The 72089-nt window shown below is 38.9% G+C and overlaps 1 protein-coding gene across 1 annotated transcript; it reads left to right on the forward strand.

The window, feature by feature from the left end:
• The first annotated feature begins 1625 nt into the window (after positions 1–1625).
• On the forward strand, positions 1626–35287 carry MACC1 (MET transcriptional regulator MACC1). The gene is made up of 5 exons (XM_075212208.1): positions 1626–1711; positions 20322–20431; positions 29553–31600; positions 33008–33196; positions 34773–35287. Exons 2-5 carry the CDS (start codon positions 20326–20328, stop codon positions 34980–34982), a joined length of 2553 nt encoding a protein of 850 aa, XP_075068309.1. The 5' UTR covers positions 1626–1711; positions 20322–20325; the 3' UTR covers positions 34983–35287.
• The last annotated feature ends 36802 nt before the right edge of the window (positions 35288–72089 follow it).

Here is a 72089-nt window from a genome sequence, read left to right on the forward strand (position 1 = left end):
TGCGAGACAAATCCGAACCCCAAAAATAACGAAAATCCGGATCCAAAACACAAAACACGAGACCTCAAAAGTCGCCGGTGCACATCCCTAGTCATTTCTCAACAACCTTAATTTGAAAGGGAAGTCCAGAGGGGAGGAGTGCATCGTCCGCAGTCTGCATGAATACCAACAGCATTGGACTATTACAGGCAGGGACTGGCTGGTAGACTGTAGCCCAGGGGGCATGCACACAGCACTGGCTCATAAATAGCTGCCCATCCTTAAAGGTTTTTCAGTACAATATATATATATATATATACATATATAAAAGAGGCTATTTTGGAGTTGCTTAATTCAGGGATACTTTATTATTATAAATCATAAAGCTTAAATAATGAAAATAAATAGAGCAACAAAAAAACCTCACTTTATACTGTATGTCATTATTTTTATATCTTCCCCCTAAAGCACCTTTTTTTACATACCTGGCTGATTATAGTGGGGTATATACAGTATATCTCACTATATAGCTATAAGATGACAACAATAAGAGCAACAAATAACAGCATGCCCTGGCAGCCCTAAACTGTTTGGGTATGTTGGTGCTTGTAGAACTAATACTGCCAGCATACTTTTGCATCCAGGGCCCGCTGAGTCCTGTAGTGCACCTGCAAAATACATGTATTTAGAATTGTACTGCTGCTGTCATTGGTAAATAAGCTTCCCCATGGTTTGCAGGGAGAAATATTGCAGGAGAAGCCAGCGATGGCTACCACTGGCCATAGCCTTTACAGGGACAGGCTGGGCTGGGGTGCAGGGGGCATCTGCCCCCTGGGTCAGTCCCATAGTGGGCTGCCTTGTGCTGGGTCACTAGGCTACCTGCATTTTTTTCCCTCTAAAATGTTCCTAATAGGCTGCTGAGTCGTGTCTTACTCCCAGGGCTAAAATTTGCCAGCTCCCCCCCTGAGCCTTTATGTGACTTTTCACTGGATTAAGGGCATGCCTCCTTATGATATATAGACAGACCCCTGTATGTCATATCTATGTTTCTCATATCTGCCTGTCAATCTTTTTTAAATATCTCATATGTTTTATTTATCTGTATCGCATATCTATTTTCTCTCACTGAAATCTAACTTATATCTAACATCTACTATATTTCCTGCTATTTTATTAGATATTGAAAAGGAACATGTAGTTTCAGTGTGAACTATAATACCCCAGGAACTATAAAATATTATAACACTACATAATACCGACACCTCCTTTAGAAAGTCAGAACTATAATACCCCAGGAACTATAAAATATTATAACACTACATAATACCGACACCTCCTTTACAAAGTCAGAACTATAAACGTGACACTTTCAAAGACAGAGTTTTCACTTTTTTTTTGTTACCTGGTTCCTCCTTCAACCGAAACTCCTTTTTTGGTTTCAGGTGTGCAGACAGGTAGGCAGGTGGGGATTCTGGGTAGTGTGTTTTTATTTCTTTCACAGAGTATGTAACTATACACAGATGGACTTCATATCCCATAGGACTGTACGTTCTGGTATGTCAATGAGCAGGGCTAGAGGGATTGGGTAAGGTGTGTCTGAGTTTGCCTAGTCTTGCTCAACAAGGTAATCATTACTCTCTGCAGTTACCTGCTTTACTAGATAAACAAACAGGAATAATTGAGCATGGGGAGAACACTGAATATGTTCATCTGAGTTGACTTTCTAGAAAACGTAAGTTTTTGCATAATACTAAATTAACTAAGAAAATATTAAATATCTATTTTTAATAATGTTGTATTTAACTTAGATTTATACATCTCCCTGTGGCACTTGCAATTTTTTTTAAACAGAGTTAGGAAGTGTCTGGTTATTAAATATAAGGTTTTGACATTTGTCATGGTATGATGTATATAACTGGGGATTTTCAGGTTCTCACCTTGAGATTCAGAGCTAGTAAATACATAACCTACGTATATGCACTCAATTTAGCGTAATAGATTTCATGTTTTACAATTAAGATAATCTTTAATATCATTGGTAATTATACAATTCAAAAATTAAATACATGTTTTATTCATGTATATGACATATTTAACTAATTCAATCACAGTATAAATTTTAATTTTAGTACTACATAGATTATTAACGTATTAAGCCCTGACATATATAGATATGCTATATACAGCAGTATACGATGTTCAGATACTTAGTATATGCCAGTATACTGCATCTAACAAGCTACGCTGTGAACCTGAGCAAAAATAAAAAATCTGCCTCATATTAATTTTTTGTAGAGCTTCCATTTTCTCTTTCATGATTGTTGCTGTTTATACTGTATCTGAAAGAAATCTACGGGTCTGTTTATTAACATCCCCCCTGATGACTAGCTTTTATATCGCTGCAAAAGAAAGTCTTTTAAAATGCAATGTACATTTAAAAATCCCACCGAGGCAGCTGACCAATGTTCAGCTCTCCGGTGATGCTGACTGGCAGGAGAGGAGTCTTAGCGCTTGCCAAGGCGGTCCTGGGACCCTGTGCTTTCAGTTTCACTGCCCGTGCGCAAGGAGCCGAGTCACGCAGGCACATGTCCCCTCAGTATAGCGCAACTGCCTCAGCGAGAGTTTAATAATAAATAATGGTGATAGGTGATTTTCTAACACCATGATAAGTCTTGCTCCAGAAATCCTTTTGACTTTAAAAATGCCGCCTTCCTGATGTCTACCAACATTTTTGATATACTTGAATGTTTCTATAAAAGCACCCTGTTCCTTCTCTCCGTCAAGCTGAACATGTTCAGCTATTGATGTCTTTCCTGACAAGTTTTATTGTATAGCCAGTATACCATTTTAGCAGCTATCCCCCCCCCCCCCCCCCCAATAATCTCTTTTTGGAGATAGAGCCCCAGAACTGTACATAGTATCCGTGACCTATAAAGTAGAACTATAACCTCCCTTTTCCCACTGCTTATACCTTTTCCTATACATCCAAGGAGTCGATTTAATAAGCAAAATGCTCTTTCACCTCTGTTTCTTATTTAAAAAAGGGAGAAATAAGAGATGTCATTGGCTATAACTTATTTACCGATACTCACCGTGGTCCCCTTAGACCTCTATGAGCAAAGCAGTAGTAGGCAATTTATTAAGCAAAAAATAATGTCATCTCAGGATGGTGTTACTAGTCTTTAACATGGGATCAAGCTGAAGCCTCATCGGGTCAAAGTACTATATGCAAGTGCCGACAATAGCAGAACGTATGTATAGAACTTTCTCCCTAATAGGTTGCCGGTGAATAGGAAAAACCCGTCATTGAGGAAAAGGATCTTTTTCTCAAAATCAGCCATGCCATGGTAAATAGCGGTAGTACAGCATTCTGTATCACTGAGAGATGCAGCGATATATAATGGTAGTTTCCACTGCTCCATTGGCCCCAGTGATAAATAGACCCACAAGTATTTCGCTGGTTTTTCTCACTGCTTGGTTACTTTTCTATCTTCTGAAACTATAAATCCAAGGTCTCTTATCCTCTGTTGTTGCTGATATTACATCCTCAATCATTCTGTATTCTGCTTTCTGATTTTTGTATGTATTACATTTGATTCCACATGTTATTCTATTGCTCTATCCTCCCTAAATCACTATACATTTGCTTTAACCTTTTTGCTTTTCACCCCCTGCAATAGTTACCTGTGGCTGATGGCACAGCGGGGGCTGCAGATGGTATATGGGGCACATACACCAGCGTGTGTGGGGCACAATAAAATATTGCTTAGTAATGTACAACTAGTCTATGATGCAAGTGGGCTGCGGAAGGCCTGCTTAGCAGTGCTTGCAAAATTTTGATCTTCAAAATATTAGTCCTGCTAGATGTCAAAGTAGATTATCTTAAGTCTACCTGAATGCTATGTCCTTTATCCCTTTATCCAGAATTCAGAGCATATTTAAAAAAAATACATTTGTTGAAATTCAGTTGAAAGTGTAACAATGATTTTCAATACCCAGAGTCTTCTAGCTTTACATTAAGTAATAATACTTTATTTTCGCTTTGCATTGGATATGTGTATTTTGTAGTTACAATTTAACAGAATCCTTAACTCATTTACTCACTATTTAGTTATTTGGGGCTGAATGTGAAATGACTTTGACATTTTCCTTGGTATACCTCACTGTGATGTCAGTGTGTGATTGTTTATCAAGATCTTGCACAGAGACCACACCTGTGTGTGTGATTGTGACTCACAAAAATATGCAAAGTCCCCCAGACAGAAACTAAAATTTAACTAGAGGTGTCTAAGGGAAAATATATTTAGTGGCTCTAATTTCACTAACGTGATTGTGTAGTGTCAATATACTTAGAAGTTTTAGGCTTCTAGTTTAAAATGTGTAACCTGCTTTATCCATCTCCACTGTTGATCTATATGGTAGCAGAAAGTAGTATAGAATGATTCTGGAGTTTCCAGAGCCACATCATACAATAGTGGAAGAGGACACAACGGGGACATAAGAGAAGAAAGTAGCACAGAGTCTGTGCCAACACATGTTGCTATCCCGCTGTTTAGCAGGACCAATGACAGATTCAATGATTGCATAATTTGGTTAAATAAACAAATGTCCAATTTCCACTCATCTGCATGTGCAGGTACAACCGGCTGAAATGGTGGCTCTACAATCACATTGATAAGAAAAATTGTTTAACTTCTACTGTAAAATTTGAACCTATATTTACCCTATATAGTTTTTGTTTTGATGCCCACTCACTACCAAATTCCAGACAGATAGCCTAGTAACACACATGCCATCTACATTTCTGTGCAAGCTCACTTTGAAAGAGCAACATTGGTTAGTAAATTGAACTTTCAGCCAGTTAGATTCTAATTTACTTTGCCTTGACTATCAAAGGGAAATTTTGTTGGACTTTGCAATGATTTGAAAAACATTTTTGGGATTGAACAATCAGATTACTGTACAAGTGAAACTTGTATTATTATTGAGGATAATGCAGTAGCATACTTAAATGTCTTGTATGTATCTTATATGAACCACTAGAAGTAAAGTCAATGCTGAAAGACCTTTAGTGATTCCCAGTATATTCATACATATGGGTTAGAAAATATATATTATATACAGTGGTTAAAGTGTAAATTTAGAAGTGGCGGTAATTAAAATGTAAGTGAATGGAATTTGATAGTTTTACAATGAAGGCAGTAGGAGAAGTAACAGTATGGCAGCTCACTTCGACCCCTCTGTGTGTATGTATGTGCATGTGTATATATATATAACTCACTGTCTGTTGCTTCGACCCCCTCCTTCATCACTATGTGCCATCCTGCTCCCTCCTCTTCTTCATCACTCTGTGCCATGCTGCTCCCGCCCCTCATTACTGTACCATGCTGCTGCCCCCGTCCCTCATCACTATGCCATGCTGCTGCCCCACCTCTTTCATCACTCTGTGCCATGCTTCCCCACCTCCTTCATCACTCTGTGCCATGCTTTACCACCTCTTTCATCACTATGTGCCATGCTGCTGCCCCACCTCTTTCATCACTCTGTGCCATGCTTCCCCACCTCTTTCATCACTCTGTGCCATGCTTCCCCACCTCCTTCATCACTCTGTGCCATGCTTTACCACCTCTTTCATCACTATGTGCCATGCTGCTGCCCCACCTCTTTCATCACTCTGTGCCATGCTTCCCCACCTCCTTCATCACTCTGTGCCATGCTTTACCACCTCTTTCATCACTATGTGCCATGCTGCTGCCCCACCTCTTTCATCACTCTGTGCCATGCTGCCTCACCTCCTTCATCACTCTGTGCCATGCTTTACCACCTCTTTCATCACTATGTGCCATGCTGCTTCCCCACCTCCTTCATCACTCTGTGCCATGCTTTACCACCTCTTTCATCACTCTGTGCCATGCTGCTGCCCCACCTCTTTCATCACTCTGTGCCATGCTGCCTCACCTCCTTCATCACTCTGTGCCATGCTGCCTCACCTCCTTCATCAATCTGTGCCATCCTGCTCCCTCCCCTTCTTCATCACTCGGTGCCATGCTGCTCCCGCCCCTCATCACTGTGCTATGCTGCTGCCCAACCTCTTTCATCACTCTGTGCCATGCTGCCTCACCTCCTTCATCACTCTGTGCCATGCTGCTTCCCCTCTCCTCATCACTGTGCCATGCTGCTGCCCCACCTCTTTCATCACTCTGTGCCATGCTTCCCCACCTCCTTCATCACTCTGTGCCATGCTTTACCACCTCTTTCATCACTCTGTGCCATGCTGCTGCCCCACCTCTTTCATCACTCTGTGCCATGCTTCCCCACCTCCTTCATCACTCTGTGCCATGCTGCCTCACCTCCTTCATCAATCTGTGCCATCCTGCTCCCTCCCCTTCTTCATCACTCGGTGCCATGCTGCTCCCGCCCCTCATCACTGTGCCATGCTGCTGCCCAACCTCTTTCATCACTCTGTGCCATGCTGCCTCACCTCCTTCATCACTCTGTGCCATGCTGCTTCCCCTCTCCTCATCACTGTGCCATGCTGCTCCTCCCCTCCTTATCACTGTGCCATCCTGCCCCCCACTCTTCTTCATCACTCAGTGCTTTTCTGCTTTCCTCCCCCTTGCCTCCATTCCTTTACTTACCTTTGTATTGACTTCTTTCACTTATTCTCTTCTGTCTTCTTGCTTGGCGCTCTCTGCTCCGCTCCTCACGGAATGTCAGGCGTGACACCATCACGTCACGACCGGAGCAGGAAGGAGGAGGGGCGACGCCATGAGGTAAGGTTTTCATTTTTTTTTTAATGGTCCGGACACGGGCCAAGGTAATTAGTACCCACACTCTCGGTGGCCCTGGTAGAAAGAAATGTTCGTAGAGTAGAGGAATTTTAGAAGAGCTACTTAATTATGTTTCTCTGCGATTTGCGAGAATACGTAATGATTTATCTCTAGCATATAATAAATAGACCCGTAAGTGTTGAGGCCAAAAATTTCAATCTTGTTCTCATGAGACAATATAATGTTCTCACTTGGTATATAAGTCTCCTTTCTGGCAAAGTCTAAAAATGTTTTTATGTGAGTTTTCTTCAACGATGGTTGTGTCTTTCCACCCTTTCATAAAGTGGAGATATGTGAAGTGCCCAAGTCATTGTTGTGCTATGTTAACTTTCTCTGATCTCTGTCATAGAAGACTGCAACTCTGGAAGAGTTGCCTTCAGCCTCTTGGTGGCCAACCTAAAAAGTGCCCTTCTTGCATTGATGCTCAGTTTGGATGTCCTTTTCTAGACATATTCATAGTTGTACATAGTTGACTCTGTCTATTTCTTTATATTGAGATTTGGCGGTGCCCCGGGTTATATTAAGTCTTTTTGATATTCTTCTCCTGATTCTTCTCAGTAACCTTTTCTCGGATTTGCATTGGATATTTTTTGATCTTCAAGTTGAAGCTCATGTTTGAAAACACATTAACCAACACTGAGGGACCTTTTCACAGACAATTGGATTCCAAACAGTGAATTGTGGTTTTAATTGCGTTCTCTAAAGACAACTGATTTCACCAGGGTCTATGGTATATCTTTTTTAATCATCTGTTTGTTTTTAATTTGTAATGTATTAAGAAAAATGTGTAGCTATACACTCCATAATCTATCTTGACATTGGTTCTGTTAATGATGTCAGACATACACCATTTCACCATTACAGCCTATGTGGGTGTCAACCCCCCCACCCAGCGGATGTAGTTCCAGCTTTTGCTAATGCTATGCGTGAAACCTTGGGGTTGGTACATGATACTGGCACATCGGGGCCCTGAATGCAGATATACAAGTTTGATGTATGAACTGCATTTTATTTCTGCCTATTTGTTTATTGTCCCTTTTCTGTGGAGTATGATTGAGGATCATCATTCTTCATAAACATTAGATGACTGAGGAGGATGACATTTTACTAGTGAAACCTGGCTTTAGCTCCTTTATGTGTACGTTGTGAAGCTGCAGATGGCTTTTTTCTTAAGAGGCTTGATAGTATTCATAGTTCTAAAAAAAGTCCTGTACTTCAGCATTGAATATACCTTACACCTGCCATTTTACAAGAACATATGTTAAAGGAAGCAATGCATACAAGCTAAAAGTCAACGTCCACTCAATGTAAACATGCCTTTTATCTGACTGCTGAGTAAAGCACTGTGACAAGTGGATACCATATGGTGTCTTTGTCCCCCTCCTAGGAGTGCCGTCCTTTATATGGTGCACAGCTCACGTATATGCCTTTTAAAAGTGTACCAAACTGTATATGTATGGTTATAGAGTGACAGGTTAAAAATTATTAAACAAGTTCAAAGCAGCCCATGCTATTTACTTCCTAATCAGGTATTTGACCTTCAACATAGTTCTATGGTTGTTTTTATTTATAATAGGGCTGGGTAGGGCTCCCATGTTTTCAGAGGACTCATGATGAATCTGCATTCAAATCTGTATTAAAAATGTAAATATATTTATTAGATGTATTGGTGATTTATGCCTACAGTAACAATCTACCAATATTGTATTGCTATTGTCAGTACCATTTTTTTACAGTCAATTAAAAAACATGTCCACTTGCATCAAGCAGAGTATTTTTAATGGGGTACCTGTGGGGCATCCATATAAATGTATGTATCATTTAACTGCGGCCTGAAGAATTGTCGATGGTGGTTGTCCCCTGCAACGGGTGGCAACCTTTGTCTGCTTCTGGTTGTCCACTTGTCTGAACCTACACCCCCTCTCACTACTGTGTTACTCATTCAACATCACAATGTTCTGTTGCAAATTGCTTGACAAACCAGGATTTTTTTTTTTTTATATTATCACATAAAGTGGTTGGGCAGAGCTAGCACAGTACCTACAGTACCTGTATCCATGAACATGTATCCCCACCAACAGCCACAACTATTGTGACACAGCCAGCTGGGTCACACATGCACGTATCCTCTCATTGTGGCTCGGTGAAGCATATAAGTTATCTCTTACTGATGGGGGCCTGTATTGCCAGGTAGTGGTGTATCGCGCAGCTGCACAGGTGATAGTTTATTAATAAATTGTGGCAAAAGCTGGTTTATTTTATTACCATGACAAGCCAAATAGAAAGTCAGCCTTATCACTTAATATTAATAATTAGACCCTATAGACTGTAAGTTTATTTTGATAGGCTCATCTTTATCTTGTTTTTCACGTTATTGTATGCAGTTTGTTTGTGTCATGATACCCCTCAATGTACCTCCCTGCATAATATGCCGACGCTTTAAAGTAATAATAATAATAATAATACTGCACAAATAATAAATTGTCAGGAGAAAACTCTGTCAGTACTTGTGTGAAAGTAGCTTTGCTCATTAGAAGCATTGGTAGTATAGCAGCTGACACTTTTGTAGGAAATTAACAGCTTGTTAATCATACTTGCCTACTCTCCTAAATTTCGGGGAGTCCCCCCGGAAGAATAGGTATCCTGCCAGGTCGTTGTGGAGGCGGGGCTTAATGACACAATTTTGCACCATCAAGCCCAGCCCCCTGCTACACAATGCCGTGATTTTCTGCATTTCATAGCAGGGGGTGGGGCCATTGTGACGCCACGCCCACCTCACATACTTGTCACATGATCTCATGGAGGGGAGATTTTACGAGTGGGCCAGTATGATGTTAGTATTTTTATGGAGGAATAGTAACTGCTTTTACAAGAATGGAGACATTAGAATTTTGACTCTTTACTGACGATTTAAATGTCTTTCAAGGAATTTTTACAAGGTTCAAGCTGTATTTCTCTCTGAGGATTCAATAAACTTCTGAGCAATGTTCATGAATTATGCAGTTGCAATGGAAAGAGGCATTATACTCTACTAATTGCTTTGATGAACGTCACTTGCCTCAGGCCTAACTGACATTCAAACAAAATGTTTGTCTTTAAGAAAAGCATGTTTTACAATGCATAACAATGGTGTATATTATAAATGAGGAACTTGTTCATCACAACTCTTTACCTACAGTAGCAAATTGAGACTTAATATCTTTATCGGTCGTTTTTGTTTAGTGTGACGTAACCTCCTTTTTTTATATTTAAAAAGTTTTACACACACCCCCAACTTCTATCACCACCCTGAGAACACACATATAAAATTATATTAAAAAAAACAAAATCTCCTTGAATGCTATGAAGGTTGTAATAGGTCATACTTACCTACTTCTTGGACCCCCGTTCAGGAGATCGTGGAGGGGAGGTCCAACGGGTAAGTGCAAGGAGCGTGATGATGCGATTCGGGTCAACATGGCTCGTCCCCAGCTATATACTTTACTATACTATACTACTATACTTTACGTTTGAAAATTATGAACCTGTGCAGGGGCGCACGGAAGATTGTCGGGGGGGGGTTCTCCCCGCCGACCCAAAAAACCCCCCAAAAAAAAAACCAGAGAGAGAGCGCAGCAGCTCAGTTTCGCCAGCGCTGTCCTAAACAGCAGCCACGGCGATGTCTAAGAAGCGTCTGCGGCGGTGCTGTATACAATACAGCACCGCCGCGGACGCTTCTTTGACAGCGCCGCGGCTGCTGTATAGGACAGTGGCCACTTAATTAGCGCAGGGGGGGTTTCTAGAGACTCAGAAACCCCCCCTGCGTGCGCCACTGCTGTGGCAGATTGCAATGAAAATGCACTATCTGCTGCTACATGTTTAGGTCTAAGAGGCTGGACATATGGAGCAGCATGGGCATGGACCGTTGCTATAAACCTGTGTCGCTACACAAATGAGTGAAGAATTGTGCAGAGATTTGGACGTGGGCACAACAAAAACTGTCCTTTGGTAACAATGACAAAGAATGTAAATCCAGCTTTGCATGTGCATACCATTATGTTAGGCTTCAAACCCTGTATAGTCAGTTAATCAGGTCCGTCAAAATTAGCTGCTGTGCCCTGCTCTTAGACATTACATTAATACAACTGTACTGAACAGATTAAAAAAAAATGTGCCAGGAAGTAAGCATGATGTGTCTTTCATCTGATGCACTAAGTTTCCTTGGCTGACCACTGCGGCTATGGTCCTCAACGTTGCCTGTTTCTTTGTGCTTATTCAAAAGAATTTGAACAGCACATCTTTAAACCCCAGTCTGCTTAGAAATCTGTGCCTGGGAGAGGCCTTGCTGGTGCAGTATAACTACCTTGGGTCTTGTTGCTGTGCTCGGTCTTGCCATGGTGCATGACCTGTGACATGAAACCGTCTTCCACAGCCTCACCTTTACAGCAGAGTTTGACTGTTTCTCATCCAGTTTAAAGCCTTCTACTCAACTGCTTCTGTTTCAGTTAATGACGGTGTTTCAACCTGCATATGAAAATGATGATCATTATCACCTGAATTTATGTTGTTTTGAAGGCAAAGAGTGATCACACCAAGAATTGATTTGATTTAGATTTCTTTTCTGTGCATTCACTTTGCATTTTGTTAATTGATTAAAAAAACTATTAACACTTGTATTTTTTAAAGCATTCTTACTTTGCAGCATTTTTTCCACACCTGCCTAAAACGTTTGCACAGTACTGGACATACTTGTATTTATACATATTTAGGTAGGGTTTTTTAAGTCTGGATAAATCATCTGAACACATACCATCCCATATTCCTATCCTTTACACTACACTACCCACAACACATTGTACCTTGGAGCTATTATATCTGAAAATATACTTTTCCCTGCAATTTTTTTAAGACTTTTAGCACTGTGTTATAGCTAAGCAATAATCATCCTTCATGACGAAGGGTTGGGTATGAAAAGTCGATAATGATAATTTCTACAACAAGATTTTTACAGTCATAAGTCCGACACAGTTAAATGGTTGACAATCAGAATGTGCACATGGTCATAATTTCTACACAGTTTTAAAAGATTGACAAGCAAAATGTATACAGGGTTGTAAAGTAGAAAGTAAAAATGTCGACATAAATCACTATATTTAAAATGGCAATACATGTAAAAGAAAACCAGGATGGAAGAAATGTAAAAGAACCCACCCCTCCAACAGCTTAACCAACTCTAGCTGGTAGTTTCAAAATCAGGGGAGGCAAATAGCGTTGGATTCCCCTGCAATAATATCAAACCAGCCCCAGGTTGTTCAGCATGGGACTAGATTCTCTAGGGAGATCGGGCCCACAAGTGTACTTAGCTCTGTGCTGATGGCACTAAAGGTGGGGGGTAATAATTATTTTATTATTGTCCCTATTTTGTCCCTGATGCACTCCAGGCTGCCATGCTGGCACTTGTAGCACAAGCACCAGCTTTCCCATGGCTGCCAGGGTATGGCTTGAAGAACCACAAGTGTCAGCATGCCTTGGCACCCAGGACCTGTAGTGCACCTAGGTAAAAATGTAAGAAAACATAGACACCAGTGTCAACATTATTTTAATTGAAATAAAAGCACCCCTACACTACCCTCATTTACCCTCCTTATTTGTTACCTTGATAAAAACTCTTATAGACTACCTAAGACTAGCTCCTATGAGCTCCCGGTGCAAAATAAGGGCACTAGTCCTATTTATAACATGGGGATTTCCCAGGGCTGGAACTAATGGCTTGATTTAAGTAACTATGTTTTATAATGGTGTCAACATGACTGTAAACATTTGCACTGTTGACAATTCAACTACATCCCACCACAAAAGTTAGAGCTTAATTAAGGCAATACTGTACGCACTACTACTAGGTGCACACAGCTCTGCGTTCACAAGCAGTACAGTGTGAAGGACATACCTGCCAAATGTCCTTGCAGTCTGACCAAATCCTGAGTAAGCGAGACAGTCACCCAAATTCGGGACTGCCCCACCAGACTCAGGAAAGTTGGCAGACTGTCCAGCTCTCTCCTACCTGTCCTTGTCACTTTCACCACCTGCGGCTGTTGGTGTCTTAAACTCAGTTGCTGCTTGTGCGGATCCTGGAATGCCGTGGCCCTATTTTGAAAAAAGACTGGTATATAAAGCTTAGGAATCCCCACACCAGACAACCAGGGAGCCGTTGACAGGGTCATTGATGCGCGTGGGTAGCGAAGACTAGCCCATCTGATCCAATCCCACAGAGGAGCTACTGTAGCACAAATTGCTGAAAAAGTTAATGCTGGTTATGATAGAAAGGTGTCAGAACACACAGTGCATCACAGCTTGCTGCATATGGGGCTGCGTAGCCGCAGACTGGTAAAAGTTTCCATACTGACCCCTGTATACTGCTAATAGTGCCTACAATGGGCATATGAGTGCCAGAACAAGACCATGGAGCAATGAAAGAAAGTCGCCTGGTCTGACGGATCACATTTTCTTTTACATCATGTGGACGGCCGGGTGCGTGTGTTTCGGTTACCTGGGGAAGAGATCTCCAGAATGCACTATGGAAAGAAGGCAAGCCGGTGGAGAAAGTGTGATTCTCTGGACAATGTTCTGCTGGCAAACATTGGGTCCTGACATTCATGTGGATGTTACTTTGACACGTACCATCTACCTAAACATTGTCGCAAACAACGTACACCTCTTCATGGCAACTCTATTCCCTGATAGCAGTGCCCTCTTTCAGAAGGATAGTGCGCCCTATCACACTGCGGAAATTGTTCGCAGATGGTTTGAGGAACTTGACAAAGAGTTCAAGGTGTTGTCTTAACCTCCAAATTCCCCAGATCTCAATCTGATTGAGGGTCTGTGGGATGTGCTGGAAAAACAAATCCGAGCCATGGAGGCCCCACAGGACTTAAAGTATCTACTGCTAACATCTTGGTACCAGATACCACAGCACACCTTCAGAGGTCTTGTAGAGTCCATGCTTTGACAGGTCAGACCTGTTTTGGCAGCACAAGATGGACCTACGCAATATTTGGCAAGTGTTTTAAATGTTGTGGCTGATCGTTGTATTTATGAATAATTTGCATGATCTCTCTAATTTGCATGTTCTGTTCATATCTTCTAGGATTTGTGACTTAGCATTTATTCAAGGCTAATATATAAAGTTTCCAAGGTGACCTAGAATGCTCTGTGCATGAATTGCTTACATGCAACAGCACAGCAGCAAAGAGTCTCTGGAAATGATTCAAACTTTAACATCTGCATGTGTAATCAATTAGGATGTACATATCATAAACCCAAAGTGCATAATTTACGTTGTAGAAGAGATGTTGGCATAATTGTTTCTCTTCTGCCTTAAGACACCATGCAGGGTGGACATGGTTCTATGTTTCCTCTGTCATCTGAAATATAAACTTAAATGACATGATTGTCTGCACTTGGCTTGTAACATGACAGCTGTAGGGTGTGTACTGTTCTAAACCTGCAAGGCTGCTTACTGTACATAACAGCAGGTTTCTAGAGCATCAAATCCACGTGATATCATACTACTTAAAGCCACGCCTCCACAGCGTGTATGTGTATTGAGTACAGCCAACATCCCAAAGTAGGATAAGCCAACCTGGCTGATAGGGAAAATATTGGTAGACATGTCTGTTTATGGATATTGAGGAATTATATTCTGGCTTCGTATTTTTAGGCCTTTCAAATCATCAGCAGGGCGCCATAAAACTCAGCAGTGCTGGACAGTCGGTATAACAAGTCACACAAAAATAACAAATCGTACACATAAACAGAACAAGGACGAGGTTGACGGAGCATTGAAGTAGAAAAAGTTCATTTCTTCAGAGACAGTTGAGGATAGAAAGTAAATCCGATCTAAACCTATTCGCATTCAGGGAGAATTACAGGATGTTCTTAATTGGAAGGAGGTTTCATATTCTTTGTTTATGCTTACAGAAAACACATTATTCATATATCTGACCCTGCAAAAATCTGCATAGCGAAGAGCCCTATTTCTGCAGCAGGGTGTTGAAACCACTTTTATTCATATTTTAAAGTAAAGTGAATTTATATTGATCATTTTCAGATTGCAAACTCCATCCCCCATCTAGCAGACCTGCACAGGTACCATGTCAGAAACCCTCACATTTCAAGGCCCTTATTCATGTTCGGACGTACATCCATTTGCGTAGCTTATGTTGTATGAAATAGCTCTTTGCATGTCCAGAAACGGACCTTTCGCCAATGAACGCATTGCATGCAATTCATGTCACTTACTACTGCCTATGACTTAAGAGGTGAAATGGGGGATGTAGCTGGTTCAAGTCCTTGCAGGGGCTGGCTAGGCAGGGGGCATCTGGCCCCTGGGCTGGTCCCATAGTGGGCTACCATCAGCTGGGTCGCAGGGCCACCTGCATTTTGTTTTTCCTTTAAAATGTTCCTAATAGGCTGCTGAGTCGAGTCCTGCTGTGACTTTGTCCAAACTGCTTCTGTGTGAAAAACTGTCACAGAACACTTTGCACCTCCCCTTTCTCCTCATTGTTGATGAGTAAAGACGATACTTCAATGCACAGGCAGGGGCAAGTTCTCTCCAACTGTTTTACAGCTTGGAACTCTCAGAGTTATTCTAATTGGGAAAAGGGGGGAAAATTGGCTGAAGGGATGATTTTAGTAAGTTTAAGCTGGAGTTGTCCATTTTAGAATAAGGAGGAGGCATAGACATACAGTGACTATTAAAAGTATTTTTACTCCTTTATCATTTTGTTGTGACAAAACACTATTTGATAACCTTGAAAGAAAATAACTAGTATGGACTGATTCATTTTTCTCCAGTCCAATTCTGAACTAGTTGGTTGTGATTCTTGTGCAAATGGTCCATGAACTGCTGTTGAATGGATTACTCACTTTCATTCCAGCCATCAGAAGATGAGACAGTGCACTATATACTAGTTGACATTAGATGATTACTAGGCTGTGCTGCATTACATTTGATCAATCTATTTTGCATGCAGCTGCTAGATTGATTTTCCTTGCAAATCGTTCTTCCATTGCAGAGCCGCTCTCAGTCTCGACATTGACTGCCTATTTATCACCGAATCCAATATAAAATACTTCCTGTAACATACAAGGCCATCAACAAAAGGACACCAATATACATCTCCTCACTTATCTCAAAATATTTCCCAACTTGACCACTCCAATCGGCACAATATTTACATCTCTCATCCACACTGATTACCTGCTTCCAAGCCTGAACATTTTTTCAGGCTGCACCCAGTTTGTGGAATCCCCTCCTTCGCACAGTAAAACTTTCCTCTAGTATTTAAACCTTCAAGCATTCTCTGAAACCCCATCTCTTCAGGCAATCTTATAAAATTCCTCAATCACCCTCTTAATCTTTCTAGGATACCCTATTACCACCCGTTACACAGTTCACATAAGACAACAAACCTCTGACCCCTTGAACAACATTGCTGTGTGACTGGATCATATAGTCCACTAAGCACGTTTTACCTTTGGAATCTGGCTGGACCAATATGCAATATGTAGCACTTAGCCTCTCTTAGCATCAAACTTCCATTGTTGTATAGATTGTAAGCTTGTGAGCAGGGCCCTCTTACCTCTCTGTTTGTCTGTATTGCCCAGTATTGCTTTGTTACTGTGTTTGTTCCCAATTGTTATGAGCTACGAAATATGCTGGTGCTATATAAATAAATGTTGATGATGATGATAGCTTGTAGAAAATGCCATAGTTCTTATACCATGAAACAACTTAAGATATTTGAGAGGATTACAGCTTGAAAGGACAACGAAATAGTGGAATGTGAGAGGACTTTACAAAGATACTGTATTGTTTAATGAATACTCAGACTGCATTTTGTGTCTCTGCACTGAACAAATATTATTCTATCTGCATTACATCAGTGCTTCTTTGTCAGACATTCATAGTACAGTAATGAATGGCAAACAAAATAGCTCTGTGTATGTATTACACCCAACTAAGGGAGCCCTAGGGGCTTAAATAGCAAACTAGCGTTTACCAGCTACAGAAGCTGTAGAGGGGCAAAGTAAGTAAGTAAAATAAGTACTGATACAAACCTTAAAGAGATTCTCTCCTATTTGATATAATGTAGTTTTTACGTGTGTACTATGTATGACTTAACAGAAACTATAGCAGGGGCGCACGCAGGGGGGTTTCTGGTTCTCCAGAAACCCCTCCCCTCCACGAAGAACGGGGGCTAAACAGTGCCACTACATTGCGGCACTGTACTGTACAGCAGCCGCTGCCCTGTCAAAGAAGCATCCAAGGTGATGCTGTATTGTACTTCTATGACAGCGCCGCGGCTGCTGTACAATACAGTGCCGCCGAAATGGAGCTGCTGCGCATGAGCGGCCGCATGAGCAGCAGCTCTATCTATATTTTTTTTTATTTTAAAAATCCTGCGTGCGCCCCTATATAGTGAGTCTCCCACAGCTCCCTCAACCCAAGACAGAGCAAGAAATATTGCTGTGTGTGGAATATATGTAAACTCTGAATGCTGGCTGTGGAGACAGACTGATGCTGGCTCCATGGCAGCTTCCTCGCGCAGCTTATCTGTGCTTACGTCACAGTTCTTGTGCTTCATATGAGAAAACAGGCACAGTCAACATTTGGAATCGGTATATTTATATAGTGCGGTCATTTCCTGTCCTCTCCAGGGTAGAGGGAGAGTTCAGGGCAATCTTAACAACATTATGGGCCCCCGGGCAAAGCAGTGCACCGGGGCCCCTACATATATATATATATATATATATATATACACAAGTTAACCCGTGCATGATACTCATGCATTCTAGTTAAATCAAGCTACTTAAGGTGTTAAAAAGGTTCTTGTCATGCATTTGGGCCATAGCCCAGGCCTCCTCAGGGGAAGAGCGTTACTTCCCGACGCAAGCGCCCTTTTTTAACGTGGTCCACGTGTCACCACCTCATCATTTTTCTCCATCACCTCATCCTTCATCTTTATCGCCACATCTATCCAGATGTCTATTCAGACACAGGGATCTCTCTCAGCGGTCCTGAGTATCACACTCCTCTCGCTCTGTCACCCCCGGCAACCACCAACCACTCCCAACTGTCACCCCCGGCAACCACCAACCACTCCCCACTGTCACTTCTCCTTCAAGAAATATATACCGGTATATATTTTTTTAAAATCTTTTTAAACACTTTTAACAATTAACAAATTAAATTAACAAATTAAAAACATCTTAGTATACCAAATTTCAGCCATTCTGAGTTTTTTTTTCCACACACACTAAGAATTTAGTAGGTCAGTGTATAACTCCGCCCAGCAGGTGGCGCTGCAGCTTGGTTTTTATTTTTCCGCACACACACACACAGACTAACACACGCCACTAGGCTTTTATAATATATATATATATATATATATATATATATATATATATCTATATCTATATCTATAGATATAGATATAGATATAGATATATAGAGATACAGATATATATATAGATATATAGAGATAGAGATAGATAGATGTACTTGTTCAGTGACCCTTGAAGGTTTTTTTGCAGGTTTTTTCATATGCAGGATTATTTATTCTAATTAAGAGCCCTGCCTATGGGGCCCCCTTGCCCATGGGGCCCCCGGGCACATGCCCATCGTGCCCAATGGAAAAGATGGCCCTGGGAGCGTTGGGGACATGGGTCGTACTTAGGGAAAAAACTATAGTACTTAGTGTAAAAAACTATTTATCAGGTAACCTGTAATGTGTTTCCAAATTCGCTGATGTCTTTTAAGGCCATCGTTCAGGAGTTCAGCATGATTATCTTACCAACATGATCATGTCGACCATTTTATCTCTCATTGCAGCTAAACATCTACATTATTTAAATGAATCTTAATTATTTGCTCTTTTATTATAGACATTACATTTTAAGTTTAGTGATTCTTTAAAAAAGTTGCTTGTATGGCGTTGTTCCCAGTTTTGTGTTGTATAGTTTATTTTTTGATGTGCTTTTTGTTTAGAAGCCACATTTGGCCTTGCATATTTATTTATGACTAAATCCATTGCATAGCCATAGGATCTTTTTTATTTCTATCAATCATTTTTAATTCTGCTAAATCAGAAAGGACATCAATTGCAACTAATCCAACCGTTAACATGCATTCAGCTCTGTGTAGATTTATTCAACATGACGACTACATTAAGTTATGTGAGCGGTTGTACAGATTCTCTTGTCAGCATGGTTAATGTACGTTTCCTCCTCATCCTCCTCCTCCTCATCAGCTATTTACATAGCACCACTAATTCCACAGTTCCTCAAGCCACTATAGCTGTGGATTGCCGTATACTGGAGGAATTTGTACTACCACTCACTGCCTTCCATGTGGTTGTAACGTTGTGAATGCATCTAAGCTAAATGGTAGCTGTCATGCATTTTTTTTCCTTCCACATGGGATTTATCTACTTAAAGTCTTATGTACTTACAACTATCATACACCCAAATATTCTCCTCAGTAGAAATATTTTAAAGTTTTCAGCTTACTAGCATCTATTCCATACTTGCCAAATCTCCCTCAATGTCAGGGAGACTCCCTGAAATAAGGGTTATCTCCCATACTCCCTGAAGAGTCTGGCATTCTCCCTGATGCTGAGCCAGTACAAACGTGGTTGGCTTCACCATCTGTGGCATGATGACACAGTTCTGAAATTGTGTCCTATGTCCAGGTATTGATGCCTATTTAGGTGGCCATTATCATGGAGACCAAGATTTAATCAAATACTGACAGGTAAGACAACATGACTTCAGTAATGGAGACAGAAATGTAAAATACACTTCAGTCTCTAGAGATTCATTAGCTGCCTTTCTTTACCACATAGTTGCCTACTCTCACGGAATGTCCTGGAGACTCACGCATTTCTGGGAGACCTCCCGGGAGAGAAGGGCAACCTCCTGGTTCTCGCCCCTGCAATAGATAAGTGGCGGGGGGGAGGGCTTAGTGATGCAAATATTGCATCATCTTAGCCCTGCCTCCTTCTGCAATTGTCCAATTTTGTGACAATCGTTTAGGGGGTAGTGCCAAAATGATGCGATTTGTCAAGCCCTGCCCCCCCCCCCCCCCACGTCCACCTCCCCTGGGATCTCCCTGAAGCCAACGAGGAAAAGTTGACTAGATCATACTTGCCAACAACAATTGTCAGTATTTGCTGGCAACATTTCATGGTTTTTAGTGCCAACTTTCTTTTATTTCTTTATTGATATATATTTTTATAAATAAGTGTAATCTTTGAATGATTAAAGGGTGGTATGTCAGCAATGAAAGTACTCCTAGCTATTTATACCGCCACAGTTGTCAACAGAGAAGGGTCGTTATGGTTTCTTCTGTACAGCCGTTATTGTCTCTTCTGTACACAGTATTACTTTTGCCGGCATGATATCCTTAATTTTAAGTTATGTTAACCACCTTGCATGCAGCCATTTCAGTAATTGTGTTGTCTTATTTGGCAGAACAATGTCAAGACGACTACATTCTTTTAAATCCGGAGGCATTTCAAGAAGCAAATCAGAGGGAACGTTGATTGACTTGGATGGGCAAAATGCACCTACACATAAACCAGGTTTGTTTATTTATTTATTATTTATATAATCTTCATAATTAGTTAACCAAACATGTCAGCTTGTATTGTCAGCATGATATAATGTACTGTTCAGAATGCAGTATACCTGTTTATGTGCTCTTAATTAAATTTAATTATAACTATTAGCACATTAGGTTTGTCTGTAGCAAAACTAAAATTAATGTATTCTCTTGAAGTGCTTTTTTCAAACCTCTTCATGCAACATTCCTATGTATAAATTATTAACTTTAAAAAAGGTTGTTTTAAAATTCCTTTACTCTCCAGTGTAACAACATCCCATCATCAATGATTTACTTACAGTAAAAAGTTTTCGTTAGCTGTTTCCAGCCAGTCTCCATAAAGACAAAATCTAATATTCTTATAGGGATACAATTAATGGAAATGTGACAGGGCAAAGAGCTTGCATCGATACATCACTGTATTATTAGTTTATGCATTGGCTACGTCTTTTTTGGTATTAGTGGAACAACTTGGCAATACTTATTTTGGAAACGCTCAATTGCAATAATAAATGCAGCCAAATTTGCTAAAACAGAAATCTGGTAGTAATGTTAAATTGATAGGATCCTTTAAAAGGAATTGGAAGTGGGTAATAGGCATACTGATGTCCAAAAAACGTAAGACAATGTAAATTACTGACAGCATGATTTGTTGTAATTTTCTTTCACAATGAGATTTTCAAGCAGCATTAAAACTCTAGTGATTTTCCAGCTTACTGCAGCTACAAAAACGCTGTAGTGTGATAGAGCCCCAAGTACTAGTGCTATGCTTGTTATTGTCAGGTTATGGTATTGTCCTAAGCGGTTGTTTAGTGTTTTCTCCAAAGAGAAAATTGGCGTTTTACAACAGTGAATGCGCTCGGTGGGCAAGTAATTGCCAGATACCATTGATACCATTTATTTCAATACAGCTACAATTCCCAGTTGTGTTTAATCTACTGTGCAAATGACTTTCAGTCGCTACTACATGAATATTGGCATTGTGACATCCTCCAATAACATTTAACGGAGGTATGTAGCAACTAATTTGCAGTGGTTTTCACTGTGGTAAAAATTACCAGCATGATACTTACCTAAAGGTGGTGTAATGGGTGACTAAACGCTGCAGTTCAGATCTAGACATAACACATTATAGTGAAGGGGTCACACTTGTGTATTTTATTTCAGAGCTGAATCACTCTCTAGTGTGGTGAAATTAAAGTGATCAATAGCAAATAAACACTGATGAGCTCTCTGCCAGGCAAAATGTATTGCTCCTTTGCTCTAGTGCGATACCACCTTAAGGTTAGTAAGATACGGTCACTTTAAGCGCCTGCATGCTTTAGCTGAGGAATCTGACTCATAGGGCAGATTCAATTCCACGAGGTGTCTTGAGCCGTCTGTGGAGAACACATTGCACCAATGATTTTAGATATTTCCTTGCATCTCATAGAGGTAAGCAGAAAAGTGAGCGAGGATTTCTTACCATAGTAGCAGACAATATGTGCATCTGAACATCGAGGCAATGTTTAGCCGCACCTCACGCTGAACTGAATCTGCCCCCTACACAATGTATCTGCTTACAAATAGCCAGCAGTGTGCCACATTCCTGTTACACAATACATTTTCATAGCTTCCTAATTAAAAACTCTTTGTTAAAGTCAGGCTAAACCATAATCTTAAATATCGCCATTTTTTTCTTGACAACAACAGAAATACATTTAGCGGCCAATTCAGTTCTGTGCACTATTTACCATTACTACGGTAAAAGTGCGCAGTATTACTGTTAGTATAGACATTTTAATGCTAATTTTTGGTCGCAGCCCTGGGGACAGCAAGAAAAAAATCCAGGTTAAAATGACCATATTAACAGCAATACAATTAGCGCCGTGTTATTCCTACACTAACGTGGCCGAATTGAATCAGCCCCATAGTCTGTTTTGAGGACGCCCTACTGTGACGTGTTTGTGCAATATGTCAGAGGACACTTGTTACCACATCTCCCAACCACTTAAATGAACTCTCCGATCTGAATTTCTCCATCAGCAGCCTCCTTTAAGTCGGCCCTCCAACACTGCTTACCCATCAGCATTGTGACAAAGAGGAGGGGGGCGTCAGAAGGGGAATAGTGCTGGCCACATATGCTGTACAGCATACTGGATGCACTACAAAGCAGCCTCTCTGCCGGGTTAATGGATATTTGCGAAAGTGTCCCTTTTTTTTTTTTTATAATGAATACTGCTTTGAAAATTGTAATATTTTTCAAAAAAATGTCATGTCCTTTAAATTGTGAATCATACAAAAATCATTACTAGTAGTTGAAAGAGGAAACTGTTTCACACATACAAATGTACAAATAGTATTCACCAGTATGAAGGAATGATACAGGAGGTATTCTCAGTACAAAGTAGTGATGAGAGAAGTATTTCTAATTGAAGGGAATGATATAAAAAAAATATTTTCTGTAGGAAGGAGAATGAGAGGAAAAATACTTTCTACAAACTCTCTGCTAAATTTAAAAAATGTTTACTTATCATGTGATGAGGTCACAGTAATTGGAAAAATGTTACATTTTTAACGTAACTGTTTCTACACATTGGTTATTGATTTAAACATCATGCTTGTACATTTTTTTTTAACGTGAAGTCTAATTACTTTAAGTGCTAAAATGGCCTGGTCTGCCAAGTTTAAGAAAGTCTATAAAATTGAACCTACTAATGAAATCAGGCTTGAGTGAAAATCAGAAATTGCTAACACTGCTAAACTGTCAGTTTAAGTTGCTTTTCAATTTAACGCCTCTACAAATCAAATTCTTTCATAGCTGCCTTTTTCGTCTTTTCAAATTGGTGTTGAAATTTAAAATCGACCTGTAGGGCTTGTTTACATGACCGTTTTGTTATAGTTTAATCATACTGTATTGAGGATGGAACACAACGTGAGTAAATCAGACTGTAAATATTCCTTAATGAATCCTGGTATCTGCGTACTTCCACTTTTCAGGTGAGCAGCAGTGTAAATTACAAATGAGACTGGGAGCTAGATTTACTAAGCTGCGGGTTTGAAAAAGTGGGGATGTTGCCTATAGCAACCAATCAGATTCTAGCTGTCATTTTGTAGAATGTACTAAATAAATGAAAGCTAGAATCTGATTGGTTGCTATAGGCAACATCCCCACTTTTTCAAACCCGCAGCTTAGTAAATCTAGCCCTGGAGTTTTGCACAGACCTGTTGATTACACTGCTACTCATATAAGCAGCAGAGATTTGCAGGCAGTGGGATCCATGAGCCTGGTAACATAAGTATTTGCAGACATCACATTACACCTAGAAGGTGCTTATAGCGCATAGTGTTAATGTCTTTTGTTTCCTGCACATTAAATGACCTTTGTATGTATTCGTGTCACTGTAACTTGGCCTAAAATCAAGACATGGACACGTTAATAACTTTGCCAAAAAAGGTTGCAGTTTATTAATAATTTCAACTATTTCTTTTTCTGGTGGCGACAAGTGCAGGACAGTCAGCTAACAACCTATCTTTAAACCAAAATAGTGGGAAACAAATCCTCTTATCACTGTACCAAGACTAAATCTTTACTATTGGTCGGCGCTAAGCTCTGGTGTCAGCGTGAGTGCCCCCCTTCTGGACTCAAACGTTGACATGCCCACGCAGAGACGCCAAGGGGTCCTTCACACAAAAGGACCAAGAGTCATGCTACTTCAAAAGGGACAGTGACGTGCGGCCAATCAACTGTAGTTCCTTCGATTAGTCACTGACTGCACCGATCTCTCGTCAACTGCGCCTCACCTGCGAAAAGAAAGTGGCTAAACAACAAAAAACTTCTTAGAATTTCTAGCAGGGTGGAGGTCGAGGTATCAGAAAATATAGAGGGAACCAAGCTTCCTCTGTAGGGATGATATAAATAAATCCTAGGACACCTCCCAGGGAATCAGAGGATGTCTATTGGCCGGCTGTGCAGACAAACTTTTGACCCCGAATGGATAAGTGCCTGACAGAATACATAAACACTTGTTTTGAAGTGCTTTCGCCTTAAAGGCCTCACTTGTCAATAGCAAATACCCCCCCCCCCAAAAAAAAAAATGCTAATTTGAACACAGCACTAAAGTCAAAAGATTTGAAACCATCAAGTAATGGATAATTTCATTCCCGCATATTCAGTCACATTTTTCTACTGGTTCTCATATGGAGAAAAAAAATCATAAAAGCGATCTGCACAAAAACTTCTGAAAACTGCATCAGAAAAACATATTTTAATTGCATTTTGCATGTTTGAAATATATTTTACTTCATTATTAAAGATTCCATTTGTATGGATGTTATGTTGTACATTCAGGTATATAAGGTTCATCACATGGAGCCTTATTTATCATTATTTTAGAAAATGCTTTTCTGCACTGTCGATGAAAATGCTTCTGTATTTAAAGCTGGGTCTCAGTTGCACTTGCAGCTCCTTACGGACCAGCAGTAAGGACGTGCACACACAAGCGAGTACCTCTCCATATATGTTTGTTAGGAGTTGCATCTTTGCAGCTGCTCAGACTCTGGTGTAAAGATATGAGCTGCATGTATCTTTACTAGTACATTTTTGTTTAAATAAATAAAATAATCTAACCCCTTCCTTCCCCTAATCACTCATGGCCTGGGCTGTGTGTCTGTAAACTAGGGGGAAAAACTGTATCCAAAATTCACGGCAAGCATTAAGCCAAGCTAGGCTACTCACACTATAAAAGGAAGACCCGCTGCACAGTCTTCAGGGGCAAACACAGGATTTGTAGAGGGGGGTTTCCACACCACACCGCCAGAGGGCGTGACCAGCATGCATGGGGGTGTGGCTATAATTTTAGACAGTGCTTGGCTGCTCTCCAACTCTTCCTATCCCAATAATATACATGGGCAATGCTGCGTACACTACTGTTAGGTGCAGAGCTGTGTGAAGCGGGAGCAGGGTCCAGCCACCTCAATTATACAGTGCCCCAGGCTTGAAGGAGGTTTCAGGCACTAGGAAACTCCCCCTCGGTTTGCCTGTGGTCGTAGTAGGAACCTTCTCTAGCTCGGTCACCATGTAACTGAATTCCCTAAGGGAATCAGACCATAAAACAAATGTAACTGTAGTTCCACACAGAAAATGAACAGTAAATAAAAACAACACACTGTTGCAAATATATTATATAGAAATAGACACTCCCAAATTCACTCTTCACTATTATTATTTTTTTGCACACTTTAATCCTTCACTGCTACTATCCTGAAATAATCCACAGAATACAAAAACCCTGTGAAATAATGCAGGATCTGCAATGCAAATGGATAAGAAGGGACCTATTTGATTTGCAAGAAGCCAATGAGAGCAGCTGACCTGTGATTGGCTGGAACGTGGAAAATTATTCTGGCTTCTTGTGCATAATCTCATTGATAATGAAGAATATATTGATGAGGCCGCATCCTTACACTGTATGTTCAGGTGGACGTATGCCAAGTGTTACTGAAAAATATATATATTTATATATATATATATATATATATATATATAAAAGCAATTGTGACATTTTTTTAAGTGTATGTTAAGGCCGCAAAATTGTGTTCTACTGTAAATGAGACCAGTTATAGCCACCTACGGAAGAGTGCCGCCAGTGGACAGTTCATTGTGCACAATGGTAGAAAACTTGCATGACATTGTATGTATGAGAATTGGGAGTGTCATTGTTTTAATTGGCAAGAGTGCTCTTAATAGACACTATATAAGGACATTTGTGCAGTCAAAGAGCTGTAACCTGTAATGTTCCCTATATTGTTAATAGTATATAAATTCAGTAAAAAGGTTCTAAATCCATTATATTCTTGTCCAAAACCGTCACAAAACATATTTATCTGGGGATTTTTGTTGTGAAGTTGAATTAAACAATAAATTATAGTCCAAAAATATGTTTAATTATAATGTAACATAATTGTGAAAATGTATCTTATATAGAGTTTGGTGGATGTCAAATTGTGTGGAGTAAATACATGCATTTTCCTACATGTGCACCAAAATGCATCCGTATATAGATTTTTGCATTTCTTAGACTTGTGCCCCTTACATCCAGGGCCGGTGCTAGGGTCCTTGGTGCCCTAGGCACACTTTCACATCCGCGCCCCCCCCCAGGCACACTTTAACATCCGCGCCCCCCCCAGGCACACTTTCACATCCGCGCCCCCTCCCCACGTCTTTCCTTACCTTTACTTGCCGCCATAAAGCTGCTCCTCTCTGCTCCGTCTCCTCCCCTCCACTCATAACACTGTCGGGCCGTGATGATGATGTCACGCCCGACAGTCAGTGAGTGGAGGGGAAGAGACGGAGCAGAGAGGCGGCGGTGGTGATCCATAGCTCCTTCCTTCTTCCCGTGGATTTATCGGAAGCTGTGCGGTGGCCGTGGATGTATGGTCAGCGGTCGCCGCACAGTTTTAAAGTAGTTTTTATTCTGTGGCGCCCTCCAGACCCCGGCGCCCTAGGAAACTGCCTAACCTTGCCTAATGGGAGCGCCGGGCCTGCTTACATCTGAAGCAAGTAATAGTCAAGTACAGTATGGGTGTGTTCACTTATGTGTAGCATGCCCCCTGGAGAGGCAACCTAATAAAACATGGACGTATCCCCATATACACTTGTTACATGGCATATTTTTTTCTGGAGGCTTAACGTACAGATACAGGATAATGACACCAGCAGCATTATCTTGCTGCTTCTGATTACTTATACAGAATAGAAGAGTGACATCGGATTTTTAAAGGGATAAACTGCAAATGTAGTGGAGGTTGAAGTACCTACACCCCCACATCCATTGTTTGCCTATTTAAAAATCCTATGTCCTGTGTACTTCATTACATTTTATATGGAAAATGTGATGTTCACTGTCAAAGAGCTGTTACCTGTAAAGGTTCTAAATCCATTATATTCTTGTCTCTTGCGTACATGACACTTCATCACATTATTGTACTGCGTTCAACTAGAGTAATGCAACTTTTACACTTGCTACTAACACACTCAAGCAGCATTTCTGTCTTGTGCACCCCTGATGCAGAAATATTGTTTTTGAGTTGGACATATCTTGAGATATACACCACTTAACATACACATGTATGTAGGATTTTCTTGCAACAGGATATTTATGTTCAGAGCACTAAATGTGTCTAATTCTAAAAGAGGCCCAATATGCCAAATTTTATATGGATATTTTGACCTATTGTTCTCTGATTATGGCCTCAAAATTGAGCATGTGTTTTATCAATAAAGTATCATTAGTGTAGAAGAAGGGTTGCTAACTTGCTGTCCTATGTGTATATATACTAGCATGTAAAAAGTTTATAATCTAAAAATCTAAAAGCTAAAATTTCTTGATTTTTTTTTTTTTTAAAGAATTGACTCTTTTCTAAGGTATCATTAAAAGACTTGATATTATAGTCAATACATTGACAATGTCATAATCTTATATTTAACATAACTGTTTTATTCATCAAACTTTACATTCATCAAAGAATCATCCATTTGCAGCAAATACAGCTCTGCAGACCTTTGGCATTTTAGTTGTCTGTTTTTTAAGATTCTCAGAGGAAATTTGTAACCATGACTTATATAGCTCTTCCCAGTGATGCGACTGGCTTGTAGGGCATTTTCCCCGATATTACGGTGACACTCATCCCACAAATTGAGATCTGGGGGCAAATGTATGAATCTCCGGATTCTTCATCTCCGGCATGTTCAGCCTCTTCAGCGCTTAAATTTAAAGCGGCGCTGCATTGTAAAGGGAAGTTTCCCTTTACAATGCAGCGCCGCTTTAAATTTAAGCGCTGAAGAGGCTGAACACGCCGGAGATGAAGAATCCGGAGATTCATACATTTACCCCCTGGTGTTTGTGCCCAGCCGCCCATCAAATACAGTACTCCGTCTCCCTGTTTCTTTATCAAATAGTTTCTGCATTGCTTAAAAGCATGCTTAGAATGATTGTCCATCAGCGCTGAACACAGCAGATGGCATGTCATTGTAAAATAGAGTGGTAACCTTTCTGGTACATTCCTTGCGTACCAGCACCAAAACAGCCCATACCATTACATTTTCTTCCAGCATCCTTTCATTTGCTCTACTTTTCACATATGGTCTCTACTTTGATTCAAACATTTCAAACTTAGGGGTATATTTTCTAAACTGCGGGTTTGAAAAAGTGGGGATGTTGCCTATAGCAACCAATCAGATTCTAGCTGTCATTTTGTAGAATGTACTAAATAAATGATAGCTAGAATCTGATTGGTTGTTATAGGCAACATCTCCCCTTTTTCAAACCCGCAGTTTAGTAAATATACCCTCTAGACTCCTCCGTCCATAATACTCTTTTACACTCATCAACTGTCTGTGTTTTTTTCCATATTAACCTTTGTTTCCTATTTGCCAGTTTCAAATACGGCTTTTTCCTTGCAACTCTGTCTATAAGGCCAGCATACCAGACTCATCTTTTTACTGTTGCAGATGACACTGGTATTTGGTGTGCACTATTTAAGGAAGCTGCCAACCAGGACCTGTAACGAGTCTGTTTCTCAAACTTTCGACGCTGAGATACTTATCCTTGTGTACAGTTCTGTATCTGGGCTTTCTGCTTCTTTTTCTGTACTGGTTAGATCCAGTTTGTCCGTTTCTCTCGAGACCATAATGGACACATTTCTATGAAATCTTCAGTTTCTTGGCAATTTGATGCATGGAATAGCCTTAATTTCTCAAACGAACAATTGACTGATGTTTCTCTTGTGAAATCTGTTTTGTTTCAGCCATTGAGAGTTTTCCTTTAGGTCACTGGAGTAATGGCTGCTGAAGATAGGGCTTTGCAGCCATATGTGAATAATAAATGATAGATCAGTCATATGCAACATGTGTAATGTCTTATATTTTGAAATTAATTAAATGGTACCTTGATCATAGAAAATAATCAGTTTTTTAACAAATCAACACATTTCTTAGTGATTCCAAACTTTTGCTTGCTAGTGTATAATATTTTTAAAGTTGTGGAGAATTATTTAAAAAAAATGTTCAGTTTAAGATATATGCTTTTATTTATGTGCTATATTACTTTGTATTTTTACAGAAAAAATTGGAAATGAATTGGATCTTCTTATTAGTTGGTCTGATGTATTCCAAGATCATTCCCAGAATTTTGCGAAACATACAAACCCTTTTTGGAATGGACTTTCTGAATCCAACCCTTTCTTGGAAGATGTGGTTCAAGCCAACACATTTTCAAAGACCAATGAACCTTTGTCAATTTTGAAAGAGGACCCTTTCATGTTGTTTAGAGACTCAGAAACCACACATTCAGTATCAAGTTCAGGAGATGAACTTGATATAGACCATGTCCTGGAAAAATCAGCAACAAGGAAATCTGGAAGGTCTAAGAGTGTTTCTTACCTGTCTGTTATGCATGACAAGGAATCCGATGGTAAGGGTATTAATGGGCAAATTCTGGCACCAGATTTGGAGTGGCTCCAAAATGACCGTGAAGCCTATAAAATGGCATGGTTAAGTCATAGACAACTAACTCGATCTTGTCTTGACTTGGATGTCATGAGCCAGAGCCCTGGATGGGCACAGACACAAGCAACAGACACTCACATAATTTGCCGGCTAGATCATGAAGGAGGGTCTGTGCAGCTTCCAAACTCTGACATAACCATCCATGTCCCTGAAGGTCATGTGGGTCCAGGGGAATTTCAGGACATCTCTTTAAAAGCTTTTCTTGATCCACCAGCGTTTCTTAATAATAACCTGTCAACTACTGTCAGTCCTCTTCTGGAAATTACATTAAGCAATATCAATACTGTTGAAGTCCTTTTGCTGGAAATGAAAATTGCCGTTGAAGCAAAGAATGATCCATACAGCCAAGTAATGACTGAGGTTGCAACCTTTTACAGCTATAACAAAGAAGGCCCTTTTGCAAAAATCCCAGATGGTTATATTTACAAGAACATGTTACAAATCAAGTTACCGATCCTGAGTCGTATAACATATATAGTAAGTGCCGCACAGGTCAAGTCTATTCAGAAACCAGGTAGCAGTGTTTATAATTACATCCAGAAAAGTTTAACTGTGGCAGTGTATGGACCCAAGCATATCCATCCAGCCTTCTCTACAGTGTTAGCCATTATGGGCCATAACTATACCCCAGACAAAATGACTGTAGATGACATCAAAAGATGTGGAAAAAATATGCCACCATTGGTTTTCCACCTCTGGGGAAAACATGTGTTTGTACTTGACTCTATGCAAGACTTGTCAATTCATTTTGTTACAAATAACTCCAGTTTTTCAGTGAAAACAGCAGATAATAACAATGAGATCAAGGAACAGCACCTAAAAACGGGTAAGACAATACGGACTCAGTTTCCATTCTCATTAAAAGGCGCCAAAGATATCAGCTCGTTCGTTTTCACTGTTCAGATTAAAGACCTTCAAGGTTCGTCGTTAATATCAGACTTTGCAGTCAATACTCCCAATCCTGCACCAAAAATACACTTTACGCCAAGAAATCAAATTCGTCAGCAGAAATATAAAGAAACCTTGTCTGCTCCTGTCATGCCAATTAGCAACACTGTCAAATATCCCAAGTTCCAAGATAAAACATTGAAGATAAACAACTTTGCTGTGACTTTAAAGACTGTTCTGCGTCAGCAGAAGATTGACTACTTCTTGGAGTATTTTAAAGGCGATACCATTGCTCTTCTTGGCGAAGATAAAGTAAAGGCCATTGGTCAGGCCAAAATGAAAGAATGGTATGTGGGTGTATTGAGAGGGAAGGTTGGTCTTGTACACTGCAAGAATGTAAAGATTATATCCAAAGAACAAGTCATTGATTTTCCAGATGCACATTTTACAACCAAAATGCTTTTGGAACAGATAGCCTTGCCATTTAAAAAATTGACTTATATATACTCATCAGTGCTTTCAAATGTCTCAGACAATGTCTATGACTGGAGATGCTTAGCTGATGCCCTCGGTTACTCTCACCTGTCACTAGATGATCTCTGTCACACACTTCCGGAGAAGGATTCTGACAGAGTTTCATCTGTAGTTAAAAAGCTGAAAGAAGATTGTCACGTCGACTCCAAAACGAGAAAATTTCATTATGAGCTTATTATGGTAAGTACTCAAGTATTATATTAAGTAAATACAGTTAATGAATGTGTTTGGATTTAAAATGGAACTATGTAGACCGGAAAATGTATTACAATATGTTGTCATAGAAAGTGAAATGTATTGTCTTATGTTTCTGTGAATCTCATAACAACTCTGGGCCTGAGTTATTAAGGAAAGTAATGCAAAAAAAGAATAATTGTCCGGGACAAACCATGATGCAATGCAAGGGGTGCAAATTAGTTTATTATTTCGCACATAAGTTAAATACTGGCTTTTTTTTTCTTCTATCTAGCGCATAAATACTTGATAGTTTTATTGTTACACTTAAATTTAAAGTTAATTTAGGACACGCCCTACCCCAACTATAAATTTGTCCTAACATTTTAAATGTGCCTCCCCCTCCAATGCAACATGGTTTTGCCCAGGTGCAAAGTTACTCCTTTCTTATGCTTTGCTCTCCATAATGACTCAGGCCCAGAGTCTACAAAAGATTCACATTTTGCAAGCTGTAATTTTTTCCTGAAAGCCTGTCCCACAGAAAAATTCACTGATTGAACAAATTAATAGAATATCTTGTTAGCAGCAATGTGTTTCAAATGAGTTTTTAACCATGTTTATGCATTTAAATGTCATGCTTTAAAACACAGGCAATCCAACAAAGCATTTAGGGCATGAGTCATTAAGGAGAGCAAGGCAAAAAAAGGAGTAATTTTGATCTGGGAGAAACAATGTTACAATGCAAGGGGTGTAAATTAGTTTATTATTTTTCACATAAAGAAAATACTGTTTTGTTTTTTTGTGTCATGTAGCACACAAATACTTGATAGCTTTATTTTTACACTGAAATTTAAAGTTGATCTAGGGCATGTCCTATCACAACTATAAATCTGTCCCTACATTTTAAATGTACCTCCCCCCTCCAATGCAACATGGTTTTGCCAAGGTGAAAAGTTACTCCTTTTTTTCCCCTTTGCATCTCCTTAATGACTCGGGCCATTAGTCATCAATAAATATTCTGCTTTCTTCATATATAGCATAGATCTGCTCACTTTGAGATAACATAATGGCGGCTCCAAGACTGTAAGTACTGGAATTGTAAATCTAAAGTAATAAAGAACAATTTATCAACATCAAAATATGATCAGGAGCTGCTTACATGGATTTTTAATGTGACTGCTCTTTGATTTATAGTGCTACCACGATTTCCAATCAACATGCTTGGTAACTTATGTTTCTGAGACTGATTTATAAATACTGATAAATTGAATCTGCCATATTTTAACGGCACCCTGATCTAGACAGGATATCGTGTCAGTAGAAAGTATTGTGCAGCTGAAAAATGTTAATGTTTTTTTTAATTGGTTGTAAGACTGACAGTATGTTAATTCTTCTCACTAAATGTATATGTAGGGTCTGTTGAAGATGGACTGTCAAGGCTTAGTAGCTCGTCTTACACAAGACACTGTCATACTGACTGCTGCTGTACAGCTCGGCATACGCTGGAGAGAGCTGGCTGAGAAACTAGCCAGGTTCACAAAGCAGCAGATCGAAGCCTATGAGATCCCTCATCATGGAAAGAGTGGAGAAGTCAGTCTGCAGGTAAAATCATGTTATTAATCATACCAGTGTTGTTGTTTTTTATATCATCATCCTGTTAGCAACACATTTATTTATATGGCGTCATCAATTCCGAAGCGAGAATATTTGTCATTTACATCAGTCCCTGCCCCATTGGAGATTATAGTCTAAATTCCCTTACACACACATACTAGTATTAATTTTGTCAGCAGCCAATTAACCGATCAAATTTATAAATGTCCCCATGTCTTGTTTTATGGTTTATATAAATTCATATAATGAAAGCTCAATATGAAGCTACTTTTCATTAACAGACAAAAGGCAAATACAGAACATTCTCTGTTTTGTATATCTGCCATTTTAAGGATAGTCTGACCACTGGATGGTGATGTTCTATGGATCTACTTAATTGGTTCATTAGTATAATATTTCCCACTCGCATTACCAGGTGCATGTATGTATAGGTTTAGCTGCCCACAGGATGAAATTATAAGATTATTTAAATAAAAAAAAGTATTCCATATCATTCGAAAATACATTTTTAACTGAACAATTTGTAAACACACAGAAAACAGACTTGACATTTTGAGCAAACTTAATTATAATTATTCAAGCTGCTCAATCATTCATGCAAAATGCTTTTTTTTCACTTAATGGGTGATCAAACTGATCAAACCTACATGATCACATTTATGAACTTTTGAATTCATGTTCTTTGTTTAAGATTAATTGTGATACACAATCAAGATAATTGTAAGATCTTATCAAAATGGAGTGCATCATAAATTAAAAATGGTGTATATGTACAGTGTTCTGTTCATTATACACAATAACATAAAGGGGAACACCAACATCCCCTCTCCTCCAAACTAAGGACCATTACTGCTGGATCATTTTATGTGCAGGTGTTGACAACTGGGCAGACATCTTGGAGAAGTGTAAGTTAAGAATGCTGCTGCATCAGTGTGTCATACAGGTGCTGGCTCATGAAGCAGGTGCTCTGACCAGCACCTGTATGTGACACAGACACAGGGCTACTGAATGTGAACCACTCCTGGGTGTAAATGTATCAAGCTGAGAGTTTTCCAGCGAGTTTGAAATGTGAAGATGTTGCCTATAGCAACCAATCAGATTCTAGCTATCATTTTGTAGAATGTACTAAATAAATGATAGCTAAAATCTGATTGGTTTTTCAAACCCGCCAGAAAACTCTCAGCTTGATACATTTACCCCGTGGTTGTCATTCGGACAAAAATCTTTGCAGAACAGTTGGGGTGAGCTTTCCTAAAACTTGGAGATCAATGGTATTGAACACTTAGGGCTAGATTTACTAAGCTGCGGGTTTGAAAAAGTGGAGATGTTGCCTATAGCAACCAATCAGATTCTAGCTTTCATTTATTTATTACCTTCTGCAAAATGACAGCTAGCATGTTTAACTGGAAATGTCTATCAAAATTAAAAAATTACCAGTGAGGAATATATTCTTGTTATTTAATTACATTAAACTCTCAATCTCCTGAAAGGCAATGACTATTTTATTTTCAATTTTAATTACATTTCTCTTGTTGACTAATTCACCTTTAATCTGTATCTGCAGATGATGTGGAAGCCTGCGTTCGACTTTCTCTACACCTGGGCTGCTCACTATGGTGAGAGTTACAGGGATGTGTTACAGGACTTGCACTGTGCATTGGACAGAATGAAATACCCCGTGACTAGGCAATGGAGGGAGCTGACTGGAGCTCTCATCTTTGTGAACTGTTTAGATATATTCCGAGCGACTTCGTTTTCCAAGTCTGAAGATTAATTGTAAACTGAATTAATGTAATATTTATTAACCTAGTATGAATACATGCATATATTTTGATGGTTAACTTGATTTGAACTGTACCTTCAATATTGTGGAATCCAGGCACTGACATTTACTGCTGATAGAGTTATGAAGACTTTTCTCCTTGTGTTCCAGCAGATTCAGTTTTGCTTTATAACATCAATGTCATTAGATACATTCCAGCAGACAGGTGCCATAGCAACGCAAACAGTGTTCCAAACGTACAGGATGACTAGTGCATAAAAATATTTCTTTCAGAATGTGTGTGTGTGCGTGTGTAAATATATGTGCGTGTATGTAAATTTTATATATATATATATATATATATATATATATATATATATATATATTATATTATATATATATATATATATATATATATATATATATATATATATATATATATAGGCAGACAGTAATCAAACGTATAGTAGACAATGTTTTTAACGTTTTTTTTTACCCTGGTATATTTGTTAATTTTTTCGATAAATATTTTAATGGGGTTGTCTATGTATGACTATTTCTGTGAATACATATAAAAAGTATCTCTTTTATACATATATGAGTTATACTGATACTGTGATAATATCCTTTAAATTATATTGTTTATATGCTCACTGTTTATACTGTGGTAATCTTGTAAATAACTGCGTTATTGGAGATATGAATCCATTAATTAGCTGTGACATAATGACTGATTTAATAACTATAATAACTACCATCCTCCTCACAGCATGACACTGTCCCTATCACACGCAGCTCTGTTTTCACTAACACAATTACATGAGTGTACAGGTCATTGCTTACCTCCAGATCAGTACATTCCTCTTCTGCTGCTGTGAACATTCTGATGATCTAATTGACTACGTGGTTGTCCCATAACCAACACTTTAAAACAGAAGACATACTGGACAAGCATAGAATATAAAAAGGTGATAATGCCTAGTCAAATGCACCATAATAAGAGCTCATACAGACAAGTCGTGTAGACGCACCAGAGCTGCATTCTGGTAATACCCATGTTCAGGAATGCTGTTTTGACCTGTTTACCATCATATAACAATTCACACTTTTCCTCTCTGAAAAACATAATTGTCAGGTTGTGTATGCAACTTGACAGGGATGCTTATGTATCCATTAAACATTGCAATTTATAAAAACATCTATCAATTTCACTTTTAATGTTTTAATTGTCTGTCATTCAGGTATAAATCTGTTTAGTGAAAGATCCCTGCAGTTGCTGTAATTTGCTGCAAGTAACATTGCCTTACAGTGTGGGTAAATTATTTTCATATCTTCACTGTAATGTTTAACGTATCTACTATAAGAGAGATGTTTTTGTGCTATGTGACAGAATGGGACTTCGTTCCATTAATAGCTACTAGTGGGCTTAAACTTTACTGCCATACAATACTGAAACTTCTGTATTTAATTATACCACTGAACATTTGCGCCAGTGACTAGAGGAACAGCAACAAGCTTTCAAGACCTACACATCAAGCCATGAGATAGGGAGATGGAGGCCAAGTTACCTTACTTCAGCGCGCTGGAGAATCCTTACTTTTTTCTGGAGGCTACTGAAACCTTTTGAAATTATAACAAATGAAGTCACACTCCTAATCAAACTACTAGAGAAGCTGTAGGAGGAGATGAAGCTTGGCAGTTCTGCTAAATATGTTGGCCTTGTAGATAAAGTTCTTTATTCTCTTTACCAGGACCCAAGGCACCCAGGGGGTTGTAGCATCTTGAAATTGGATCACTACATTTTGGCAACTATGCTTGATCCTAGGTTTAAGTCATGTGTAATGTCTTTCTTTCCAACTGACACAAATCTTCACAGATGCAACAGCATCTTGTAAGCAAGTTGTCGCTCAAGTCGCACATGTCACGTCCACTGCTTCAGCTTCATCATCATCAAAATGTATTTATATAGCGCCAGCACATTGCCTAGCGCTTTACAATTGGAAACAAACAGTAATAAAACACTACTGGGTGTTGCATACAGATATAGAGGTAAGAGGGCCATGCCCACAAGCTTCTCCTACAAATGGTACTACAAAAAAAAAACTTCCCTAGTCTAAGAGTCACACTGATGATGAGTTCACACAGCACACCAATGTGAATGGTGGTTACGACATTTGGTCATGCTTAAAAGAAATGCCCAAATATATTGACACCTCTACCTTGTCTCAATCTGCTATAACTTGTATTAGTAGAATGGTGGAGGATTACTTTAATGTATTAATTAGCATCTCACAGTCCCTTTGAATTCTGGGAGGAAAAAAACGGCAATTTGGAGCCACTTGTACAAACTAGCTATGGTGTACTTAAGCTGCCCACTCTCCAGTGTGTACTTGGAAAGCGTGTTTAGCACAGCAGGAACATTGTGAGTGAACGTGGGAGGAAACTACTTCTCAAAATGCTAAGAAACTGGCGTTTACCATATAAATGTCGATCATGTAACTGTCGAACATATATATCACACCCGGGTGGAAGGGCCCGAGAATAATTCCATCTTGTATTACTTTACATTATGGCCTTGAATTATCATCTTGTGTAAAATGTCTACTGATGATGTCTACTGATGATGTCTACTGATGATGCTGCTGCCGTCTAATGAACTCTGATTACTGCCTCTCTACATTCCATGAGGCATGCTGTCTAACGTTAAAGATATTGTGCCTGTGATCTTTCTCCCACCATTTCACTTCAGGGTCAGGCACATCTTTGTCTATTTTCTTTTCTAAAATGACCATCTTATCAGCCAGTGCACTCCCTTTATGTTTTAAGGTGTCCTTTACTTTATTAAACTGCCATCCTGTCTGCCACTGATGTGCCACTATGCTTCATATCTACTGTATCTTTTATTAAACTGCCAAGAATTTATGCCACTGATCTGCCACTCATTTTATCCAGCCAGCTCGCTGCGGTCTTTTTCTAAAATTGGTGAAAATTTTGACAGTTGTGAAGAGATCATTAGAAAATAGACTGTACACAACTGTAAACAAATGTTAATGCTATAAATACTAATACAGGAACAAAAACAGCTGAAAATTACATGATTTTACATGTTTTTCATAATGTTTAATGAAATCCAGATCCAAAACCAAAACACATCAGTATTTTTGTCCAAAACCAAAGCCCACAGATGGTTTTAGAACCAAAATCAAAACACGGGGGTGCGCAGACATCTCTAATTTGTACCAAACATCTAGTTGGGTATTGCTGCTATGCCCTGAAAATTCTTAGGCAATTATACAAACTTTGGTCCACCTTTTTGGTCACAGCAGGGACAGCGAGCAATGGAACCTAATGTTTTGCTAGTTTGGGATTTGTGGGGGACTAGTGATCAGAATTTGTCAAGGGTGGACTCCTCTTCAATTTTTCAACACTAGCTGTAAATGTATGTGACATTTATGTCTTATCTATAAGGACACATCATTAATGCCAGTGTAAGTTATTGACTAGCAATTGTATCTGTTTTCACCTAGTGAAAATAAAATCTCACTCGTTCATTGTACAATTAGAGTATGGGCTATAGTGTATGCAGCGGTAAAGAGTGCAAGTACAAATAATACAACTACAAGCAACTCTATATATGCAATTTTTATTTTCTTCCCATGAAAAATAAGCATGAATACTTTTGCCACAGTTAATATGATGTTGTAACACACCAAATCAGCAGATATATAAGATATTTATTACATGTAGCATTTCTTATATGCATTCAGCTATTCTCCCTTATCAATGCAGTGGAAGTAATCTCCGTTTATAGAAGTCACAACACTTCCATTTCTAAATGCCATATTATTGTTGGTGCCTTTGATATGCCATGTAAAGTTTCATTTTATTATTAACTGTTTCAATGTTGTGTCTATTTTATATAATTTAGACTATATATCTTTCAGTCTTATTTTGTGTCTTTTGTGCAATTCTTGTAATTTTTTTTACCTTATTATATTATTTAAGACTAAACATTCTGTTACAGAATTCTATTTTATTATGGTGAAATACACAAAGCTTTTTTGCAAACTGTTAATAGACAATACAACAAATTAATAAATATATTAATACCGGGAGACTCTGCTTGGTTAATTCACAGTATAAATACTGTGAATGGGAGGTGTGGACACACCCAGTTCTATATTTGCAAATCCCTAGGGGTGAGGCCGGCTTGTTGATAGCATGTCAGTGACAGTCATGGTCTTTCATCTGTTTTATGTGACTCAAAATGCCTGCATAAAAATGTTTATATTCTAAATAAATGATGTTATTATTATAAGTTATGGAACATGTTGATCCTTTGTCATTTGGGCCTGGAAAATTACAAACTGTGATCTATGAATGTATTCAACCTTTCAAAAAGCTAAACTAGTCTTATGCATTAAAGGTCAATGGAATATTGAAGAAACACACAAGATTGTTTGATAATTTTTGCCCCCCCAGATTTAAATACAGCTTAGTAAGGGCTCATAAACATGGGGACTGATTCAGAGTGAGACTTAAGACCATTTGTATAGCATATTTTGACTGATGTGAATGAGTTCTCTGTACAGCGCTGCGGAATCAGTGGCACTATATAAATAAATGGTGATGATGTTGATATTTTGGCATTTACAATCCCTTACTCGTGAAGAGGCGTGACAAGGTAAGGAAGGAGTATTCTAATGTAAGCAATGTACAGTAAGGACCTGTGTGAGCAATTACGTACGGATTCAGAAGTTTTATATGTGGGTGGTCAGGGGTAGGTGTCAGTAGCGGATGATGAAGAACAGCCGAACTAGCGAACCGCTTGCAATTAAAGGTTTACAAATGGTTCGCAAACACTTATTGAGCTGTTCTGTCATAGTTTAGGATTTGGCAAGCGTGTTGTAGCAAAAATAAAAAAAATTCATGTCGGGAAGTTGATCCCGCTGTATTAGCTAGGTTATTCAAGTCTAAGTGATGCTTCATAGCAATTGCGTTCGTATAATTTTTTTTTTTTACATGTTCCCAAGTTAGATGTAAGTGTCTGAGGTGCTTGTTGTCAAACGGACGTATCTGCTAATCATTCTGACCTTGGCACATCTTCAACTCTGAATATGGTGTACATACACATTGGCTTATGTGCAAATTTTTCAAGAATAAAAGTGAATATTTAGTCTTTGCACTACAGGTAAAAATAATCTTTATTACAATATACAGTATGATGAAAACTAATGTAATGTGTAATATCTCCAGAAATATACACAAAACTAAACATAAAACCACATTTATATTTGATTTTATATATGGTTTCTTTTTTAGGCTATTGCAGCCCCCCTTGGGCAGCAGCCTATCTAGCATTTAAAGTACACAATTGGATTTTTTTTTGCCTATTGAGAAGGTATTTTGACTAACCAATCAAATTTCAGCATGGGTTAGTAAGTACCTATTAACATTGTTCTGCATATTAGACTTGGCACCGAATGTGAATCTGAATATTGGGCTTTTGCACAAAATGTGGCTCTGTATATTAGACTGCGTCTACTATGACTCAGTGTATTATTCTTGGAAATAGACATTTGTCAGCATTGTACTACTGGATATTGCTCATCATATTATAATTAGCTTATTTTTAAGCAGATGTATATCTGCATATTATATCTAGTTGTAGATAATATGGCCTAGGTTTGTATACTTTGTATACTATGGCTCTGTATATTATATAATATAGAACAGTCTGGTGGTCCCTAACTTTCACAATTGACTACCAGATTTTGGACATATTTTGGGGCCTGCTCATATTGTGTTATCAGAAACTGTCCTACTAGCTCTTTTCTGATCCATTGCTGAAGGCCTGGTTCAGTGAAAATATAGCAGGGCAAGCTATGTGAGCCACTGAGAAAACATTCAATTGATTTGCAGCTGGAGCTGGCAATGTTCCAGTTTGTATAATGTAAATTATACCTATAAAGTTATTCACTGTAATATACCAATATACCAATTAAAACTTGACAATAAAAGATGCATACAAACTTAATAACAGAATAACAGAATATGGACTGAGAAGGTATCGTAGCTGGCATTTCTAGTGTGCCACTGCTCAAGACCCTGGACTATAGCAAGCCCAGCACTTAGCAGCTCCAGTGGCAATGTTGGTAATACCAGAAAAAGGGACCTATGGGAATGAACAAAATGCACTGTGGCTTCTCCATTACTTTCAAGGGGAGTGGATCCGCTGCCTTGAGTTAAGGTAAGAGAGCCGCTGGCTATAGGAGAGTAGGGGATGGGATGGGGGGAGTGTAAATGGCATAGAACCATAGGAAAAGAAAACTTGAGAGACAGGACAGAGTTAGAGAACCAGAGAGAGATGGGAAGAGTAAATAGAACCAGAGTGGGGGAAGGGAGAGAGAATGTGAAATAGTACTGGAGAGCAGGGTAGATAGAAAAGAGAACCAAAGAGTGTATGTGGGGGTAGAACCAGAGAGTGACGGTGGTGGGAGAACCAGAGAGGGGTGTGGAAAGAAAAGAACCGGAAGAAGGGACGATGAACCAGAAAGAGGGGCAGAGAGAAATCCAGGGAGAGGGGGGCAGAGGAGAGACATTCACAGGGGGTGAGATGACAGAGAACCATAGAGCGGAGGGGAAAGGAGAGAAAACCTTAGAGGAGAGAGAGCCAGAGGAGTGGGGAAACAGAACCAGAAATTGAAGAAGAAGCGAATGAGTGAACGGAGGAGAGGAGGGACAACATGAGATGAGAGAAGGAGAGAACTGGGAAGGAATCAGAGATAGCCTAAGACTATTAAACACACTTTCATATATTGCTTTGGATACCAGGGCCAGCATTTGCAAATATAGGGCCCATCTATCCCACTAGAGGGTGTGTAGCTATTGGTACCTCCATGCCATGGTTCTTTCCAAAACTCTTTCCTCCATGTCTCTCAGGTTCCCTTTTCTTTGGAGACACTGAGATAGAACCACACAAGACACTCAAGGAAGAATTAGTGTGAAACCAGCTACATGCTAATGTTATAAGTTTATGATCAGTAATTTGGTTCCTTTTCTGTTTGCTTGATAATTATTGGTGTAGTCCTACAGAGGACATTTTTTTATTCACCGAATCTCATCCAAATCAGGCCCAATTCACAATATGGACCAGAATTTAAAAAATGTCTATAAATATCAACTTCTGATTGATTGAATTGCTCCATTCTATTCATGCGATCAAAAGTGATTTCAATAGCCCCCAGTCCTGTTTTTCACTGGACTATTTTTCTGTTCTAAATGGGTCATGATCTACAAATTGTGAAGCATGGCTGGGTGGATCAGATACCTAGTCTGACTGGTTGAGGGACGTGGGCATTTGGGAATGTTTTATGAACAAAAATACAGATGACCTTAAATCATCCTTGGTATTCCACCACTAGCTGCTTCTTTCCCTAGTACAGGGCAGGTCTGCAGAGCCCTGGTAGAACGACACAGCAAGCAGAAAGAAAATCTCTACAGCTTTGCAAGTGGTTCAACCATTGTAAGCATATATTTCTCTCAATTCCACACAATGCTTGTGATCATAATGATGTATATTGATTTTAATTTGTTTAATGTTTTATATACAGTATATATAGATATATGTAGTATGTGAAAATGTATATATAATATATGTGTTTTACCAAGCAACAAAGCCTAAATGAAGCCTATTGTAAATTATAAGTGTTTGACTATGACATATTGCATATAATATTACATCATTGTAATAGATATGTCTCTGTTGTAGTGAAAAGTCATTGCTATTTTTTGAAGAACTTTGTTTTTCAGATATGTGGTAAACCAAATATGTAACTGTATCGAGAGAAAGGAATAAGCCAATTTAGATTTAGGTCAAATACTTCTCTTGGCTTCCCAAATTACTGTTTGTTGTCCACACTTGTTGAGACACAGTGTCTTTTAAAGTGATTACATTTTAGGTTTAGCTTCTACATTCAAGGGGAATTATAACAAATTTAGTGCAGACTAGTAATAGCTCTACCTGTGGTGCATTATTTATTTTTTCCTGAAAATGATAACATAATTCTTTGTGTATGATGGTGCAAAAAAAGAGGGAGTAATTGTGTCTGGATTCTACCTAATAAAAGTAATATCATCCAAAACAGGATAAGGAGAAGCAGCTGGTAAAAAGAGTAATTTTTTCAAACATAGTAAATTTGTTGTGCAGTGTTCTCTTGTCACTTTCACCACCTGTGGCTGCTGGGTTCTTTAATTGCGGCTTGTCTGGATCCTGGAATGTTGGGGACCCTATTTGGAGAAAAAAAAATGGGCACATTTAGAAAATGCCAACCAACCGAGGCGTTAAATTGATAGCACCCATGATTAATAATTAGGCCTTCCTCCAGCCCCAACATTAAAATAATAGTATTCCCATTTAATAAATAGATCTATATCTCTCCAACCAAGCTCAACATTAAAGTAATAGTAATCCCATTTAATAAATAAACCTATTTCCCTCCCTCCAAACAGCCCCAGCAATGAATTAATAGTATTTACATTTAATAAATATACCCGTTTCCCGCAACCATCGCTTGCCATTAAATAATTCATATTCACATTTAATAAATAGACCTCATTCTCCCCAAACACACCCCCACATTCAATTAATAGCCCCCAAACAACCCCATCTTAAATTAATAGTCCCCATTATAAAATTAAATTGCCCCACCATCACCCCAGAAACAATAGAGCCCCAATTAATTAGCCACCACTTACCACACACACACACTACATTGCCAAAAGTTCCATGAGCCATCACACACACATTACTGTGCCCCTTCATCACCATGCTGTGCCCCCTTATGATCACCCTGCACCCTCCATGCTTCTTTTCCCCCTTCACCTGGACCCCTTCATCACACTGTCAATGCTGCCACCCCTTCATTACTCTGTGTCATGCTGCCCCAGCTTCATCACTCTGTGTCATGTTGCTTCCCCTCTTCATCACTCTGTGCCTTTCTGTTCCCCCCTTCTTCATCACTGTGTGCCTTTCTGTTCCCCCCTTCTTCATCACTGTGTGCCTTTCTGCCCCCCTTTCTTTATCACTCTGTGCCTTCCCCCCCTTTTTCATCACTTTGTGCCTTTCTGTCCCTCCTTCTTCATCATTCTGTGCCTTTCTGTCCCCCCTTTCTTCATCACTATGTGTCTCTCTGCACCCCCTCTTCATCACTCTGTGCCTTTCTGTCCCTCCTGTCTTCATCACTATGTGACTTTCTGTCCCTCTCTTGTTCATCACTATGTGCCTTTCTGCCCCCCCTCTTCATCACTATGTGCCTTTCTGCCCCCCCTTCTTCATCAGTATGTGCCTTTCTGCCCCCCTCTTCACCACTATGTGCCTTTCTGTCCCTCCCTTCTTCATCACTATGTGCCTTTCTGCCCCCCCCTTCATCACTATGTGCCTTTCTGCCCCCCCCCCTTCACCACTATGTGCCTTTCTGCCCCCTACTTCATCACTATGTGCCAAGCTGCTCTCCTCTTCATAACTATGTGCTTTTCTGCTCCCCCCTTCATCACTATGTGTCATGCTGCTTACACGCCCTCTTCATCACTATGTGCCTTACTGCCCCTCCCCCCCATTTCTTCATCACTCTGTCCCTTTCTGCTTTCCTCCCCTTGCCTCTGTTCCTTTACTTACCTTCCTTTTGGCTTCTTTCATCTCTTTTCTTCTCTTCTTGTTTTCTTTCTTCTTTCTTGCGTGCTGGCTCCTCTCTACTCCGTTCCTCACTGAATGTTGGACTTGACGTCATCACGTCACGGCCGACATTCAATGCGAACGGAACAGGGAGGTGGAGGAAGGCGCGCCGGCGCCGCGCTGAGGTAAGTATTTTTTATTTTATTTTTTTTAAAAAGTACCTGCTCCCCACACCAACAAAGGGGACGGAGCCACCAGATGTCGGGGCCGACCTGGGAATACCCCGGCTCCCCGACAGGCCACTGCGACCTTGGCTAACCCCTTTCTGTGTGAGTTTGCTAAACCTTTTTAACATATTTCCCAAGGACAATTCCATCTTGCACTGTTCCAAATGTGCCTTAAATAGGCTTGATGGACTTGGTGCCCTTGGTGCTGGGATGCAGACATAGCACCTGTCACCTGGTACCCAGCCTTCTTAAAAAGGTGATCCCTGTTTCCGGGGGCTACATATGAAATTGTTTTTACTGGGAAAAAAACTGTACATTAGCAAAAGGGTAGAATTAGACCATATTTTATAATTAACACTGCCTTCTACACACTGTATCCTTGAGATTCAGAAGATAAGCTGCCATCAATCCTTATCACACTCTTGCTTGTTAAAGTATTGTTCAGTGACTGTCACAGTTGCACATGATGTCGATGTACCTGTAGAACTCTGACATCTCACGTAAACAAAGAGCTCTTGTAGGTGTTTGATTAAATTTAACAAGACCTGCTGCATTTGAAAATGCTGCTGACAATGTACCCAAAGGGCTGAATAATTTATGAAGAGTTCTCTTTTCGTGTGTCTGTGTTGTACTATTTATGAATGGAGATTCTGTGCGTCAAGAGAGTTTCCTCTGAGGTTGTTGTTATAGTGAAACTAACATAGTACAGCGTGCAATGATATTTTGCATCTGTTCTTGTAGCTCCTGTATATTTGAGTTCATTTTACTCACTGTTTTTCTGTTTATCAGCTACCACACTATTATTTAGTGCTTTGGTGAGGAGAAGACTTAAAAAGTAACCTGTAGTGTAATTATTGCATGTATGATACATTTATTGATCTTATATTTAATTAACCATGTTAGCCTCATAATAGATTGAAACAATGTTACAAAACAATGGCAATGCAATCAATCTACTAATTGACAATTTATAAGGTTTTCTTGAAGTGATGACTGTTTGGTTCTGTGGCTTTTAGTGCTCTATCTGCATCTTACAATTTATGCACCAACATAGACTGAAAAATCTACAGAGAAAGCAACAAACTTAGAAAATAAAATTAGTGCAGATGACAAATTCACAAATACAATGCAATATTACAATATTCTAAGGACAATACTGAAAGATATATAAAAGGGCCTGCCCCTAGGAACCCATTCACATGACAACACCAATCATTTTCATCCACAGTCAAATTAATGAATCAGAAAAGGCTTCAAGGGTATGAAAATAAGTAGTAATATATTAGTAGTAGTAAAGGAACAACATAGAACAACTGTTTTTGTTAAACATTTGCATACCAAGTTTCTGAGTCCTTCAATTTGAATATTATAAGCTTAAAAGAAATATCACTTAATAGTTAGTATATACACAAATCAAACATTCTTTATAGCAATTGAAGACCTAAAAACACATTAATAAATTAGTTAGAGTCTTTATAGGAGAAAAAGTTTGCATTCCCAAACATGCTTTTTGCATTTTAAAAAGCTCAAAGTCCAATAACTCACAATACCACAATGAACCAAGAACAAAGCAAGAAATGTACCAAAAGGTCTTTTAACTTGTTTTTGCCATCGAAAGGCATTGGAGGCATAGAAGTCATTTCTTACCATGCATGGTCCCACTAAGTGATGCATACGGTGATAGTCATATTTGCGAATACCGTAATGCCGATAGTGAGTATACCTACATAAAAATGCAGATGCTTACATGTCCAATAACAAATAAATATAGACTGTCCTTAAAACAGACACACAACATAGACGACAGTCTTTATGTGAATTCCAAACATGGCATATCCTGATAGTGCATTTTGCTGTCACTTAAAATGGTGAACGTGATATTGGCGCTTTTAAAGTGATGTGAAGATGTACTATCGGGATTTCCACTGTTCGGAATTTAGGTGAACACTGTCGGCTATGCTGTCTGTCTGTTTTAAGGTCAGTCTATATTTATTTATTTTCGGACATATAAACATTGGTATTTTTATGTAGGTATACTCACTGTTGGAATTATGGTAATCGGGCAAATGTTCCCAACCCGATACATGGGTGGAAACCACGTTGCATGGTCACCCACTGGTCAATGTCATCACTCAATGGTTAGATATCATCACAGAATGAGCTGTTGTCACTGAAACAAAGGAACCATCCAGAGATGTAAGTGGTTAATAGCGCTGACTGCTTTTCCTACAATGATCTCCAGATCATTTCTGGGGTTCACTAAAGGAGAATGAACTACCACAATATCAATCCATAGAAAACTGCTGGCCCAATCCTTTGTATCTCATGCACAACTTGTGCTATGTACTGTGCTGGACTTTTGATGCAATATAATATGCTGGACAATTGATGTCTTTACATTCTGTTGAACTGTTTAACATACCGAGAAAAATCCCCCAGGTTCTCTGTATTTTCCCACCTTTTCAAGCACCTGCTGTGGACCTATAAATGGATTGAGCATGTTGGAAAATTGGAGATATTTAAAAAGGTACTGATAGCATTGCCTAAATATTAAGTTATTGCAATTGATCAGGAAGTTCAACAAAATGGGACAACCTGGACAAGCAAATAGTCATGAGCCAATCCTGTGATGCTTGTATCCATTTTATGGGGACCCTCTTTGGACAGGTTTACCTCCAGGCCGATCACGATAAATATGACAATTCACCCGGGGCTATCCATCCTCTTTAATGTACTCAACATGGTTAATCTAAATGCCAAGATTAGGTTGTATAATATTCTAAACATCGGACAGTGTAATATTTTGAACTTGGGAAGGTATATAAGTTGCTAGTAAATAGGGTCTCGATTGTTATACCATTTGTGTTACTTTTTCACAGTGTAAGCCAAATGTTCACTTTTTGCCCATATCAGCTAATTATATAAATATATATAAACATAAATAAATACAAATAAAGGGTAATCATAATAACAACAACTATCACACATCCACTTAGCACATTATTTAAAGAAATAAAGTTGTCAGGTTTCTTATATGGAAAAGCATAAACAGATATAGGGGAGGAATACAGTTTGTAAGTTAATATTTCATATGACTTTTGGTCACAGGCTTTGACTCTAAAATCAAACAGAAACAGACAAACAGAAACACAATTTTTAGTACTGCCATGTAAACTTAAAGAGTAACATTTTGCACACGTGACAGATTCCATTTAATTAGTAACTATCATATATATATTTTATTGTATAGCAGTGTGATCTTACTTTCCTAGAATGTACCCATTATTTATATATATATATATATATATATATATATATATATATATATATATATATATATATATATTTATATTTATATATATATATATATATATATATATATATATTTACTTGGGTCCTGTAAAAGTCTACTTAGATATGGATTTTTAAGGGCCTAAGAAAGGTTTTAGCCTTTCAGAGGATCATGTTTGCCTAAATTTGCCGGCTATGCCAATATTTTATCCATTTATAGTAGGGATGTGCACCGGCGACTTTTGAGGTCTCGTGTTTTGTGTTTTGGATCCGGATTTTCATTATTTTTGGGGTTCGGATTTGTCTCGCAAAACACTTGACGAAAGGTCTCGGTTCGGATTTAAGGTTTTGGATTCGGATTTTTTTTGAAAAAAACATAAAAAGTTTAAAAATCAAGTTTTTGGGCTTATTTTCACTCCTACGCTATTATTAACCTCAATAACATTCAATAACAAGCATTTCCACTAATTTACAGTGTATTCTGAACACCTCAAAATATAGTTATTAGTCCAAAACGTTGCAACGAGGTATCTTTCTGGACTGCGTAGAAGAGTGGGTCACCACAATATATATAATAAGAAAACCACCAACTTGTATGATTCGCAGCAATAAATGTACCTGGACTGCGTAGAGGAGTGGGTCACCACAATATATATAATAAGAAAACCATCAACTTGTATGATGCGCACCAATAAATGTACCTGGACTGCGTAGAGGAGTGGGTCACCACAATATATATTAAAAACCCTGAACTTGTATGATTCGCAGCAATAAATGTACCTGGACTGCGTAGAGGAGTGGGTCACCACAATATATATAACAAGAAAACCATCAACTTGTATGATTCGCACCAATAAATGTACCTGGACTGCGTAGAGGAGTGGGTCACCACAATATATATTAAAAACCCTGAACTTGTATGATTCGCACCAATAAATGTACCTGGACTGCGTAGAGGAGTGGGTCACCACAATATATATAACAAGAAAACCATCAACTTGTATGATTCGCACCAATAAATGTACCTGGACTGCGTAGAGGAGTGGGTCACCACAATATATATTAAAAACCCTGAACTTGTATGATTCGCACCAATAAATGTACCTGGACTGCGTAGAGGAGTGGGTCACCACAATATATATAACAAGAAAACCATCAACTTGTATGATTCGCACCAATAAATGTACCTGGACTGCGTAGAGGAGTGGGTCACCACAATATATATTAAAAACCCTGAACTTGTATGATTCGCACCAATAAATGTACCTGGACTGCGTAGAGGAGTGGGTCACCACAATATTATTAAAAAACCCTACATAGGTCTGAATTCCAGCCAAAAAGTTTATGGACTGCGTAGTGTAGTGTTCCCCACAATATTATTTAAAATTTTTGCAGCAACAGTCAACGTTGTTTAATATCTGATACACCTCTATCTGGACTGCATAGTGGAGTGGCCCCGGTACCCAATTTGGTACCGGGGCCACAATACCTCCTCCAAACATGGTACAGACCATTCGTCATTGAGATCCCATCAAGTATGTTAAAGACAGACAGGGTCGAAGTGTTATTGGTTGACTTTGTAAACCAAAAAACTGTCCCTGTTGCACATAGTCGTGCAATGAAGACTGACTTTTTCATTTAAAGGCACCATCTTTCAAGTGTAGTGTTTGTAAGTCTAAGTCATATTATACTTTTGGTAAAATTGGTTTATTTTGTTCCTCTTTATGGTAACTACTAATAGAATTAAAGTATTAAATAGAAGCGGCAGTTCCTCTTTATGGGAATTAGTAATAGAATTAAAGTATTAAATAGAATTAAAGTATTAAATAGAGTGGTATAGAGTTGTAGTGTGATATAGATAGAGTGGTCCCCACAATATAATAATAAAACCCTCAACTGGTCTGAATTCCACCAAACAAGTATCTGGACTGCGTAGTGGGGTGGCCCCGGTACCCAATTTGATACCGGGGCCACAATAAAATAAATACACCCTCAACTGGTCTGAATTCCACCAAACAAGTATCTGGACTGCGTAGTGGGGTGGCCCCGGTACCCAATTTGATACCGGGGCCACAATAAAATAAATACACCCTCAACTGGTCTGAATTCCACCAAACAAGTATCTGGACTGCGTAGTGGGGTGGCCCCGGTACCCAATTTGATACCGGGGCCACAATACCTCCTCCAATTTCCAAGTGTAGTGTTTATAACATCTTAACACTACACTAATTCTAGCACGTCAAAACCTCTTGTTTTAAATAATGACAGGGCATTTAACTTTTGATTTAATTTATTGAATTTGTTGGCATTTTCTTTTACTTTTTGAACATGTCAAATGACTGTTGAATGGTCACATAATGCCAAAAAAAAAGTTGCAAGATGGAATTGTCCTTGGGCCCTCCCACCCACCCTTATGTTGTTGAAATAGGACATGCACACTTTAACAAACCAATCATTTCAGCGACAGGGCCTACCAAACAACTGTGGCTGAAATGATTGGTTTGTTTGGGCCCCCACACCAATAAAACAATTCATCTCTCCCTGTACAAACTAAACAGGCTCTACTGAGGAAAGATGTCGTCCTCATCCTCAACCTCTGATTCCTCTCTCCCTACAGTGTGTACTTCCTCCTCCTCACACATTATCAATTCGTCCCCGCTGGACTCCACAACCACAGTCCCTCTGTACTGTCTGGAGGGCAGTGCTGTACTTCATTGAGGAATTGATTATTCATTTTTATAAACATCATTTTTTCTACGTTGTGAGGAAGCAACCTCCTTCGCCGCTCACTGACCAGGTTCCCCGCTGCACTAAAAACTCTTTCCGAGTACACACTGGAGGGGGGACAACTCAGTTAAAAAATAGAGCCAGTTTGTACAGGGGCTTCCAAACTGCCTTTTGGAGTTCTACCACGTCACTACCTCTAGTTAATTTAGATTGCAAGGCTTGTAAATATAAATACTTTGAAGATAAAAAAAGCAGGCTGCACAGACTGTTGAGCTAGAAAGTGAAATTAAATGGACCACGTTACTTTGGTGGCTATCTATACCCCCCCGCCCTACACTTGTAGTTGAATATAAATAAAGCAGCCTGCATAGACTGTAGAACTAGAAATTCAAATATACAAAGAAATGGACAAAGGCAGTTTGGTATCTGTCTGCATCAGATCCCCTCTCCACTAGGAGTAAAACAGGAAACTTTTCAGCCGTTATATAATCTAGAATATAAATAGAAATTGAGAAAGGCAATTTGGTATCTGTCTGCATCATAATCATCAACATCCTCCTCAGCGCCAGCTACATCAATATCCTCCTCCCAGTGTACAACATTCACACCTTCATTAGCCAAATCTGTAACTGGACTGTAAGTGATCCTTCCAGCATATGCAGAGGGCGTGCTGCAAATGCTGGATGGAGTCACCTCTTCCCGTACAGTGATGGGAAGGTCAGGGTTCACAACCAACAACACCCTTTGACTCGCCTTGGGGATTTGTGATGTCATCTGTTTAGAAGGCAGAGTTCTTTGCTGTTTTGTTGTTGTTGCTGACAGCATAACTCTCTTAAATTTTTTGTAGGGGGGGGGAGGTGGGCTTAGATCCTTGGGTGAAGCTGGACCACTAGTCATGAACACGGGCCAGGGCCTAAGCCGTTCCTTGCCACTACGTGTCGTAAATGGCATATTGCCAACTTTACGTTTCTCCTCAGATGATTTTAAGTTTCTCTTTTTGCTATTTTTTGAGAACTTGGGCTTTTTGGATTTTACATGCCCTGTACTAGGAGATTGGGCATCGGGCTTGCCAGACGACGTTGATGGCATTTCATCGTCTATGTCATGACTAGTGGCAGCAGCTTCAGCATTAGGAGGAAGTGGGTCTTGATCTTTCCCTACTTTATCCTCCAAATTTTGGTTTTCCATTATATGTAGCACAAGAGAGCATACCCCTAAGCCACACACACTCGGCAAAGCCTTTAAAAATTATATGCGGCACAGGAGAGTAGCACTGGACTTATACTGCTGAATCAGTGAACTTTGTAATAGCAGTACCACTGGACTTTTACTGCTGAATGTGTGAACTTGGTAATATTGCAGTACCAATGGGCTTATATACTGCTGGATTGGCTTTGCAAATTTGGTTATAATTATTATTTTTTTTAATTTTTTATTTTAATTTTTTTTATAACTTTTTTTTTATTTTTTAAAAACTTGGGAATAATGGGGAAATAACTATGCCCTTAGAAGCACAGAGCACAGGACACAGCACCACTGGACTGAACAGGACACGGCACAGGACCCAGCAGCACTACGGAACTCAGCAGGACAGAGCACAGGACACAGCACCACTGGACTGAACAGGACCCAGCACAGGACCCAGCAGCACCACTGACCTCAGAAGGACAGAGCACAGCACACAGCACCACTGGACTGATACTGCAGAACACAGCACAGCACAGCACAGCACAGAACTAAACAGCACAGCACAGAACTAAACAGCACAGCACAGAACTAAACAGCACAGCACGAGATCTACCAGGACAGAGGACCACCTAACACACCCTCCCTCTACCCTGATCAATGCCCGAGTGAAGATGGCGGCGACTAGCGGGGAATTTATAGGATCCGAGTATCGCGAGATCCGACAACGGGATTATGAGTCAGAGCCTCAGTTTCACTTTTGAATTTGGCGCCAATACCCGGATCTGTCTCGGATCCGACTCGGATCGGCAACGTTCGGGTGGGCTCGGATTTCAGAAATCCGAGTGCGCTCATCTCTAATTTATAGTGTCACTTTTAAAGGGATTAGCAGATGTCTCTTACAATTTTTGTGTAGGCAGAGACAGGGGACCCAGGAAACCTGTGGACATTCAACAAAAACCCCCCCACTTCCTATATGGTGACACAGAGAATGCTCTACTGGCCATGTACATAGTCTAGTTTTCCACTTAACTTCGTGTCTAATTTGAAGATTTCTTGTAGCAAAACTAGAAGTGAGCAAATCTATTATTTGCTGATCCCCCCCCTAAAATCTTTTTATTTTCCATTTCAACAGAAATATATTTTGAGGATTAAAAAGGTAACTAATGCAAATTTTAAAGAAGACTACAATTTTTAGAAATTAGACTCACAAAATATTATTTGGGGAAAGAGCCAAAATCCAAGCACTAAAAATTGTTTTGCTCAACTCAACTAATCTCTGACAATAATGAAACACCAGTTTCTAAATGTGTACTTTATATTGTGTTATTTTTTTTCAGGTTTATCCCCACTATAAAGTTTTCTGGTTTTTGATACCGGGGATGTCTACATTTAAATACCTATTTTAATGACAATGGTGCTTGAGAAGTAAAGGAGAATAGAGGGCAGTGGCAAAAAAGTCCTACTCTATTTAAGATACATGTCAGAACTGCCTATCCATCCCTTATAATTCTAATGCAAAATTAAATATAATTATTCCAGTATTAAAAATGTAACTTCTGCCTGGATAAAACTCACCCAGGTGAATGACCAGTGAATGAACAGAACTGAACACTCCTCTATTATGAATAAGTCATGAACTCCAGTTATCAGGAAGTTAACAAGTCTTTGACATTTGATTCATTCATTATAGCGCATAAGGTTCACCAATACTGATGTGTGATTTATCTACTTAGTCATGTTTTGTCAGATACTGTAGGAAGGATGGACACGCTTTACATTATTCAGGAGTCTTGCTCTACACAGCAGACACAACTACTTTACAATCCACATCATTTAACCTACAGTATGTAGTAGAAGTATTGTACAAACCACAAAACTGCCAAAGCATAGTGTCAACGTGTGGTGGGAATCTTAGTTCATACCAAGACTGATGCAAAATAAAGCTTGTTTATTGTTACCTCTTGGAGGTTGACAACAACTAATAGAGCAATCCCACTAAATAGCAAAAGCATACCTCCCAACCATCCCGATTTGAGGGCTCCATCCTTGTCGGAACAGCTTTGTCCCACGGTTGGGAAATTTGGGAGGTATGTCTCACTCACTGCTGTTCTGCATAGCACGGGGCCTGGGAAATTGCTGTTGGTTTGAACATATTACTAAGGCTAATGTTGGAAGCTAAGTATCATTTTACTTTTCTGTTTTATATATCTAACTGGTTTTTAATAAAAGATTAACTTTTTTGTGACCTTTGTGGTCACGAGTCTTTAACTCACTGGAAACAAGCTACCACCAGATCTGGGTACTGATCAAGACCTGCAGCTTCCACATTGCCAAATTGTTCACAGAGAGGCATTAGGATGATTGCTCAGTTTCTGATATTGCCACAATTCTGTGCTAAAAACTGGAAATGACAGCTATGGAGTATGGTGAAAATAAAACACTTTATTGAACAAACATAGTCCAAAATAGTGCATGAAAAGGTTCAAACCCAATATAACTAAGACTGATCAATGGATCCCTGGGTGAGGCTGAAAGCAGGTAAATAACAGAGAATCTGGCTGGTACAGATGAACTGGCTGAGTAGAATAAAACCAGGAACAGGGATGTCGGCTAGCAGCTTGCAGTAGTCCAAGTGAACATAAGAAGTAACAACAGCAACAATGAGAACAACAACATCAATGACCAGCAAGGAGAACTGAGGGAAACAGGCATTAATTTACAGGAGCAGTAGGTAACCTTTGCTAGTGAGGGAAGAGATAAGGATACAATAGGATACAATAGCAGCACCTCTGGTGGGTCAGAGGTACTGCAAGACAAATAGAAACAATATCAAGTCCAACATAGTCCAAAAGACAGGAGCTGCCGAGACAAAGCAGCATCCTAAGGTGATGCTGTTGTACTAGCGAAGACAGATACTGACAGATATGCTTTTATTTTTTAAATCCACCGCTAGGGCTAAATTTACTAAGCTGCGGTTTGAAAAAGTGGGGATGTTGCCTATAGCAACCAATCAGATTCTAGCTATCATTTTGTAGAAGGTACTAAATAAATGAAAGCTAGAATCTGATTGGTTGCTATAGGCAACATCCCCACTTTTTCAAACCCGCAGCTTAGTAAATCTAGCCCCTAGTCTTGTCTGCTCTCACATCTGTTGAGCTGGGGCAGTTCTGCAAATCAACCATGCCTGGGTTCTTCCAAACAAGTGTAATGTTATAAGAATACAACAGAAGCACTGATTATATTATGCAGTCTACCTTGTATCTCAGTAACGAGATTAATAGCTTTTAATTCTGCTCTCTTTACAGGAGTGTCTTGGTAGCTTGTACTGCTTGCACTGCTTGTTAATTGTTAAGGTGTAGCCACATGGCATATCCTGTGACATACTGTCCATTGAATCAGTACCTTGAGCTATCCACATACAAATGTGGGAGTGCTACCTTGGGCATTATCAATATTGTTTATGGATAAGGCACCGCAAAAGGTCTACAGCAGTGTACATAGATATTACACTAAAATGGTACAAGGCAAAAACAGGAGATTACAATAAAGACAAAAACAGTACATTTCTAAAATAGACAAAATAGTAGAAAGTTTTTTTTTTGTGTTCAAAAACAAAACTTTGCTCCTGCAAAGGTTTGGTAGAACTCTAGGGACTTAATAAAGGCTACAAACAGGTGAGATAAATTGTTCTGATTGCCGTGACCTTTCACTGAAAGTCTGATTGCAGAATAAAGAAAGCTGTGTAGAAGTCCAGGTGAGGCAAATAGCTACATTGCTGATTACAGGAATTGAGGTATCAAAACCTTCACAAGTGGGACAGTTGGTTCACTCACTGATGATAGGCTGGATGAGGTTTACATCTTGCACCTTCATCTTTAGTTGGGACCTTAGACCAGTTAATTATGGATCCCTGTTTTTCTTGAACTCCCTGCCCACCTAAAAAAAACAAAAAAAAAACAAAAAAAACAAAACAAAGCACATTGTCTTTTAACATGTCTTTTTTTTTTTTACAAGAGATACAAATTAATGATTGTAAGCAACTTTGGACACCAGTGATTGTGAGCGACCCATCACTGGTAGCCACGACCCTGCAACAATCTCCTTCCCCTACCCCTATTCTGGAGATATCCCTGTTTACTGTGTTTCCTGTATTGAAAACAAATATCTTCTTAATATACTGCTCCTCGTATCTGACCTTTTACCTGTCTGCCTTAGAGAATACTGTAACGTTCATCACCTTCGCAGCAATTATACTTTCATCAGTTATATAAAACAAAAATGCATTCTGCCTGCACATAAATATGCACTGCCATAGTATATTCAATATTGGTCTCTCTAATGACGCTTATAAAATATTTGACAGCTCGCAGCCACAAAACCACCTTTTTGTTAACACACTCACTCTGGAGTGAAAATATCAGAACTGATTTTTTTATTTTATTATTAATGTGCATCTTTTGCCGACACAGAGGAATAGCTTAACATAGAAACGTTAGATATCATTTGCTATTTCTCTTCAAAAAGCAACAACAACATACGTCTTCACCTTGTTCCTACTTACGGAAGGGTATGTACATCAAGTGCCTTTGCAATTTTGCATAGCACTTAAATCTAAAGCAACTTGCTAAAATGCACCAATCATTACTCAACATAAAGGGGTTGATGCTAAATTGGATGAATATGGATAAAAAATTCTGCTAAAAAAGACACATGTGAGAAAAAAAGCTTAATTTTATGCATAGGTAGAGGCAGATATACTTCCACCCAAATCAACCCAAATGTACAGGTGCATCTAAATAAATAAATGGTGATGATGATCTAGCATAAAGTATGTCCATTTGAGAATGTAGAATACAGCATATGCTGCAATTCTGAATTGAGACTAAAAGGACCCCTTATATCATATTATCCATGAATACAGTAATGCTACATTAATGTTGTGCATTTATTGTGCATTTATTGTGTACTGTCACAACCCCATTTGAAAGAATTATTTTAAACATGACCATTGCCGCCTTAATATTCATGTATTGTGTATTCAAAATTTTCTGTGACCCATTTGTAAGCACTTATTATGTATTGTGTACTGTGACTTTACTACAAATGACTCACATTAACTTTGCCATTATTATTTTTTTCTTCATTTCATTAGATTCAATACATGCAATGTGTGTTTACTTATGTATTTTTTTTAAATAATTAAACAAAAAAATATTTGCATAAATTGCACAGCAAAATTAATATACTTTATGGTCTGGCTCAGGGATAACTGGATGACACGTACCTGGTGATGGATGTCATCCAGGTATACCTGGGTCAGTTCCTATCGGTCCTCCATGTTGAAGGGTGTTTCCTCAAAATAAACAAATAAAAAAAAAACAAAACATGTCCTAAATACATAATTCATATATCATTGTTCATAAGTGGGGTTTGGACATAAGTTTACTATTTTATTTTGCCGTTTTGTTTCCATTATATATAATTTAGGCTTTTAGATTATGTATTTGTAATTTATATGCTTATGCACAAAATCCACAATTATATATAAGTCTACTTTATATAGCAGAAGGCATTCACTCTCCCCCCAGCCAGGATTTGAGGATTACATTACTTTCCCACATGGGTCTATATGTCTCTTGTACAATACCATCATTTTGAGCAATATACAACTTACATTTGTGGCTGATGTTTTTCTGTAAGTAAACACAGCTTTTACCTTCACTTTTACTCCAATGTTAAATCCTTACAAAATTATGTAAAATTACAGATTATAGAACAATTAATTATAGAAAATTACTGTGAAATTACACATATACACTTATGCTGCTTGGCCAATATTGAACCATCTAAGGTGTACAGTGTCATTCCTACAAATCAAGTATGTTTTTCAGCTAGGATAAGATGTTTCATTAATTTACCTTCTTCAGTGTTCACCCTGGATGGTCTGGTCTCCTCCATGGCTAATGCATCCCAGGGATGCTTTCCGTAACCTCTAGCTCCTCCTCAACCTTGGCTTTGCTTCATCCTTTATAACTTCTAGAACCTCCTAAGTCTCCTTTCCTTCGCTGCCTCTTACACATCCTCTGCCTCAGCTTGATCCTCCTCACCTAGGTTAGATTAAAATAACAAGTTGTAGAGAACCAAGGGGTAAATGTATCAAGCTGAGAATTTTCCGGCGGGTTTGAAAAGTGGAGATGTTGCCTATAGCAACCAATCAGATTGTAGCTATCATTTTGTAGAATGTACTAAATAAATGATAGCTAGAGTCTGATTGGTTTTTCAAACCCACCGGAAAGCTCTCAGCTTAATACATTTACCCCCAAGTGTCATTCTTCTGCCAATGATTTGGTGGACGTGTTTGCTGTGGGTTAATATATTACTTAAACATCCCAATAGAAGACTTAAAGGCTTGGAAAGGAGGGAAATAGTATTTTCAGGTAAATCAGTAATTCATAGTCAGGGGTCTCCAGCCCAGTTGCATAAACACAGAACAAACCCAAGATCAGATACAAATAGTTCCAGTACACATAAGGACTGAACAGAAAGAACGAAAAAAATTGAAACAAAACAAAACATATAAGACGGGACACAAATGACTGAGCAGACCAGGATGTCTCTACAGAATACCAGCTGAAGCAAGAGCAATTGACCAGTGCAGAACTCTTTGCTTTGAGTATTGTGCAGAACTCTGCTTTGTGTATTGTCGAAGTCCAGTAACTTAGTAGGCAAACGGTGACTGTGTGTGGAATGACATTGAGCCTGATTCGTTAAGGGAAGTTAAGTAAAAAAAATGGAGTAAGTAGTCTCCTGGACAAAACCATGTTACAATGCAAGGGGTGTAGATTAGTTTTCTATTTTGCACATGAGTTAAATACTGGCTGTTTTTCATATAGCACACAAATACTTGATAGCTTATTTGTACACTGAAATTTAAAGTTGATATTTGTGTGATACATGAAAAAACAGACATTATTTAACTTAGGTGCAAAATAGAAAACTAATCTGCACCCCTTGCATTGTAACATGGTTTTGTCCAGGAGACTACTTACTCAATTTTTTTACTTAACTTTCCTTAATGAATCAGGCCCATTATCACTGGGCACAGTTCGTCCATGCATGACATAGCATGCTATATAAGCACAGTTATTGGAACTCTTGGAAGTTTCTAGTGGACATCTTGCTATAACTACCACCTTTAGGCCGGCTATGGCCAAACTGCCCCTATATTACATAAAAATAATTTTAAAAAATCATAGCAGGATAACACATTCATAAACTGTTAATGCACATGTAGAAAATGATTGGCTCTAGGAAATAGTTGTTACTATTTTACATGCTTATGGCTAGATGTCATCTAACTTAGGAATATTTGGTCTGCGTACTACATTAAAATATTGACAAATTAAGTATAACTTTGTTTATTCACAGAGTTACAGTGGAATTGATACTGGATGTGCGAGCCTGTACTGTGCCATCAATTTTTATGGTCTGCATGATAATGATACAAAATGATCCCCACTTAAGACCTTTATTTTATGGATTACAAATATGCCAATGTGTAAATTCATGACAAATGCTTTAGAAGAAAAGTTTACATTAATTAATAATACTGTCTGAGGTAGTGCATTTTGTCTTGGAGGGCAGGCCCTACTAAGTGGATCATAGAGAAGCAAACTTGGCATTGCATGACCAGAACCCATTTAGGTAAGAGCATGGTAGTGCCACTCTAATCCACCAGGTCCGCTCTCTTCTATCACTCTCAAAGAGCAGAAAAGAAGCCACTTCTGAGCAGACACAGGTGAGGAGCATACTCAGTAAAGTCCAGGACCTTTGCATGCTCATAAGAGGCCTTAACAGTAGGATATTAGGAGGCGGGGAGAGCATTGCCAGGTCACCACGGGGCCCAGTGACGGCAGCACCCCCTGCAGTGATAGTAGATTTGCCCGGGCTATGCTATGTCTTTATATGGATTGCAAAGAAACATTTAGACAGAAGTTTAACCATAAATCCCCACTGAGCTAGTCTCATTTATAAAAGGCCTGTGCCAAAGACTTTGACTGCACTGGGCAACGAGGATACATTATATTTGCTGCCATATGTGCTATTTGTTATTTTTTAAATGTATTTGTAAAACATCAGACAGATTTCATACAGGGGAGGGCTGGCAAATTTTAGCCTGGGAGGCAAGACTAGACTCAACAGCCTATTAGGAACATTTTAAAGGACAAAAAAATGCAGGTGGCCCATTGACCCACCCAAGGTAGCCCACTATGGCAGCAGCCTTGCGGGCAGATGCCCCATGCCCCCCAGCCCAACCTGCCCGTGATTCCATAGCATACATGACTAGTAACAGTTGTAGTCGGAAAACACCTTGGTTTCTGCATCTACTGGCCTCATTCTGCAATTTATTTGACGTGTTTTGAATATACTTTCTATAAGACTTTCTATAAGGCGGTGGTTGCATTTTCATTATATAATATCTATATTTATGAACATATTAGATTTAGTAACTGATAATGTCATTAGCCATTTTAAATCTATTCTAGGCACTTTCTGTATAGACGGTTCATCATTTAGCTTCAGGGACAATCCCTGGGTGCTGGGTAAATAGGATGAGCTTTGAGCTGTATCGTATTCATATTTTTCTTTAAAAATTCATATCCTTTGACGTCAGCAAAACACGTAGTCTATTCATTGTGTTTTTTCAGTATGTAAAACATATTAGTCTCCTCTACATTAAGGAAAATAGTATTTTTGTCTTTGTTATTGACATCTTAAAATGGCATAATCAATCATACATCAGTCTACAGAGAGATTTAACTGAAATGCATTTTTTTTAAAGAAAACAAAATCTTTACCTAATTGTGTTATGTAGGAAAAAGTAATACTTTAAGTTTTAAGAGACCAACCTTGCACTTTTCCACTTCCAAGCTCTTGTATATTGTATATACTGAGCACATAATAGTGTCAAGCGAGAGAAAATCTATTTCCCTAAGAGAAAAATAGCCTCATTGTTAAGAGTTTGCCAGAGACCGGCTGGAAGAATAGCAACTAGTTTAAGTATTCCTGCCTCACTCAGCAGTTTTTTGTGCACAATACTATATATAATGCTTATCAGCGGCATACTGGATGTATGGGAGGATCGCTGTATTCTGTGACAATATACTGAGCAAAATAAGAATTGTTATACATTTTGAAAGACAATTATATTTGTTTTTATTGTGTTGCTTTAGTATTGTTTTAGTTGATTGCATAATATTTTACATTGATTTGAATTAATAAAAATCAATAATTAACACTTGCAAAGTATTAAAATTATGAATGTACTGTATAATTATTATTATTATTATTATTATTATGACTGTTAATATAACTATTATTGTTAATATTTATTAACATAGAGCCAACACTCTAAACAGCACTTTACAATACACAGTTGTAGTTTTTTACACCTAACTAGGAAATTTCAGCCATTGAAGACTTGAAGCTGATAAACTGCTTATGTTCTTTGAGCATTCTTTGAGCAAAGGAGTGATCCAGCTTGTGTGTTCACATGCATGCGTCCAGATGACCAGAGTGTGGGATGGATTGATAGGTGCACATAGATCTGGTTTCCCATGTAGGAGGACTCAAGTTGTAACAAGAAGGCGTCTGACAGAGAGAAGAGCAGGTAGAGAGAGAAGTAACGAGAATGGGTCTGACAGAGAGGAGAGGTAGAAAGAGAGGTAATTACAAAGTGTCTGACAAAGAAATGATCAGGTAGAAAGAGAAAGAATAAGAAGGAGTCTAACAGAGAAGTGAGCAGGTAGAGAGAGAAGTAACTAGAAAGAGTCTGGTAGAGAAGAGAGCAGGTAGAGAGAGAAATAACTAGAAAGAGTCTGGTAGAGAAGAGAGCAGGTAGAGAGAGAAGTAACTAGAAAGAGTCTGGTAGAGAAGAGAGCAGGTATAGAGAGAGAAGTAACTAGAAAGAGTCTGGCAGAGAAGAGAGCAGGTAGAGAGAGAAGTAACTAGAAAGAGTCTGGTAGAGAAGAGAGCAGGTAGAGAGAGAAGTAACTAGAAAGAGTCTGGTAGAGAATAGAGCAGGTAGAGAGAGAGAAGTAACTAGAAAGAGTCTGGCAGAGAAGAGAGCAGGTAGAGAAAGAAGTAACTAGAAAGAGTCTGGCAGAGAAGAGAGCAGGTAGAGAGAGAAGTAACTAGAAAGAGTCTGGTAGAGAAGAGAGCAGGTAGAGAGAGAAGTAACTAGAAAGAGTCTGGTAGAGAAGAGAGCAGGTAGAGAGAGAGAAGTAACTAGAAAGAGTCTGGTAGAGAAGAGATCAGGTAGAGAGAGAGAGAAGCAACTAGAAAGAGTCTGGTAGAGAAGAGAGCAGGTAGAGAGAGAGAAGTAACTAGAAAGAGTCTGGCAGAGAAGAGATCAGGTAGAGAGAGAGAGAAGCAACTAGAAAGAGTCTGGCAGTGAAGAGATCAGGTAGAGAGAGAAGCAACGAGAAGGAATCTGACAGAAGAGAGCAGATAAAGAGAGAAATAAAGAGAAGTCTGACAGAGAAGAGATAAAATACGTTAGAAAGAAGCTGCAGTCAGTGAAGAAACATGAGAGAAAGGTTATAGTAAGAGTTAGGCTGGGAACACACAATACAAAATTTATCCTGATGCAATATACTTAACGATTTTACCAATGATTAAACAAAACAAAACAAAAAAAAAGTTCTGATCACTGTGCCGATTCCTGTGCACACACTAAACACATTTTACATGATTTACCTTCAAATCTGTGCTCTTCATCTGTCATAACCATCAGCTGAAAAGATTATGACTCTGCATACTCAATAGAGATGTATGGACACTGCCGGTCATGAGTGCGTACACACCGCAGAATTGGAACGACATTTGTTAAACAAGATTTTTAATCTGGTTTAAAAATCAAACGAAATGATATAATGTGCGTTGGATTGATAATCGTTCTTCGTTGCAGTGTACACACTAATGCAAAATTGGGCCTTACGGACATCTATCATTTGATTGGCCCGTTAATCGTCTGAATACCCTGTAGTGTGTACCAAGCCTTTGTCAGAAAGAGAAGTAAAATTGAAATTCAGTGAGGGAGAAACAACAGTAAATAAAAAAAAGCAGAGGACATAAAGATGAACAAAAAGATATAGAAAATAGTAGTAGTGATGAGGAGACAGACAGAAATTTGTAAGGAGAACAGAAGAATGAAGAAGCTGAAGCAGATTAAGAAAGAGTGAGTAAGTGATAGACAGGATTCAAAGTACTGCATACTATAGTGCACAACCTTTTTTCGGCAGAATCGCTAGATAGCACTCATTTGAAGGACCCCCCAAAAAAGCTCAACCTGCACTATACTTTACTTAAGTCGTCCCTCATTACATTATTAAAAAAACCTCATGGGAAAAGAAGGGGGTGTAGTGGATATGTTCAATACATAGGAAGTGAGTCATGCCCTTCCCATGTAACACATATAGCCTGCCTCACATCTGAAGTACCTGAATACCTTTTTCTCCTTTACCTCTTTAGCAACACATTATCACCTATACCTCTCTGTACATCTACCTATAACACATTCTCTTATTCTCTTACCTCTATAGTAACTTATTTCTTCCATCACCACTGAAGTAACATATTTCTTCCCCTCTAACACATTCCCATCTATCACCTCTGTAGTAACACTTCCACAATCACATTTTTAGTAACACCCCACCCTCATAATGAGTGTTGAAATAATCAGTCAATCCTCCCTAATAAATGCTAATCATTAGGTGTACCTGACATACTGCATTAGAGTCATGTTCCGACTACATTCTCACCTCTCTTTATGTTAGAGTTGGTAGATCTGCTAGATCTAGCCACACAATAATGTGGTTTTGGGGATCAGTATGTTGCTTGAGTACAGAAACAGAATAAATGTAAGTTTTACATCAAGGGCAGTGGCGGATCCAGGGGGGGGGGGCGTTCGGGGCGATCGACCCCCCTAGCGGGGGCTTGCTACCGACAGCTGCACACTGTGCAGGTCCGCTCGGCAGTGGCAGTGTACTGCCCGGCTGCTCTGATTGTGTTTTAAACACAATCAGAGCAGCAGGACAGCACACTGCCACTGCCGAGCGGATCTGCACATAGTGTGCAGCCGCCGACAGCCTTAGAAATCAGAAAGGGGGCGTGGCCTAAATCCCCCCCCCCCCTAAAATCGCCCGGGGTATATCAATAGTCTGGATCCGCCCCTGATCAACGATGGAGAGGGGTGGAAATATGGTAGAATACACTCATGATAACATATAATGGCACTCATGATAACATATTGGGCTTAATTGGGCTTAATTGAGAGTACTGGACGAATTTGTGTACTGAGTGTAGGAGTAAAAATGTTTGTCTCATAAAGAATCATAGTAATGTGTGATTTTTGAGCCCCAACATAATCAGCTATATTTGTGTATTGCACCCCTGCAATAAGGGAAGGTACACTGCATGGCCAAACATATGTAGACACCTCTTTTAATTAGTGTGTTTGGCCATTTGTTAACAGGTGCATAAAATCAAGCATACAGCCATGCAATCTCCAACATTAGCAGTAGAATGGGTTGTATTAAAGAACTCAGTGAAATAAGTCAGTTTGTAAACTTTCTCCCCTTTCATGTGTTGATTGCGATAATGCGCCCCTAAGTCCTATAGTGGGCTCACTGAACATGCTCTAGTCTTCTTGCATAACCTTTGCTGCTGCTGATCAAGCAGTATTCAGGCAATCAGTGGGTCATTTAAACCTCTCTTTTTGAGTCAGACTATGTCAGAACATTGATCCTGCTTACTGATTTTCCAGTGCTTTGATTATTACTCTGGGACCTTTGGCTTGTTTATGACCATGTTGACTATTCCACTCTCTAACCTCAGCCTTCTCTTCATTGCAGTTCATCACTTGGTCATCATCATGGACAACCAAATTAGAAATCCAGTACCTTAGAAACCCAGCATGGCAGTCCAAAATAGTAGCTCTCAGTCTCACCAAAAGCTTACCCCACTGCTTTTGTAATTTGTAGAGAAGAGCCTCGGTGTCGCTGTCAAGTAAGATGACTGTATAAATGGTCACCTCCTTATCAGCTAGTCACATGGTGGTGCTGCAACATTCCTGGAGAAAATTGCTTAAAAACTAAATCTTTGGTGAGTGGATTATTATATTGATTAAAAGTGATAAATACTCTATAATTATACCAATTGGGTTAATTAATTATGGATTTATTGCTTTTATTTATATACTTATTTACTGCACTTAAACCGTCCCAGATTTATCAGCTAGAGCATCATGAAGACAACCTGCTCTTCTAATACTGTTTGAGTTGAGTGTGTACAGCAGTGCACAGTAAGCACAGTTATTAATATAGAAACAAGCACCCTATTCTTCTGGCATATAACCCATTTAAAATGCTGATCTTGCTATTGCATTATTTATGTTCTTGCCAGAATAACTGCTGGAGGGAAAATGGGCAAAAGAGCAGGAAGCAGCTGGAAAAAACACCTCATGGGGCTCTAGACAGAATATTGGTTCTTGGCCTTCTTCCCCCTGATCCATATATCATATATGTCAATTGGCAAATAAATATAACAATAAACAAAAGAAATTACAATTAGACCAACAGATTTTAAGAGATATTAATATTATCCCCTTATATCATCAGATCAGGTATTTTTTAAACAAAGAGCAGAAAAAGTAATTATCAATGAGCTACCCACATATAACCTGGTGTTTGAACAATTCCCATTGGGGGCAGAGAGATATACATGAAACCAATCAAGAAACAGTTTAATGTAGTATAGAAAGGAGACTTCCATGTTGTAAAATGCTCTTGATGGTCAAGTGTAAACAGCAGGTGTCATGTCAGAAACACATTATAAGAAGCGTGTTGCCAATGGAGGAGGCGCTATAATGCACAATCAAAAGGGAATGTGTTCACACCAAAAACGAAGCCAAAATAGCAGAGCGACAGAAAGGGTGGTAAAGAGAGGAGGTGAGGTGGAGAGGATTGCTGTGGAGAAGAGCGGATGAGAGAAAGAGGGAGAGGAATACGCCTGATTGGTGGTTTGCCTCAGGGGAGGGTTCAGACACCAGGAAGCGCAGCAATGACAGGGCTGGGATCCTTTAGGCCAGTGCTTGACCCAAAAATCCCTGACCTCCCCCCAGGGCCCTGGGTTCTGCCCAGCTTTCCCTGCAACTCAAAACCTGAGGATGCATTTTGAATGATTGAGGGACACAGCAGAATTTTGTTTATAAAATGTATTTGATGGGAGGGACCTAGGCATAAGCCTGAGCCAGTATGGAGAAAAGAAATTAGAGCAGAGGTTCGGGAACTGAAAGTAGAATCCCTTTGGATCTCATGTGTGATTGCAAATAAATGCTCATTACACACAAATCTTGTTAGGCACAGACATCAAAGTAACACAGTACTACACATAGGACAAGATTCATTAAGATACGTAAAACAAACGTGCACATGTTTAAAAACACAAGTAATTTGGGCTTAAGCACTACAGACCTGATTCATTAAGGAAAGGAGCACATTTTCTCCTGGACAAACAATGCTAAAATGCAAGGGGTGCAAATTAGATTATTATTTTGTACAAAAGTTAAATATTGGCTGTTTTTTCATGTAGCACACAATTACTTGCTAGCTTCATTTTACACTGAAATTTAAAGTTGATATAGGACATGCCCTAACCCAACTATCAATCTGTTCCCACATTTTAAATCTACCTCCCCCTCCAATGCAACATGGTTTTGCCAAGGTGCAAAGTAACTTGTTTTATTTTATTTTCCTTTCCTTAATGAATCAGGCCCTACAAGCGGATCTGAAGAAACATCTCTTGTTGAATACGGGTGTAGGTACGTTCTGCATGCACAGCGCTTGCCGTATTGAGACAGACACTACACTGCAGGATGCAAACAATACACATATGCAACATAAAGTCCCAGCAGAACACCCAGAAAACAAAATTTAGTCATTGACACCTGTGAATAATATAATCATTAAGAAAAAGACATTGGGAAAAAAAATTCTTCACCAACTACATTTATCGAGATGCTCTCAATACGTACTTTATATAAAATACGATTAGAAAACATGTACCTTAGAGATCCCCAACTCTTTAAACGGATGCTGCTGCGTGCACTCGACCCTGGCACTCAACCTTACTGTACCTCGCCTACATTAGTCCTCCCCTTCCGCTCCTGGTTCCCCCTTCAAATCATAGGCTGTCATAAGTATTAATTACGTTTGAACATGAATTGCGTTCTTTGGCGTATATTATGGTTTTACGCATTCGTAGAGTGAAATTATGCAAAATATCCCAATGCTTCAGGGAAAGAATGGACGGGAAATAAAAGAGACATTTGTTATTTCCTGACCCTTAATCTGCCACTAATAAATTTTCCTTCTGTGCTTCACAGCTTACTCCTCTTTATTATCAACCTTTAAGTCTTTTAAAAAATATCTCCTCATTTATAATTAACAATCGTATTAACAAACAGGTGGGGATGTGCCTAGAGGGTAAGTTTGAGGTGTGCAGTCAGTTTACTCCTTCCTGGTGGTCGTTATTTTGTCCTAGAAATGTTCTTATCCTACCTAAATACAAAAATATTTTTTTTCTCTCACTCTCAATATCCTAAGGAGAATATGGGGTGATAGGTTCATATTTTGGCATTAAACCTTGGCTCTTGCTTTGTTGTCCTTCGTCTTAAACAAAATTAAATTAACAAACATAAAACAAGTTCATTGATAGAATGTGCAATGTGTAATATATATGTTTTTTATATATTTATTCCTTTATATAACAGAGTAAGAAAGAGCGTAATTTAGCTCTAGTGATGAACATCTAGATTATAATTACTTAAGTGGAGTTTGATACCTTGTTATCTACACTTGACGCCATTTGTGAAATGCAATAAGATTAGTGAGTTCTTTAGCTGCATAAAGCATGATCTAAACTGAGACCAATTTAATACAACCTATATTAAGAACAAAACAAGTCCATTTGATATTATTGTATTTAAATTATTAGATTAACTTTCTTAAAAAATCAGTTAATCATATAATTTTATCATACATTTATTTTTTCTTTTCATGTCCTGTTTGCCGCATCCTAGGCACTTATATTTACAGACAGCAGACCTCTGGCAAATGATACCATTGATTCTCCTCTCACATTCTGTCTGCTAAACCTTTTGTCACTATCTTACTCACAGGATAGGCTAAAGTTATCTTCCTAATATGATTTATCATCAAAAGGCAGTAATTCAGACATTGAGCTATGGAGTATCATTAACGTTTATCTTCAAGTTGTTGCTTTAATTTGATACTATTATAACTTACAACTATTACAACTTACCTATAGTAAATGTTCAGTGCCTGTTGTAATTCAGTTTATTTAAATAGACCTATTTTTGGTGTAGGTAAAAGTGGCCTTAGTGCAAAAAGAGAAAAAAAAGAAGAAAGAAAAGAAAAAGTAATATGTTGTGTAAAGTATGTAGTTAAATGATTGTTAAAGAGGTTTATTTCTGTTATAATTACACTATGGTTATTAAGCAATGTTAAGTTATTGTTTTATATAATGTAGAATAAAAAGGGTAGAACTAGGATATTAATGCTAGTTTATTCTGCAGAAGGTTTTTTGTGTTTTGGTAGGATTTTCCCCACCATGCCCAAAATACACTAAATTACACTTAAGAGTCACCCCTGTCTTTCTCTACACTCCCACTAGCATTTTCCTTATTGTCTGACTGACAGTGCTCCTCACAGTGACTGTAGTAGGAGATTCATGGTGATGAAGTTGGTGTGAATGACATTATTACTAAGTAACAGCAAAAATCTTTTCTGAAATTTTTGGTTAGCAGGTTCCCAGATAAGAGAGACCCATGCCTGTATTTCAGTATCCATTAATCATTACTTATATTACTTATCATTGCTCCAGGAATGCACGTTTCAGGAATCTCATAAAATACTGGCATTTAATAATTTAAACCTAAACATCTTGGCTTATCTTGTCAAAATTATTTTGTATGTGCAAAATTGCAGCCTATCTAACATTGACTACAAAATCACTAGAATGGGATTGGTGCTTTTGGTCACCAAAGTGCATAAAAAGTGCAAAAACACAAATGTGCACAAGTCTGTGATCTTCAGGCCCTTCTCAAAAGGTCCCTTTATCTCCGAACCCTGAGACTAAAATATCCCTTTAGGTGCAATGGTCACAGACCTCAGAACCCTAGAGGGTTCACAAAGGTGGGATCCTCATAGCCACACCACTGCCCTAGATCATAGGGAGGAGCCCATAATGGTCTTTGCACCCCTTAAATTCACAAAAAAAGACAAAAATAAAATAAAAATGTGCAGGTAACAAACAAGAAGTTTATAAATAAATAAATGTGTCGTGGGTACGACCCCTAATGGCTGGGCAAATATAAAAATTCTCCTGGTGGATGCCCCTCTTTTTCAGTGGTGTTTCCCATCAGCCAGTGATTTTCAGGCACTACTGGTTAGCCACAGCAGGGCACATAGATCCCAGGCTTTCTCAGCTGCCTTGGACATTGCCTAGAGGACAAAGAGAGCCTATCCATGATCAGGGAGCCCTGCCACACTCTCCTAGGACAGAGCTACACTTGATCTTATTCAAAGACCGAGAAGTACTAGACTATGCAATACTTAATATGTAAATAAATTACTGGCCAGGCAGATAACAGAAATGATCTGTACCAACTGGTGTGCAATGGCCAGTAATGTCACTGCAGGTTTGACAGGGAATACTCTTCTTTGCTACTTGACCTTTCTACCCCTTCATTGACTTAAAATGGTGGGATCTATAATTTGGTGTTCTTGATATGAATGAAGAAATATACCATCTATCCTTGCTTAAACTGTACTGAAAAATTGGAACAGTATGTAGAATATTAACTCAAAAGTCCATACATGAAAATATAAAGTTTGTAGTTTTACAATAGTTGTCTCTTTAATTAATTGTCCACTTTCTAACAGTTCTCCTTAATATCCCCTCCCTCCACATGAAGTAATAAGGGGGTCCATCCAAAGGATCGCTTATTGAAGTGAGGAACCTCTGAGATTTCAGTGTATGAGGACTCTGTCCAGTCCTGATACAACTCTTCTGTAGAGCGAGGTAGGGGGAGGGGGAAGGACTTAACCTTTAACCTGTGGCAGTGTTGAACTTGGATTTCCAAAGACTGGTGGGACTGGTTTCAAAAAGCCATCATCACATAATCCACTTTTGTTGGTAACTGAGGCAGTGGAACACACTTCACACACGCATGCATGCTGAGTTCCTGCCTGACCACCACACAGACATAGTAACCTCTAACAGATCATTGTGCCCTCTGCAGCCATTGAGTCTTCTTAGTTATAGCATATTGCACTGATTGATATGTTAAGGTGATGGAAGACGATACCTGTCTTAATCAGATACATTTATATCTAAAGCAATTACCCTGCACAACTTGTGGTGACATTGCTGAGATCGATGTAAAGGCACTCGTTTAAATAAATTACAATATGTAAATGAACTAATTCCCATACATCTTTTCTTCTTGTCATCGTAAGTTTAAAAAAGCCTCTATTTGGTGTCTCAGAATGATAAACAAGGCCCACAACGCTTGTTGGACATTGTAGTTGTTATATTTATCCTGAAAGGTCAGGTAAACTGTGGCCCAATAACAAGATCAGAACAACACTGAACACTGTAATACAAATATATCAAAATGTTAGATTTGTATTTGTAACATTTCTCTTGAAGCAAAGTAGGATAATATGTTACTATGAGTAATAATATTAATATCAGTGTTAAAAAATCTTATAATTAGAACATAATATAATATACATGGGTGAAATACTCTTGTGTTGAGAAGATTTATAACACTATATACAGGCATAATGAAAACAAGGTTTGTTTTTAATTGTTTTACAATTAGATCTTTTGTGTTATGTTAATATTCATCAGGCAGCTCTTGAGTTTTGCCCAATTAAACATGTGAAAGTGCATGATGAGGCCCACATATACTTGTTCTTAACAGGTGGTAAGGTTAATGGCACTGTAAAGGAATGGTTATAATACAATCTAGGATTGATCTCATGTATATGTCCATGCCAACATAGTGAAGTCACTCTGTGAGTCCCAACAAAGCTGCATTGCACGCATTGGTGCATTATGTTTGATGATGTCATTGTGCACATATCGGTGTGTGGCATGCGTGTGATGATGTCATTATAGATGCAAAAAATTTTCAAAGGCTGGATACAGTTATTAGTGATTCATCCAGATGAGGCGTATGTTTATTGATGCAAGCAAAGAAAAAAACCCACAACATTTCAGGGATTGTCCCACTTTTACAGGTGTCAAAGTTTTGGGAAAGCTAGTTACTATCGGGCGCCAGGCACACAGCGAGCTGTGGATGTGATCCAATTCTATTACATGTCATTTTGCCTGGATGGCATGCTGGGCATGCCTTTAAAAAGCCATAGGCAGACTCTCTCTTTCTCTTACTCTCTCTCTGTCTCTCTTACTCTCTCTCACATCTCCACAACTAAAAGAACGAGGCACCTATTCTAGCTCACAAAATTTCAATTAATAATGAGCAACAACAGCGCACAAGCCTGGAAACATCCCTGGAGACACACTGAAAGAAAAAGCAAAAGTGTCATGGCTAAAAGCACACTTTGTAGTGATACCTAGAAGGACAAAATAATAAACAACAAAACATAGTGTAGTAAATAAATAAAGTAATCTCAAGTATAAAGTTTAAAAAAAGTCCTTGTACCCCACTTTGAAGCTTAAGAAAGCTCTTATGAAGTTAGTTTGGCATAGTCAACTATATTTACTCAAAGAAAGTAGGAAGCCTTTGAAACTCAGAAATAAATTATATAGAATGCAGTACTATATAAATGCATATACAAAAATGCACATACACTGCACAACAAAAGTAGATAATAGCCTTATCTGGATGTACCCATGTGG

The sequence above is a fragment of the Mixophyes fleayi genome, chromosome 5, assembly GCF_038048845.1.
Source record: "Mixophyes fleayi isolate aMixFle1 chromosome 5, aMixFle1.hap1, whole genome shotgun sequence".
NCBI lineage: Eukaryota > Metazoa > Chordata > Amphibia > Anura > Limnodynastidae > Mixophyes > Mixophyes fleayi.

Coding starts and splice junctions, on each gene's coding strand:
- MACC1 (XM_075212208.1), top strand. CDS start 20,326: ATGTCAAGACGACTACATTCTTTTAAATCCGGAGGCATTTCAAGAAGC. Junction 20,432..29,552: donor TGCACCTACACATAAACCAG/GTTTGTTTATTT, acceptor GTATTTTTACAG/AAAAAATTGGAAATGAATTG. Junction 31,601..33,007: donor TTCATTATGAGCTTATTATG/GTAAGTACTCAA, acceptor ATGTATATGTAG/GGTCTGTTGAAGATGGACTG.